Here is a 72,089-nt window from a genome sequence, read left to right as displayed (position 1 = left end):
TGTCTTTCAAGGTTTTGGGCAAGAGGTGGATTTACCATTGCTCTGGATTGAACATGGGGTAACTACCATGATATGAAGCTATCGGTGTCTATAAGTTTTTTAATTAAAAAACATGCTGGCTTATATTAAATAGGGGAGTCAAGCCCTTAAAAAACCCTATACAAAAATGTGCCATAAGGGGGGGCATAGCCCAAGGCCTATGCTCTCGGTAACTAAAAGGGAACCAAAGAAGCAAGAAATCTAGAGAGATGACCCCCACCATAGGGTCATGTTTAACATAGACAAATGCATTGCACCCATTAGCTTGTCTTGGAATGTCCAGACACACACAAGGGGGATGGAGAAGGGTGGATAACCTTTGTCTATTTCCATCCATAACATTTATCCATTCTTTTCCTTTTTTGTCCAATTTCACAGGACTATATATGGCATGGGGACCTATTGAAAATGGGGTATATGGATCCCCTACCAACTCCTTCCATTGGAATCCAAGGCTATTTGTCCATTATTTCCTATAAAGAAATTCAAAACACAATGGAGGTTTACTTTCAGCAGATTCAGAAAACCAGCAACTTTTATCAATCCAATTAAGCATTATAGATTGGTGTCAATGTTTAGGCACGTCTCAATAGAAGAACCTTTTCTTGTTCTTTCTCTTCTCCTTGTTTTGCTCATTAGAAGAGTCCCTATCATCATTTGGATTCTTGGCATCATTCTTTCTCTATGGCTTCCCTTTGCCATTTTGGCTTTGGCCATGAGAGCCTTTTCATCTTCACCTTCACTTCTAGCATATGAATTTCATCTGGGCCTTCCCCAAAGCCACAACGAGCCTAGTTTCTCTCAAACACGATTGGCCTTGCACGTTTTCCAATGATGAGACTTGTCACCAACTCTCACTATGTCGTTGAAAGCTTGTTGACCAAAAGCATGGCCAATTCATTGATGTCCACCTTGCGACCAACTGTTGACATGAGAACTTCACTTCTCCAAGGAAGTCATGTGCTGATTCTCCTTCCCTCATCATTACGGTGAACAAATTGATTCTAGAGCATGATGTTTCCCCGCATATTTTTTGTTTCATAGGGATCCTTCAAGATTTCCATGCTTCATGAGTTGTATCAGCCAACTGGTTATGGGGTATCATAGGATTCACAATCATCCCAATAATCTTGGAGAGAGCAGCTAGATCCTTTAGATTCCACTCTTCGTGTTATCTAGATTTGCCAAATTGTGACCTTCCTTGAGGTATCCCCCATGTTGACAAGTTTTGGCTCTGTGCCTTCTATAATCCCCAAGATTTCCCTAGCCCCAATAGATGACTCTAAAACTTCACTTTCAAAATTGGATAGTTGCTTCCGTCCAATTCACTAGTCTTACCAAAATTCAAAATGATTGAACTAGATTCCATCGAAGGGTATAAGTAACATGAAGTCTTTTGTCCCATTTTCTACTCACTACAAGTAACTACAACACACCTAAAATGTTGAAGCTCCTATTTCCTTGGCAAGGGAGCCACTCTTTATTTTGGAAAATGCCTGTTGTTGTTGATTCCAAGACACCAAAGCTTTGTAAGAGTCGCATGGAGAGAGGGGCAAAAAGATGGAGACATGGCAGAGGCAATAGTTGAACTTGATTGATGTTTTGGTCAACTCAAAAACTCTAGAATGCCCAAACATAGTTGACCTCATCATCAAATGAGAGGTTTTTGACCTAGACTATCACCTCGCTATATGGATCCTCCTCTTGGTCTTTGCTTGTTTCAATAATGATTTGATATTTTTCTTTGATGAGGTTGGCATCATGCTTCGATTGTTCTAGCTCCTCCTTTTTTAAGCAATTTGCTTCTTTGTGTGCAAGTCGCTTGCAGTACCTGTATATGATCTCCTTGTCAATATGACAAATCAAAGAGTTAGAACTCCCAGCAACAAAGTTCAGTAAGGGGACTCAGTCAACAAAGGAGGAAGCATGTTTCGGATATTTTGCATGTTTATAATTTGTCTCTATCCCGGACTAATGGTAGTACCATACTCCATTAGAGAACAACTGAAAACGTCCAACACCTCTAGGAGAGTGAGGGGAGAGAGATGGAAGGTGGGGGAAGGGCATGCATACACATGCATGAAAAATGGCATCACTACCAAGGGAATCTCTGAAATAGGGGCTAACAACCATGGAGTAGGGCAATACAACTAGCTAATCCCTCTTGGCATGAATGTATAAAATATGCCTACAGGCCAAGCCTTGCAGAAACTCTCCAGCCTTTCGATGACCGCTCTATATCCCACCATCCTGTGCTCCCATGTGGTACATAGGGACTAGATGATATCCTACCTGATGGCAACTAGAGGGGCTGTGGGTGGAACAAAGTGTGGGGTCGCATCATGTAGGTTAATATGAAGGATTCTCCTGTGTAAACTGGGGAGGCCTCGTTGATGGGTAAGGCATGCCCTCCCTCTATCAAATAGATTGTATTACCTGAGCCACAATTTAAAGATATCCCAATTAAATCCTATGTGCACTAGGACAACTCCATAATCAATGAGAGATTTACTCAAGAACTCCATCAATGCATTGGTGCCACTAGCCATCCACATGCATCTGCTCCAACCATGCGCCAACAGGAAGACCCCCATGAGCAACCAACTAGAAGAAATACAAGACCTTTTGTGCCATTGATTGAGCCACAACTATACCAAGAATCTAGCTATGCATCTTGAGGCATCTGTTGTGCTGCCTAGTGTCTCTCTCTCTTAGGACTCCAAGCTGACACCTCTAGCTGAAGATGTCGTCCTATACATATTGTGTAAGAGAAAAGGCCACCTCCTCTACATGCTCTGACTATCCTACTCTGGATTTCCAAACCACTTGCCCAGATTCCACTGAACCTCACAAAGGGGACCACCCTCCCAAAGCCAAAGGCGCCACCAATGTGCATCCTGGTGTGAAATGTGAGAAGGGTCAATGGACCACTCCTTACCGGGTGTGATTTTTTGGTGAGCTTTTTGTCACGAGCTTTTTTCAATTTTCATGAATATTGCGAGCTTTTCATTCACCCATCTCCCTAGCATCTCTATTCCATCCAGGAGCTGAGAGGGGGTGTTAGAGGCCGACATCTCCTAATGTCACCTAGAGAGAGAGGGCCTTGCTTATGGATATGAATAAACCTGACATGGCAACTTCGTAAAGTAAGGCTTATGAAGTAATGGAAGGATCCTCATGCAATACTATGTGTGTACAATAATGTGTGCATGGAATTTGGAAAAACCTTTCTTTGAAATCAAAATGAAGGTATCACGGCTTAGATTGGGAGGAGATGAGGAGAAATCGAAAACCAACATGAAGAGAAGTCCCATTCACACAGTGCACTATCAAATAAAGAGGTCAAGAGACTTTTTTTCACCTGCATTCCACTGAACAGTTGCAAGGCTACCTTGCCATGCCCATTCTGGGCACAACCAGCACTTATGTCACTCTAGGAGACCACATTCCACTGTGACAACTCTGTGAACACTACCCTTGCATCATTTAGGTTCATGCACTTGCAATACATATGGACGAGGGCATTCCCCACAATAACATCTGACTCCCATCATTGCCAGCAATAGTAGCATGGGTCACACGACCCTCTTCTAGGGATGTCATACAAGCACAAGCATCCACAACACAGATGAAGGTGATCTTGTCTCTAGCATGAGACCTTCAACCTGCATTTGGCCAAATAGTTGCAGAGATTCTTTGCCATGCCCTTTATGGGCACACACAGCAATCATGGCACTCCAGGAGATCACATCTCGCTGTATCCTCTATGCTCCTACATTTGCCAAACCTATTGATGCCAACAATAGTGCATGGATTACTCTACCCTCTTCTAAGGCTCCGAGACTAATGCATACATTTACAATGCAGATGAAGGTGATCATGTCTAGTGCAATACCTTCAGCCTGCATTTGACCAAATAGTTGTATCTTTGCCATGCCCTTTCTGGATGCATTCAGCTATCATCGCACAGTAGGGGATACAATTCTACTGTAGCGTTTCAGCAAGAACTGGCCTTGAATCATCTAAGCTCCCACAGTTCCCATACATATCGATGAGGGCTGTCCCAAGGACAAAATCCAATCATTTTTGGACAACATCCAAGGTAATTAAGGGCTTATAGTTTGGTCCCCACACCTCTGTCAAAGCATATTCAGGGCATATCCTCCTATTGCAAAACTTAATCAAACTATCACACCCTGACAACGTCTCTAAACTTCATGACCCTATTTGGCCTACTCCTTATCTTTCACAAAATTCGTGCTACAGGTCCTGTACTATCTCCCTCAAGTCTTGAATTCGCTCCACCCTCTCCTTAATGCAGTTTCTAGCCAGCTTGATGTTGCCATACACAGCATGTCCAGAGATCATTGCACCCCATGCCCTTGCATCATCAAGGCTTTCACACTTGCCATACATGTTGATGATAGCATTTTTTATAACATTTGACTCCCCTCCATTGCAGCAATAGTAGCATTAGTCACTCAATCCTCTGCTAGGGCAGTCACGATGGCTCACAAATCCATAAGGCAAAGAGTAGCAATGCCTCCTTGCCAATCAAGGCACTCCACGAGATCACATCTCATTGTAGCAACTCTATAACAAACACCACCATCACATCCTCTCTGCTGCTGTATTTGCCATACATTTTGATGAGAGCATTCCCCACAACAAAATCCAACTCCCACCTGTTGCTAACAACAGTAGCATAGATTACTCTACCCTCTTCTAAGGCTCCCATGCATTGGAATATGAGTCTATCTGGCTTCATGCCACTATGTTGCATTTTCCCAAAAAGCTCGAGCAAGAACAACATCATGCAAATGTTCAGTGCATCTTGCAATCAAAGCACCCCATGACACTACATCCCAGTAGGTCAGTTCATAAAATTCTCTGTGCTCCTGAACAGTTGCAAGGCTATCTTGCCATGCCCATTCTGAGCACAACTAGTAATCATCACACTTAGGAGACCACAACCCATTGTGGCATCTCTACAAACATTGCCCTTGCATCATCTAGGTTCACGGAATTGGCATACATATTGACAAGGGCATTCCCCACACAGTAACCTCTGACTATGGATCCAAAAAAGAGCAAAAAGCATAGAGCAATAAAGACACTCTTGTGCCACACAACCACCATGACCAAGGACAACCTCAATAAGAACATCAAAAGTAATGATCACAAGTATTACTGTCAATACTACATAGTTTATGGAAATGCTATTCTATACTCATAGATCGCAGACACATGTGAGCAACAACATTGTCATTCTCTATGGAAAGACAATGGCGGCCTAAGTCTTCGCAAAGCCTCACCATCCCAAAGCAACCTGCAAAGACATTGATGATGCAATCACCAGGGTCTGTGAATGTTTTGAGTATCCATCTACAAGAAGCACTAAAAGGGATCAGAGGATGTTTGACAATCCATATTTGTTTTCCTTGAAAGAACTTCAATTATACCCCATAAATTCAATCTGTGCTTGTATAGGGTCTTACTCGTGCAAGTAATCTGATCTTTCTACCCCTCCTCGTAAGTAAGTTGATGCAACTTGTGTCCATTTTGCGACATGTTTATGGTCACACTCGTGTAGCACTGATGTCTTTGCTGGAAAAAGCTTATTAGAGACATTTGCACCTGCCTGTCGATCCATGTGTGGGAGGTTAGATTTTCCACGCCAAAAGATATCCATTTGTAGATTGCGAACCTAATGGATGATGACACCTCAAGTTAGATACATCCAAATCATGCTTATTAGACCAATATAAACAAACATTTAGGTGATTTAATGTACCTCCTCTCCATCATCACATAAATAACCAAAGTCAAGAAGCACTGTATATGATCGATGGAGCTTGAACTCGGCCTTCTTCGCATGTGCAAATATATAGCCCCAATATTCTGGGAGAGAGCAAGTCACGTACCACCCCTAGTCTGCTACGAAGTCATTGGCAAACTCTACCACCCTTGCAGAGAGCTTGAGGGCGAATCTATTCCACTCTGGGCATGTAGTACTACTTATGAGTTCCACTGCCAAACTTGTGGGAAAATCTGCCCATACCAAGCGAACCACCTCGACACAAGAATTACCATTGTGTGATAGACCTGTTGCTTTCACTTTTCTTAAAAATTCATCAACCCTACAATGAACAATTCAATCTCCCTAGATCAATGACTTATATTCCAAAATACATTCTTAAATGTATGCATTTCTTAAAAAAAGAAACACTTACAGCTTTGGTGCATTCGACAACTGAATGATATCTTCTGTAATTACATCCATATATGCAAACAACTTTACATCTGCATCAAATCCTAGCTTGAAAGCTTCAGTTTGGCTACAAAATCAAAAAATCATAACCAAGAAAGAGAGGAGTGATACTCACTAGATAAACTCGGTTGTTGATTAATGGAATTGGTCCTTGAAGCATGAAAATTGAGTCGTTGCTTTGTTCTCAGCTCTCGAGTCTTAGAGGACTCTACATTCTCTGATAGAACCTGCCTGTAAGAATTACAAAGGACAAGACTCTAGGTTATACTATATTGTTTCTTTAGTGTTAGTTGTTAACTATTACATAAGTATGAGGAGTAGAGGTCTCACAGGTCTTTTCTTGATAGCTGACTCTCCGTCCGCCGTTGATCTAGGTTGTAATGTGATATCCACATAAGGGTTCTCTTCATCCAATTCATCCTCATCCATATTGTCTTCCATGTTCTTCTCGAAGATTGAGCAGCAAATGTAGCAAACTTAAGTATATGGTAGATACCCGCATATATAGACATTGGTCTAGATGCCTATGGAATAGGGAACTTTGGAGTACTACCTTCACGTCTATTTTTCTCAGTGGAATGTACTTTTCCCAGTGGGTAATCCAACCACCAAGGACACACATTAATCTCCCAAATCATTATGCCCTTATCTTTCCAAGATAAGGGATACATGCTTCCCTCTTTCTCCATGTTTGTCCATGCCATGACCTCATATGGCATCCTTGAAGATGAATTGGTATCATGCCAAGACCGTATCCACCTATTATGTATGAAAGAATGTAGACATATGAGTAAAAAAGTTTATTAATCCTAAGAGAAAGGAGAGGGTTGCTATTGTACCACCTATACACCAAGCGTAAGGATGACTCCTGTATTTCCGGCTGCTTATTTGCTTCAAGAGTAGACTTCATATCCTTCCAAAGCATAGGGAAGGCTTCTTGGAGGTGAAGTCGTCTTTGCTCTTGAGCAAATGTCTCAAACCCATCGGGTAGTTCCAAATCATGGCTTCACAAATTGTTGATTGGAAATCCCTTGCTCAAACAAGTATTGCCAATATGTTTCCTTTTTCACATGTAGTCGAAACTTTTGGGCATCCCCATACTTAGCAGATGCAACTGTATCATTTCCACGTGCCATCATCAATTGTTGTAGAAGCTCTTTTTTCCTATTAATATCATGGCAAAGGAAAAAAATATTAGCATCACTATGGAGTGATTGTGCAAAAAAATTAATTGACATTACCTATTAGGGTTGAGACGTGATGAGGCTAATATATGCACTTTGTCCTTAGTCGTGGCACCTTTTGATTCCAATCATAACTAAATAGAAGCTCGAAGAAACCATCACCCTTTGTGGGATTGGCAACAGGTACCATCTTGTATGCTCGATCACGAAAGATGACACCCACATTCTTAATAGCCTTACTAAATTTATTAGTATACTCCTCCAGACTCATCTTCGATTGATCAAGATTTTGAGTAGCTTTCTTGATCGCACATGAAAAATCATCCTTCCATGAAAACAAGAAATCAAAACATTGTATGCTTGATCACGAAAGATGACTTCCACATTCTTAATAGACTTACTAAATTTATTAGTATACTCCTCCAAAATCCATCTTCGATTGATTAAGATTTTGAGTAGCTTTCTTGATTGCACGTGAAAAATCAACCTTCCATGAAAACAAGAAATCAAAACATTATCCTTTTTGGGACACCTTTCATAGAGCAAAGGGATATTTATAGTTCGCACAGATACCTTCCAAACAAGCTGTGCCAAGATAATAGCTGGTGCTGTGTACCATGGGTTACTATTCTTCCTTTCTATTGCCATCTCCACTTCCACCCATCTCTTATCCTCTTCACTCAATAACTCAAGAAGTGAGGATTTATCTGCCATGCCAAATTTTTGAAAGAGGAAGACCTCGTGCCCATGTGAATGCTCTACATGTGCTCGAACAAGTCTGCAATACCAACACATATTCACGTGGGGATTACTTTCTAAAGAGAAGAAGTTAAAGACATAAATACCAATAGACTTAGTTTCTAAAGAGAAGAAGTTAAATTAGCTATACATAGAAGTATTATAAAAAGTTATCTTACTCATTGGTTGATTTTAAGGCAAGAAGTAGCTCTCCCTCTTGAGATTTCTGCACCTCTATGAATTGGCATCACACTTGGATATGGCGAGTTGGCATTATTGAATAAGCTACAACATATCAATTCCACAAGTAAGCATGACATAATCATGTGCAATGCAAACTATAATAGAACATTTCCTTATGCATGATAGATTTATCAAGAGAGTACCGTCTTTGATCCGAGAAAACCATGCCTTCAACCTATGATTTCCATCCCAAACGAGGAACTTCTTCCCCTTCAAGTCTTGCCACTCATTATTTAGCTGGTTGTCGAAGTCCTCACTTATTTGATTCCAAATAGGCCCCCATTCTTGATGATCAAGTGCAGTAACATAGAAAAATTGATCACTTCCTGGCCGTTGCAAGGATACTAGAAAAGGTGCACTATTTATAGCATAGCCTCTAGAATCAAAACTCTCTCAAAACAGTAATCTCAGACGTTGATGTTCGAATAGCCTCATTAAGAATCAATCTACAGAGAGGAGTCAGAGGGGGTTCAATTCTTCTTTGCATCCGAAACTGATCAAGGACATCTTGCAAAAGTCCTATTTGAATCTCCTTCCCAAGTACTCTTACATTTGTTGGAGCTTTTTCTTTTGTCTTTTCTGCACTCTCTTGCTCTCCTTGGCCTCGAGGCTCTTCTTGCACCTCTTGTTGTTCAAGACTAATCACAGGATGAGATGATGACTCTTCTCGAGTGATAGTAGCCTTAGTTTCTGCAAGTGTCTCCATGTGTGGGTTATTTGCATCATTTTGTGGAGTACGAGATGTACACTCCTCACTCACAGATCTTCTTGATGGTCCAGATCTCAATGCATAAGTTTTAGTTCCTTTGAATATATATCACAACCAGCAAGGATGAGTTATATATTGCTCACGTCCATCATAGATATGCCAAGGTTATCAGTACCAAAAAGTTTTAGAATTACCTTTTGTAGTTGATTTCTTTCGCCTTGGTGCCATCTTGTCAGGATGAAAATGCTCACTACTATGAAACCTGTATATACAAAATGTTTCAAATCCTTAAGATAGTAGAATATAAAATGCATAAGCATATATAAATGATTCAAATCCTTAAGATAGTGAAATTTGTAACCCTTGAGACATTGCAATGCAAACCCTTAAGACAATTGAGATACATATCAATTCCTTGAAAGAAGTCCTCGATACCAATATCTTTAAATGAATGCTAATCCTAATTCAATAATAGGACTAGAGACTATTGGAGATGACCTATGAAAGCTTCGAATACATTTCGAACCATGGATCTTGCCAACAGTAGTTACTATGTGAGTGAGAGAGATGGCTGAGAACTGAGAGATGAACTGAGTGAAACTGAGAGATGAAATACTGAGCTGTAAATTGGAATAGAACTACTGAAACAGACTGCCAAACCTCAACCTTGCTACTGCCAAACCCTGTTGAGGTGCTCCATAGAGATCAGTGACACTGTGAACCCGTCCATGAGGAACCTTAGACATGCCATCTTGTGATATGCATGTATATGGCCGAAGTCTCGGCCTTTGGTCCAAGCCAGTGCCCTTGGCCTCTTTTTTATAGAAGAACATTCTGCTATAAATAGCATCCCACTATAAATAGCATTCCCAACTAGATATAAACAGTTGGCCCTTTGCTACTGCACAAGTCCTCACGTTAGCTGCTAGGCTTAATCCCAAGCTCCCCTAAATCCGAGGATTAGTATCCAGGTACATAACATTCTTCCCATGGAAGTGGAAAAGTAAAATCAAACTCTACCTCTTAGATTGAGCTATCAATTCCTTCCATGACCGATCAATCAATGGTAAGCTCCAACTAAGCTCTCCATCTTTGATATCCTGCTCATGAAAGATAACAACAACAGAGCTCTCAATCCAACTAAGCTCTCCATCTAAGCAGAAGATGTGAAAAAGGCAGATGAAATTACTGCCTCAAGCGCCTTCTCAACCACCTATTCCCTCTGAGTAAGGAAAGAAGCATAAACTTTTAGCTAACATCCATGGAAGCTTGGACCAGGAGGAGGACTTCACACTGAGAGCTCCCCTGTTCAGTAAATGCATTAGAGTGTTCGGACAGCTCTACCAAAATCGGCTCACTAATAAGTCGAGATTCCCTGTGTGCCCATTTGATTTTTCAGAGTAGCTTATAGTTAGCTCTTTGTAACAAGGCAAGCTACCAGAGCTATTTCACACAAGTGAGCTGATTTATGCAACCAAGCTGTGCTTCAAAGCTCAACTGAGACATTAAAACAACCACTGTTGACCAGGCCGGTCTCAATGAGTAGACCCCGACCTATCTCCTGTAGACCTTGCGCAACCAGGCCCTTTTCAGAGTAGCTAGTAGCCAATGGGAGAGACCCTGCAAGTAACCAGTCCCTCTACCAGCAGTAAGGAGCCCAACTCGTGCTGATACGTGCCTTACTGGATGCCCTCACATCAAGGTCTCATTTGAAATCAACTAGCTTGACCCTGTTTCATGGTGAACTTAGGTCGTGTAGAGCTCTATTACTAGTCTCTGGCCTTCTCTACTAGAGCTCTAGGGTGAAAACTTGATGCTTTCAAAACTCTGCTTGGCCAATCGATTCCTAGTTGCACAATGTACTCATTGATGTGTATCACGAGCGTAGACCCATACACCTTTGCCATCCTTGGCCAACCATGATAGTCCGGTAGTTGCCTATGTCAATGGTTCCCTTGCCTTATGGATTGGATAATGATGTTCATGGTCGAAGGAGATAAGTATAGAAGGCCTCAGCCAGGATTATAACAAGTATTTCTCAACCATCAGTTAAGAGTTTTGATTGAAGGTCTTCATGCAAGATGTCAAGCCACATGAACAAGAATGGTCTCCAACATAATCCTCCTTTGCACCAAGCTTTGAATTTGTTATAAGAGAGGTGAAACCAAGAGCGCAATCAATTTGTTGCTGAGACTAGCAAGAAATCACAAGCCAAAGCATGGCTCCGCTCTTGCATGGCATTTCCCTCATACCACTATTGCTGTCGCTCCTTCTGCTACTACTGCCAGAAGCTTGTATTATATCCTTTGCATAGGGAGCAAAGGATTTACATGTGGCATATAATTCCAATGCCACAACCTTCCCACGGCTAAGTGTCAACCATATCTTCCACCCTCACTCGCCTTTGCGTCCCCCCAACTGCAATGACTCCTGCGTTTGGGAGCTTCGCATTGACCGCCTGGCTGCTGCTCGCTGCTTTAGGACTTCTAACAAATCTCTCAACGCCCCGGCCAATACCCCTGGGGCCAGATCTGCACACAGTATCATGACGGGGTGAAGGTGACTAACTAGTGTTAGATTGTGGCGGCAAGGCATAATCAGCATCAGTCATCCCTATAATAGCATGTGGCTTTTAAGGCTTAAGATTGTGGCATCCTGGCATAATCCAAGTTTGTGAAAGAATCTCGGCCGCCACCTTTCTCACCATCATTCTAGCTCAATGGGTTGTAATGACGGCCACATGGCTACTTCTCATTGTGGTGTTAGGGCATAATCAACATTGGAATTAGCTCAAACACCACCTGTTTCACAATCCTCTACCCATTTTCAATATTTGCACTCTGCGTTCTCGTGACCACGCATCCTAATACTACTCTCTTGTCATTTTCTCCTCTTCATTCTCTCCCACCATTACTTTCTAAGTCTCTTTGGTTGCCTTCTAGCTTTGCATCACATTGAATTTCTCTCTTTCATCCCTTCTTATTTTCATGATCCGTGTTGGGTTATCATCCCTTTGCTCTCAATGCCATGTTGGATCCCTCTACTCTCAATGCCATGTTGGATTACCATCCCTCTGCTCTCAAGATTGTCTGTAGTATTCTCTAAGCTCCTCTAATAACCACTTTCTCTGAGCCCCCTCTGTCTTTGGTACCTTTTGTTGTGTCATCCAAAATGGCTACAGAAGAGGCTTCTATTGAATGGCTTATTGAAGGAGCGAATCTATCACACTCTATCCTGCTCAAGGATGGAAGAAGGATTGTTAGTGCACATTTCCTTCAAAGCCTTCTTCCCCATATGCACAAGCTCATCTACCTTAAGGCAGTCATTGAAGGTGAAGCAACAATGAAGGTAAAGGTTTCATCTGAGTGGGATATCGATGGTCAAGAGCATTACATACTGGATGCCTCCTTGACAAAAAGGTATGCTCTCATCCACAATACAATCATGGCAGCAAGTACTATTAGTGATCTTGAAGAGCCTGGTTCATCATCACGTTGTGTTGCTAGTAGAGTTTACTCCGAAGAGTTTGGCAAAGAAGGAAAGAAAACCTCTCAACCATCTCCTTACGTGGATCTTGAAGAGTTAAGTCCCATTGAGAAGCCTGGTATGTACCACAATTCTTATAAGTTGAGGACTGATGTTGACATTGAGATGATGCAGACTTCACACATTGACCTTGAAGGCTCAAATGAGGACCATTCAAAAGACTAATGTCAGATTAGCAAAAGCATCATACCTTGGATCATGGAGAACAAGCGAGCCAATATACTCAAAAGGCGGATTGCAAATATAAAGCAAAGGAAGCAAGTTACTGAATTACCAAGGGTATACAATGGAAGTATGCTATTGGAATTTCCTCCAACTTTGGAAACATCAATGGCATGAATGGCATGGAGTAAAAATTTGATGGCCACATATGGACTAAACCATCAACCACCAACATGGCTATCTCATGTACAGTAAGGCTTAGTTACTGTGTTGGCTCATTAGAATGCCATAGGATTACTTGCCGTTATTTTGCAAACAATAAGAAGTTTAACACATCCTTTTTTAGAGGCTACCTACAAAAGAAGATTGCTCTTGGACTCTTGACTGAAGAGGAGAGGAACAAGATTGTTTGTCACTATTGTCGTAAGCCTGCTTATTGCATTGATACTTGTAATTGCATAGTATATTATGTAATGCCATTTGATGAAACAATGACTAGATTGATGGTCCATGTTGGTGAACATCAGCACCCCGTGCAGCCAGGAACATCTAAGGCAATGATAGAGAAAACAAAGAAGCTTGTTGCAGATGTTTTGAAGGTGGATAAAAATGCTGGACCATGCAAAGCTCAAATGAGTGTTGCCAAAGAGCTCTTGAATTCATCATTGATGAGAGGAGACAATAATGAAGGGGCAAGTGTGGGAGATATAGAGTTGACCAACTTTCTTGAGCAATTGGTACCACTAGTTGAGAATCAACGGTATGTTTGTTTGTAGCTAAGTGATTTAAAGTTTAATTAACTTTAGAATGGTATAGGGACCTTCTAAATAGTTGACTTGTGATGTTACAGGTTCAAACGGATTGTTGCACAAGAGAAGAAGGCAAGGTTACCTGTTGGGGAAGGTTATGACAGCCTTCTTTTACTAAAGAAAAGGTCTATGTATTCATTCTTCCATGGAAGTTGTTTTCCAGGGCAAGGCTTGCCAGATGAAAAATGTTTTGTTTTTAAAACGGCAACCAATGGTCCAGCATCTGGTGTGGATCTTGTCAATCGCATGAGAAGAGGAGGAAATGGTGATTTGAGGAATTCATGGGTACAATTTGATCACACCCATCGAATGATTGGGTGGAGCACAATGGCATGTCATGTTTATGATCCTAGGTATAACTTCCATCCATCCTTATGTATCCATGATGCTATCATCAAGAGAGTTGTGGTATAATATTTAATAATGTTGGCTTTGTCTACTAGTGTGCAGGAATTAATGACCATCGCCACATGTGAGATGAAAGATGAAGATGTTGCAAGCCAAATCCTATTTTGGGAGATGTTGAATGCCACAATGAAAGAATGTGGGTATCCCCCTGCAGATTTTCATGGTTTCATGTCTGATGAAGCTGGAGCAAATTGGATAGCTGCTGTTAGAACTATTTTCAATGGGGGTCCAAACAACATAATTGTTGGGAGAGAGTGCTCATGTCTCTTCCATTGGGAACAAAGCTTGCATAAGCACACAAGGAAATTCATCAAAGAGGATATGAGGAATTAGCATATCACCATGTGTGAGAATTGGAGATTATGTAAGACAAAGCAAGAAGCTACCAACCAAGAAAAGCTCATTCGGAAGTGGTGGCATGCAGGACATGTCCGTGAGGCCGACATTCCTTCAATGGACATATGGTTTAGTTGGTGGGATGTGCAGATTGCCCATTGGGGGAATCTCATGAGCGCAATATGTATTTTGTAGATAAATGTAGTAAGCTAAATAAATGTAATAAGCCAATCTAATTACCTCCTTTTTTACCACAGGTAACAAAGAGTTCCTTGGAGGAGGCACACACTCCAAGGTCAAATCTAGCTGAAAGCGTGCATGGTAGTTGGCTAGCAGGAGAAGAGTTTTAGACAAAGATACAATTATATGATTGTTATGTCTCGGACATGGCAAATGCCGTATTACAAAGTGCCAAACAATATGCATATATGATTGGAAGGCATGTTGGGGATGGTCCTAACTTGGAAGCCTTGATGCAAAGAGTGGCCTCAAGGAGTACACCTTCACCAGCACAAGTTGCACAAATGGTGCATGAAACAGTTGCAGGGACACCAATGTATGAAGAACCAAGACCATTACATGGGGATAAGTGTGAAGATAGTGGGAGAGAGGGAAGGAGTCTCACTTGCGGCTTTCTCACATGCACAATGGGGGAATACACACAAAGGTGGAGGCTGAAAATAGTTTTCCTCTTCTTAGTTGTGAAAGCCAAAAGAACTCAAGTACAAAGAAAGAGAAGAACCCTATATGTGGGTCTCAAACCAACTAACTAAGGTGGCATACTAACTGAGCCACGAACTAGAGTAGATAAGGATAGCTGTCATCCAGCTATTATTTGTGGGCGGTGTACCAACCACATCTGCAGCTAACAAGTCGGTGACATAAATGCACAACGGTCACCCTGGCATATCGCGAGTGGAGCTCGATATCTCAACACTCCCCCTCGAGCTCAATCCCAATTCCTGCACACCAAGCAAGTCTCTGAACTTGCGCAGCTTCTCTGCGCCCAATGCTTTCATGAATATGTCAGCTACCTGATCCTCTGTGCTGACATAAACTAGATCAATAAGACCTAGTAGAACCTTCTCCCGCACATAGTGATAATGCACCTCAATGTGCTTTGTTCTAGAATGATAGACTGGGTTATTTACCGTGTATACTACTCATGTTGTCATAATAAATGACAACTGGCCCATCTGTAGACTGATGCATATCATAGAGTAGCTTATGCAACCAAGCTACCTCACATGCAGCCATTGCTGCACCCCTGTACTCAGCCTCTATGCTCGACAAGGCAACTATAGGCTGTTTCTTGCTACTCCAAGTGACTGCAGCACTCCCAAAAGAGAACACATATCCACTGGTAGATCGTCTATCAGAAATACTACCAGCCCAATCAGCATCAGTGTATCCATGCAACTGTATCTGAACCCCAGCCTCATAAAATAGTCCATACTGTAATGTGGACTTCACATACCTGAGTATGCGTCTAGCCGCATCCAAATGCGGTTTCCTTTGAGCCTGCATAAACTGACTTACTAATCTGACAGCATAGCTTAAATCTGGCCTGGCAATAGTCATATAAATCAAACTTCCTACTATGCGTCTATACATAGTAGGGTCTTCCAGAAGCTCACCTGCATCTGAGCTTAGCTTCACATTCTGTTCCAAAGGAACTGAAACAAGCTTACAGCCTGTCACCCCATATTTGAATAGCATGTCCAATCCATACTGCCTCTGCAAGAGCTGTATCTCACTTGGTGATCTAATCACCTCAATGCCCAAGAAATAATGCAGCTCTCCCAAATCCCTCATCTCAAACTTCTGCTTCAATAGCATTTTCACATGAAGGATATCTTCATCACTATCACCTGTGATGATCAAATCATCAACATAAATGACAAGCAGCATAATCCCTTTCTCTGTTTTTCTCACATAGAGTGAGAAATCTGCCTGGAATCTGAAAGCCAATATTGACAAGATACTGTCCTATCTTGTCAGACCATGCTCTAGGTGCTTGCTTCAAGCCATACAAGGCTTTCTTCAACCTGTAAATAAACTCAGGATGAATAGCATGAACATAACCTGCTGGCTGCTCCATAAAAACCTCTTCTTGCAAATCACCATGCAAGAAGGCATTCTTTACATCCATCTGATGTAAAGACCATCCCTTTGATGCAGCCATAGTAATGACTGCTCTTATAGTTGCCATCCTTGCAACCGGACTGAATGTTTCTTCATAATCAATGCCATATGTCTGTGCATACCCCTTAACAACTAATCTTGCCTTGTATCTATTCATAGAACCATCTGCATTGTGCTTGATCTTGTAAACCCACTTACATCCAATTGCATTCTTGTCTTTAGGGAAGGGCACCAATTTCCATGTAGCATTTTCTTCCAAGGCATCCATTTCTTCATCGATGGCTTTCTCCCATTTTTCATTTCCCATGGCTTGCTCAAAAGAAGTGGGTTCTGGTTCCTGTATCACTTTGACCATATTATATAGGCATAGTGAATGGCTGTAAATCCATCATATTTCAGCCTATCCACAAGATACCTAAACCTGGTAGACCTGCACAAAATAGGCTCACTTCCAGGTGCTCTCAAAACATCCCTGGTCTTCCTTACTCCAGGTGTAACAACAGAAGGAATACCCAACTCATCATCAATGCTCTGTTCTGAGCCACTGCATTCACCATCCACATAAGAGTGACCTACATTCACATCAAACATGGGCTGATCTACCTTCTCTTTTCCTTTTTGTGATACCTGCGTACCACTATCTACATTGCTTTGAGGAGATTCTCCTGATCTCAATCTGCTTGTCCATGGCGAAGTATGTGAACCACTGCTAGAGGACACTGCAGGTCCACTGATATTTTGTGATTGTTGCTATGAATTCTGTGCAGCATTACCATTTTGTGCATCTACATCAATCATCACATTTACTAGTTTATACCAGCTGCTCATCTCATCAAAAACAACATCTCTGCTCACTGTAAACTTATGAGTAGAAGGGTTATAGCATCTATACCCTTTCTGTTGCAGAGAATAACCAATAAAGACGCACTTCTCAGCTTTTGGATCCAACTTGGACCTCAACTCATTTGGCACATGGACATAGGCAATGCAACAAAATTTTCAAATGAGAAATGTCTGGTTTTCTACCAGTATACATCTCCTCTGGCGTCATGCCATCTATTGCTGTAGTGGGAGTCCTGTTCATTATGTAAACTGCTTTAGCGACTGCTTCAGCCCAATAATAATCTGTTAGATCTTTTTCATTTAGCATGGCCCGAGATACTTCTCCAATATGCCTGTTTTTCCTTTCTGCAAGTCCATTTTGCTGTGGGGTATGACTGCATGAATATTGCTGCTTTATCCCATGCTCTTGTAGGAACCTTGCAAACTCATTTGAGAGGTACTCTCCCCCTCCATCTGACCTTAGGCATTTTATTTGAGTTTTATTTGCAGGCCTATTTCTTTTTCAACCATAGCTTTAAAAGCTTTGAAGTGCCCAAACACTTCACTTTTCTTTTTCATAAAATACACCCAAAGTTTTCTGCTGAAGTCATCAATAAATGTAACAGAGTAGTGACAGCCTCCAATAGATGCAGCTTTAGTATCCACACATCAAAGTGGATTAATTCCAATGGCTTTTTACTCTCTTGAACATGCCTAGGAAATGGTTTCCTTGCCTGTTTTCCAAATTGACAGGCTTCACAAACCTTATGCATTTTTGCAACCTTGAATTTAGGCAATCCTGCAATAATATTTTGGGCTTGCATTGATTTAAGTCGATGTATATTAACATGACCAATGCGTTTATGCCAGATATCAATATCTGCAACTACACCAATCCCATGTGCAAACATTGCTGCACTCAATTCAGGCATGTCCGCATCCAACGTAAACATCATGCCCTTCTTCTTTCCTTTTGCTATCAAGTGACCGTTATTTTTCACATCCTCAACAAAGCATCCATGAGGATTAAATCTGAGCTACAAGCCCATCTCAACCATTTGACCAACAGAAACCAGGTTCTTGGTGATGTTCAGGACATGAAATACATCGTACAGGTATTTCTTTTTCCCATCCTGCATAGACAAAGGAATTTTACCAATCTGCACAATAGGATGTGCAGTATCATCACCAGTCTCCACAAATCGTGGTTTTTCCATTTTCCTTGCATCCTGCATCCATTCTGCATGACCTGTCATGTGGTTTGAAGCACCTGAGTCAACATACCACACATCATTTCGTTCTTCTGCACTTGTCACAGAATTGGTCATATGCTGCACCATAAATAGATGCTCATTTTTGTCATCACCTTGTCTACTGGAAGATGCATGATTGCCTTGCTGCAATTTTCCATTCATAATGTCATTCTGCTTTTTGTAGCAGTCCTTAGCCATATGACCCATTTTACCACAGTAGCAGCATTCAACATTGCTGTTTGCATTTTGGCCTCTCTGCCATCCACCACAGCCTCTTTAGCTCCCCTGCCTCTAGAGTTACCACGTCCTCCCGCATAAGACTGGTTTTCTTGAGTTTGCTGCATATTCTGATTTCTACCATGGCCTGCAGATCGGCCTCCTCTACCTCTGCCTCTACCTCTTCCAGCATTTGAGTAGAAGATAGTTTCTTTTGAAGTTCCGCTTGAAGAAGATGCACCCCCATTTCTCTGCTCTTCAGAAATTAGAAGAGCAAACAACTCCTCAAAATCAAGAAATTTTTCATGGACTGCAATGGATGTCCAGAAGTGTGCATAATCCTTTCCTAGACCATTCAAGGTCACAAAAACTAGATCATCATCTTCCACTGGCGACCCAATGGAAGCAAGTGCATCTGCAATTTTCTTCACCTTCATGTGGTAGTCATTGATGCTCAAATTTTCTCTTTGCACATTGTGCAACTCCTGCTTGAGCTGCATTTTCCTGGCTTGCATATTTGTGCTGTACATTTTTGCCAAGGTATCCCATGCCTCCTTTGGCGTACTTGCATCCTGAATATGCACAATCATAGAATCCGAAATACTGATAGACAACCAATACATAACTTTTCTGGCTCTCTCATGCCATCCTTTAAATGCCTACATTTCTTGTTGATTGGGAACATTAGGAAGAACTGGTTCTTCTTCATTTCCTGTAATGAACTCCCAATAGCCTTTTCCCATAAGGAAATTCGTCATTCTAAACTTCCATGCCTGGAACTTGTTCTTGTCAAGCTTTTCTGTGACAATCTGTGAAAGATAATCAGATGCCATTATAGAACACTGTAAAATATTCTGTCACTGCGAAAAACACAGCTTTTGCCTCACACGGACAGATCTACAAAACTGACGAATGTGGTATTTGACCACACAGTCACTTCCTAGTGACGATTTTGCATCAACAGGCAACAAGCATGATTCTGCAACTCCCAATATCTCTGCACATAGGCATACGATGCAATTTTTGCGGCAACTTTTCACCGACCAATCGAGCAGTGGTTGCACAGCAAAAACAGGGCCTTTTTTTGAGTGCCTGCGAAGAACTTCCGCCTTCAAAACGGGCCTCGAAATGGCCTCTAATCAGAAAAATAAAGTCACCGAGGGCTTCGCCTTTTCCCGCAGCATATACTGCCCTCTCGCCACACCGCAAAGGGCGTCTCAATCTGAGACAGTGCACTCTTGCACTTCTGGCTGTGCTACCTGCAGAGATTTGCTCCCAAACTCGAAATAGGAAAGCAACACTGGTCCTCTTACCAGGACACTGCGAACTTGGTTTGCTTTCTTGAGCTCCTTACCACGAACAAGGCTCTGATACCATGTGAAGATAGTGGGAGAGAGGGAAGGAGTCTCACTTGCGGCTTTCTCACATGCACAATGGGGGAATACACACAAAGGTGGAGGCTGAAAACAGTTTTCCTCTTCTTAGTTGTGAAAGCCAAAAGAACTCAAGTACAAAGAAATAGAAGAACCCTATATGTGGGTCTCAAACCAACTAAGTAAGGTGGCATACTAACTGAGCCACGAACTAGAGTAGATAAGGATAGCTGTCATCCAGCTATTATTCGTGGGCGGTGTACCAACTGCATCTGCAGCTAACAAGTCGGTGACATAAATGCATAATGGTCACCTTGGCATATCGCAAGTGGAGCTCGATATCTCAACAATAAGGTAACAGTCCAAAGAAAGAGAAGCAAGTCATCAAGTATACATTTAGAAAACACCTCACATAAGCCAGGGTATGTGATGGAGAACAGAGATCGTAAGCAAAGAGGGTGGCCGAGAAAAATTAGGTTTGAGACAGAAGGTGGAGATTGGCATTCAATAAAACCGTAAGGTAATACCCAACCAGTGGATGTTAGGGCTTCCACAATGGAGCAAGGTGGAGTTCAAGGGAAGTCTACAAAAACATCATGGGAAAAACATGGCAATGTAGGGGAAGCTAAAGGAGCTCAGAATGAGACCATGCCCACAAGAGAACAAGCCCCAACGGCTCCACCTATGAGACAAGGAGGCCTTCCTAGTGGCCTCTCTATTGTTGAGGGGCCTATCCACCGTACCTTTTGGGCAATTCAAAGGACCTCCAAAAACTCTAAAGTGAAGTGTCTTGGATTCATAGATGGAAAGGTTAAGTGTAATCGATATATACAAAGCAGTTCACAAGGAGTGGTGGCACCTTGTTTCTACTCTAAACGGCGGCATCCAGGGGTAGGAGGACCAAAAGCACAATGGATGTGGTTTTGTAAGGATGATATAACTCATACATGGCACCTAGATCATAATATCATGCATGTTCCTGAACGTCCATCTGTGTGGAAGGTGGATGTGGAAACAAACATCACAAGTGAGGAGATAGGCAATCTCATCAAGGTTGGTTTTAGACTGCAAATAGTGGATCAACCCCATGTAAATTGGAGGACACCAAATGTACCTCAAGGATCAGCACCGATGCCAACTAATTTTTGTGATGCACATGGAGGGTCGGCATCCATACCAAGGAATTTAGCTCAACACACATTGGTAAGAACCACAAAATGGAGGCATGGCATATCTAAGGAGGCTGCAAAAAGAATAGCTAGTGCTCAATCTATGCACACTGTTGTCATGGGAGAAATGACAGTGGAGCTTCTTCATCATAGTATTTTCCATTTGAGAACAACAGGGTCTGACAAGGCTCAGATGTCTTACGATGTGCACATCAAGATTGAACCCATGTGTACATGTCCAGATTTTCAAAAAAGAGAGTTGGGTCAAAAACCTTACCTAGCATGCAAACATATCTATTACATCTTTGTCTGTGTATTGGGATTGGATCCAAATCAACACATGCTTATTCATCAACCAACCCTTTCCACTATGGATGTTTCATCAGTGCTTAGCCGACCTAGGATCAATCCATAGACCTGAATGCAAAATGTAAACTTGGTTGGTGTTATGATAGCCCACTTTTTGATGTGACACTATTTTTTGCTCAAAATTTGTTGTGTTGAGTCAACACAATGTTCTTAATGTGGAACATTTTACTAATTGCTTTGGCCTTTTCAAATAATAGAACTACATGAAAATTGGCATATGCTTACTTGAAGTTTCATTAAACCTTTGTTGCCTTAGCAACAATCCATAGACTTGAATGCATAATACATATTTGCTGGTATTGTGATGGCTCATTTTTATATATGATATCATTTGTTACTGACTTGCAATATAAATTACTTGGATTAATAGCTTTGTCTTTTTTAGTCCATAGAATTGCTAATTTCTTTGGTATTTCCTAGGATAAATCCATAGATACAGGATAAGTAATTACTTTGTTATTTTTTGATTAGTAGGTCTTTTTTTATGGGACTCTAAAAAAGCTCGCAAACTTTGATAAATTTCAGAAAAAGCTCGCATTAAAAAGTTCACAATAAAATTTTCCCCCTCCTTACCCAACTGGCCCACTACCCTAATCATCTGGCAATGAAGTGAGCCATCCATTTTTGGGTTGCTTGCATCAATTGACTGAAGCATCCCTCTTGGTCTCACTCTAAAGAAAAAGCGCATCCTCTGCATCAAAGCATAATCCACAAGGGCACTCTAGTCCTAGAAGACCGTCTAGTCCACTTGTTGGGTCTAGCTCGCCACACGACTTAGAAATGGCTCATCTATCTCTTCAATTACAAGATACCCCTCGAAGATAAAAAATAGCTCCTAGTCATGCCTTCGCCCCAACCCTTGTGTGGATGGGGGCCTACTCTAAGTACCAAAGGAGCTGGCTGGGCCATCCCACTACAACTAACCTATGTGACTCCACTACCAAGCATGCAGCTATCCTAATCCTGAATGTCTGGATGTCTGGATGTCGAATAAGAGGCTACCTCTCAGACTCCTCTCAGCAAAACAATGGGGGTGACCCCGATTAAGTCTACTTTTTAGTCGTTGTAAAACTCTTAAAAGACTCCACATCTTCTCTAGGGGGCCCCTAGTTTCCTATCAGGGGCCCCCAAGAGAAGATCCATCTATGAGACTACTACCATTGACCGTCGGTGCATAGAATGTTCCTAATAAGCCTTCACTGGAGTAGGAGCTTCCAGCACTTTTCCCCTCAATGCCACCTCTCATAGCAAGCTTGCCTAGGAGGGCTTTTCTCTGCATCTCTGTAGGTCGATCATGCCCAAGCCTCCTAGTGCTTGGAGCATTATCATTGTAATTTGTCCTCCAAGAAACTTTGGCTGTGGAATTCCGTATGCCATCTAATCCTACCCACAAGTTATACACCAAGAATCTAAGTTGCCCCATTGATCCTCGATGAAAAGACCAGTCAGATGCTATGTACACAACATTGCAAGAAGTACCTAGTTGGCCACCAAAGCCCTGCCTATTAGGGAGAGCTTGGCTGGCTCCAATATAGAATCTTGTGCCGCACACTCTCCAAAACCTTAGTAATCTACATCTCTATTGAAATGTCCATACGCACTTGACAACCCAAGTATCTCACTGTCTGCCCCTGCAGGATCCAATAAAAGCCAAGGGGGGGGTTGACCCCAATCTCAAATCTCCTGTAAGGAAGTTGTTGGATTTGGTCCAACTGATCCTAGCCCTAGATTCCTTAAAGTATATGTCCAAGGTGCCTCTGACTGCCTCAAGACTCACTACTGAAACCTCTATAAAAAGGGTTGGGTCATCTGCAATCTCTAATCTAACAACTCCTCCTCTTGTCTAATTGGGAGTGTCATTTTGGTGAAGCTTGCAGGCTAAGAATGCAAAAAGTAGCCCAATGACTCGGCTATGAAGAGGAAGAGAAAAGGGACAAGAGGGAAGCCCTATCAAACAAAGAGAGAGAGAGAGAGAGAGAGAGAGACAGAGAGTGAGAGAGAGAGAGAGAGAGAGAGAGAGAGAGAGAGAGTGTGTGTGGGTGTGGGTGAGGGAGCAAGAGAGAGAGAGAGAGAGATAGAGAGAGAGAGAGAGAGACAGACAGACAGACAGAGAGACGGAGAGAGAGAGAGAGAGTAACCCATGTCACCACCAATAAGCATCCCCTTATCCAGGGTTGACACTCTTTAGATCCATCTGCCTAGAAAACCAAGTCTCTGCATAGTGCCCTCCAAAAAAGACCCCTCAACCCTGTAATAATACTTCTCAAAATCCAAGAGAAGGATGGCCAGAGGTTGAGACTCCTCTTTGGCCCAATCTAGTGCCTCCTAAAAGATAAAGAGATTGTCCAAATACCATGCTCCTAGACAACACTTCACTATGTGTCTGATGGACCGAGAGGAGGAAGTTGTAGATGGGGGGAGGCAGATAGCTCAACCCATCCTTGCCCTGGGGTTGGGAGACTAAGTCGCATGTAGGGGTGGTGCGGCAGGCAGCAGAAGTGGACAGTGCTGTTGTAGAGGGACAAGGAGAGGAGGGGAATGAGGATGCGGGGAGAGAAGGGCAGGTAGTGAGGTTGATTGCAGCAGGGGCAATTGAAGCATAGTAACATAGATGATTAGTATCAGGCTTAGAACGTTATGAATAAGAGACTTGGTAAGAGAGTAAGTATTACAATCACAGGCTTAGCTGCTAATGCAATAAGATATGTAGAGAATAAGTGTGGGGAATAAACATGGAGGAAGAGAGTTAAATAAATGTTAGGAAACTGCAAGTATCGTATACTTCTAGGGGATGATGGGTCTAAGAGAGAGTTCATACAACAAGTGTAGTCAGAGCATCAAGTTCATAAGGGGATAAATGGCTTAATAAGAGAGCGTAGTGTTTCATAAGGGGATTGGTGGTTTGTGGAGTGAACATGTATGGGAAGGGAAGTGTACAGAATATCTAGGTGGCTTTTAAAGAGACCATAAAAAAGTGTTGAAGAGTAAGCATGGCAATGCTTGAGGTATGGTCATTTCATGAGAGAAATGTAACATGAGTAGATATGTATAAAGAGTAGCTTTCTCAGAGTTTGTAGAGGTAGGTTGTCAAGATTGAAGTAGGTAAGTGTGAGGTAATTGTCATCAAGCTTGAAGTATACAAGTGTGAGGTAGAGGGAAGGGTCTTGGCAGTAAGCGAGCGAGAAAGATTGTGGAAGAGCATACAAAATACAATGTAGGAATTCGAAAACTTGAGCAAAAAGAAGGGCAGACTACAAATTACAAACTTGAGCTTCTCTGATGCAATTCGGAGAAGGGTCATGATGCAATAGCTTTCTGGAATAATGCGTAGAGGAGTAGATGGAGAGATGAGTAGGTAAGAATGAGAAGGGTGGGCATAGGAGGAGGAGGGTTAGGCTATAAATATGAATGATAATTTAGGGAAGGTGGAAGGCCTAGAGGGAGGGCCAACTATTGGGTTCAGAGGTACATATGTAAGAAAGGGTGGAGGTAAATAAACCACATTCAATTATTATAATAGAGGTAAACATTGCAAGACCATTAGATGGGCTTAAGTGAGATGCGTTACAGCTATATATAGCTTGCCCTAACTCAACCTAGTCCTCAGCTATAGATATGTCTATGATACATGAATACAATCACTTCTTCTTGGAGCAATATTGAGTCTCACTCCTCTCTCCCTCTCCTTCCAACAAGAGCATGGGCATTAAGAAACAGGAAAGACGAGTGTAGAGAGGAAAGGAGATAGGAGTAACGAGTATATAGCTAGAAAGAGGAGAAAGGGAGGATACACGATTGTAGAGCTTGAGGATACACATGATTGTGAAGCTACAAGAAGCTAAAATGTAGCATGAAAAGAAGACTACAAAGGTAAAGAGTGTCTAGGGTAGAGGAAGAACCTAGGAATCCATCATGGAGACGTTTAGTCAAGATGAATGTGGAAAGAGGAAAATTTGATGGATGTTCAAAGAAAGTAGAAGGGTGAAAAGACGTGTGTGTGTGTGTGGAAGATGAATTGATAACTTGACTTCTATTGTAGTGGTTTTGATACAACAAAATTTTATATGATTTTAATGAGAGAGAGAGGGGCTTATTACTAAGATAAACTGATCTCTTTTTTTGCTATGGTAGATCCATACTTTATGGTGACTATTCAAGGTTACAAGGAAGGACTATTCAAGGTTTCAAGGAAGGATTTTTGTGTGAAGCTTCAATACAAAGTATATACTTTTGATAGTGGCATGACGAATCATGATAGAGTATCATTTATTTTTCAACCTCTTTTATCACTTTCATAGTCCTTGCAATTCACTTTGGGCTACAGAAATTCCAAAATGACGATGTTGCATAGCGGGATGTCATTGTAGCGTTAGAGTCCAAATGGTTAAGGACACTTTCTCAAAATCATATTTAAAATAGTGGGACACTTGCACAAAATTCCCATCACATTTCTACTAGGTGTTTGGCTAGAAACTTTCCAAGCATTCTCATCGCATAACTTTCCTCAATTCTTGCCCTTTGGCATTTCAAGTTTTATCCCTTTCTATTAGTGATTCAAATCTATAGACACTCTAAGTTCAAACCCCCCCTACATCACGTGCTTTCAACAAAAGGCTTTTAAGTACCGCTAAGGTATGTATACTTTCTGTAACTCCACAAGAAAATAGCACCCTTTTTATTGAACTCAAGTGATATCTTACATATTTCTTACTAAACTACCCAGGCTTAAATAAGTCCCTTTTAGTCCTCCATCTTATTCTTCTTCAAGAAATTATTCTATCAAACCCTATTATCCTGCAATTTCTCATTCCTTTGATGGGCATGGATGTTTTGCTCATTGTAAAAATGTATTCTTTGTAGGCCTCTTTTGCTTCAACATGGTCACACACTTTTCAAATTCAAGTATAATTCACAATTGATGTCTTCACAAGTAATCATTTGGATATGTAATCAGTAATTATGATTTAGTATGGATTTTAGACAAGATAAAAAATAGGGGCAAATATTAGCTCAATGGTAACTCTAGAGGCTTCTCTAAGGTGTGTGGGCTAATTTTTATAGCTTCAAATTTGGTAAATTTGCCCAAATTTTAATATAAATTTCTCATACTAGCTCCAAATTGAGGGCTCCAAGTACTCAAATTGATCACCACAAGTCGTTTGGAGCCATTCGTAAGGTCAGATTTTTCAAATTATAGCTTATTAAAAACTTGTATATGAAGCTTAATTATACCTACACCCATTGAAGCCTTGAAAATGGTAGCATGGGCTAATATTTCTAACTCTATATTGGGGAAAGATTTGCCCAATGGGCTACACTTCCATAGTTGTAAAAGATTTATGCAATTACTTACACTCTATAACTTTTTTCCCCTCCTATTTCTTACCTTTCTTTTAGAATGATAGTACTGTGGCTTAAATGAGGGATAAATACAAGAGATAAAATTAAAGACAATGCTTCAAACTTTCATGTGTATTCCCATCAAATGGTAAAAAATAGGTAATAGTTTTAAAATTATTGTATGGATTCCAAAATTTTAGCAAGTATAAGGTTGGAATCAATAAAGCTTTTGTAAGTTTCCATAAATACATCAAGTCATAAAAGCGCTACCATAATGTCAAGACTTGCATCACAAGGACAGAGTGTCTCTTTCTAGGCAAGAAAGAGTGAAGGATCATCACTAAGGATCTTCTTTCTACGAATTTCATACACTTTTTGCATCTATCAAGACAAAGAGGCACTGCAACAATATCTTTAAAAGAGATTGATGAACCTAGATTGAATGAAGATGATACTTTAGGAAAGAAGATAGAGGGATACACTAATGGAGCTATGTAAAAAGCAAATGGTTCTATGGCCTCCATATCTCTAGATAGGAACATACGTGATTAAATGAAAATGTCATAGCAAGAATTTGAGAAAGGTAGCAACCTTGAAGCATGTATATGGGATCCCACAACATCTCATCTCAATAGATAGGAATGTACTTGATCAAATGAAATCATCATAGCATGTGTGGTGTGGAAAGGTGACTGAAAACTAGGTGTCTAGGTGGGACACAAGTCACTTCAAGGAATCTCCAAACCGGTTTATTGATTACGACTACGCTTGTTCTACTTTCCTTTCCATGGATTGGTTGCATTGCAAATCGTGCTATTATGGAAGGAAATATTGGTGGATTCTTCCCGATTCTAGAGGTCTAGGGAGATGGACGTACTCATTTTGTTCTACCCCTCTTGCCTTTCAATTTTGCATGATGTAATATATTCTTTGCTTTGTGGGACATCATGTATATAAGGTAGGCATCATATATATAAGGTAGGCATTATTTTTCACTTTATGGGATCTGACGTGGTCAAAGGATCAATGAAAAGTAATCAGCTCTACTTTTTTGAGAGAGAGATATAATTGGATATATCTAATAAAGGAATTAGTCAAATAAAGGATGTGGTGGGAAGAAATTGTTTGGGTGGTCAGGACAACCCACTTCAAGGCATCGTTAAAGTTGAAGTACCATATGTGACACTTCCTTGTGTGCTTTCATGTTGGCATGGTGTCTTTGCCACTCTAATTGAGTTTTGCATCACCTTGTGGATGAAAGTATTCAAGGGCCAATTGTCACGATTTAAACTCGGCAACCACACTCTAATCTTCATTTTTATATGCTGTAGTGTTTCCCACTTCGCCATTAGGTGACTTGAATGGTTGTAGTCAGTGCATTTGTTATGGATGTGGTGGTCCATGTACTTGTTGTGTCAATGCCATTTAAATTAACAAACTTTAGAAGATGGTCTAAATTGCTCACACATTTCAATGATTAGTCAGTGCATTTGTTATGGATGTGGTGGTCCATGTACTTGTTGTGTCAATGCCATTTAAATTAACAAACTTTAGAAGATGGTCTAAATTGCTCACACATTTCAATGATAAATTAGAAAGCATGTCCCACAATACCTATAATGCAACTCCTGATGTGATGTGACAACAAACCTTTTAGGGGACATCAAAAGCACTACTATACATCAAAAAAGTACTACTGTACATCAAAAAAATGAGGCCTCATGGCGCCGCTTCGTTCTCTTTTGTTAAGAAAGGTGACGAACACTATATGAAATGGTTCAACAACATGTGCTATGCTTCTGAAAGGGATTGTGTGCCAAGAAAAGATCTTTAGCAAAGATACACTTATAAAAGAGATTGCAAATCCCATTCTAGACATAACTCATCTTATAAGTTGCTATGATACCTTTACGGTGAGAGGGAGATGGTAACTTAAACTTTAAGGCGGGGCACATCATGCTTTATCCTTAGGGTATACCGATTTTGACACATAAAACACTAGGCATTATGGGGGTGTTAAGTCCACTTCTTACATGAAGTTATGCAAGTGGTTAAATCTTTTAATTATACAAGTTAAAGTCTAACCTATGGCTTATGTGTATGTTGTTCTCTTTTAATAAAAGCCCACAAGTTGTTTTAGAAGACATGTTTTTAGAAGCCCCTTGGCCCATCCCACCCCATTTGGCATATCCTATCTCACACAAGTGCATCATGTCTAGAGCACTTTGCTCTTTGCAATGTGGATGCATGCTGTGCTGAATGGTGAGTGACGAGCCTGTGCTGAGGCTCTGACAAGACCAATTTTGAATCCGTGGCTGTTGTCTTGTGAAACATCCAAATCCTTTTGGAACCTTATTATTGTTATTTGAATCATCATTATGAGAATTGACCGATCTTAATTCTACGGACATAACATGGCAAAAGGCAGATTGATCGGGCATTAACATTCAAACATGGAATGCCTAGTGCAAATTTCTGGTGTTCACATGTTTGGGATTCAAGTTTTTCAAATGGAAGAGAATGATTCTGTGGGAGACAGGAAACGTGGTATTTTGCTAGATAGATGAAAGACAGATTGGCTTTTTGCTAGTAGCGGGGCAGCCCGACCAGTAGACATCTCAGTGCGCAGTGCTCACTCTGAGTGAGGGGGGGGGGATGTGGTTGAGTTGAATGAGCCAACCTGGGTTCTCTGGAGCATATTTTAAACATGAATTATTATTATTGCAAAACATGACACAGTGTGTGACGTCATCGATGAAGACTTTAAATCCTACTTCTATTTTTCTTCTTCTTCTTCTTCTTTCCATCTTCTTCCATTTTCTTTCCTGTCTTATTTTTGTGACACAATCTCATCCCATCCATCACCTCCCTCAATCAATTCGCATCGCCATTCGTTTGCACAGAAATCGACGCACACAACACACATTTGCTCCTGCTCTTGTGCTTTTTTCCTGATCGAGATTCCCTGCACAGAGAAGTTGGCGCATCGAAAGCTCCGGGCTTTTTTGCTCATCGAGAATTGACTGCAGAAGAGGAGTTGGCGCGCAGAAATATGAGCTTTTGCAGCAGGCGGAACTCCTTTTCTTTTGTGTGTGCCGCAGCAGAAGCGCAGATCGTCAAGGAAAGGTGAAGCTCCAGAGGAAGAGCGGTAAGCGCAGGAGGAATTTGCGTTGTTCGTTCCTCGTGTTCCGGTGGCATCGATCGTCGTAGAGACGCCCGCAAGCAGCAGCAGCAGCAGCGGCGGCGGCAGTAGCGGAACTGAAGAGAGGCGATTCATTCTCTCCCCAGTAATAATACCTGTAGCAGGGGGAGTTCCTCCGTCGTTAGAGCTGCTGCAGCAGCAGAGCAGTAGCAGAAGATTGGTGCAGATCGGGCTTCAGTGCTTCGGAATAGGAATAGCGGCAGGAAAATTTGCAGAAAGTTACTGGACAGAGGAGGAACTAGTCGTCCGATTCTTTCAGTATTACCGTGGAAGCGCCGAAGACAAGACGCAGGTCGTGCCATTCGAGCAGGTGTCAATTGATCGCCTTTCGTTGTTGCTGCTTTCCCCTTTCTGCGATCATCATACTTGCCGACAGGTAATCCAACGTCCTTCTCGTTTGTTTGTTTCACACTTTCGGCGACACGACCATATCCAGAGAATTCTTCGCGTCGGAAAGGCCGCGCATTTCTGCCTCAGCATTTAAGCAATGTTAAGCAATTAACGTTGCAAGGCATTTCTTAAAGTCAGAAGTAGAATTATGCAACGATTGGCAACAGAATTTACACAGAGATGGAGCTGGCATTCCGTGTGTTTTCGCAGGAAGTAGAAGCCACTGCGCTTTTGAAAGCATACGAAGCCTATTGGATGCACAACGCCTTCCCTTCAGGACAGTGCGCGAATTTTTGCAGCCATCTCCAACAGAAGAAATAACCGTTCATTGAACGTCGTGGATGTTTCATACTCAAAGGCCTTATCGTGGCAACGAATTCCTTCCTCTTTCTGTTATTCAAAGGTGTCTGGTCTATATCTTGCCTTCTTTCTGTCACGTCCCAAGCCTCACGTATAATTTCATCACCATTTTGTCACGTAACAATCGCCATGGCGTGCTCTAAGCATTTACCTTACGCGGAGAGCTGGCAAGCGGGATCGTCAAGCCAATGGAATCGAACCTGCTTGGACAGGCGATTGCCTCGAGCTCTTTCTCATACCCTTCCTGCGGATGTATATACAATCCTCCAATCAGTCGACATGCCTGCATGCAAATTGCTTCCAAACAGAACTAAGCGGTCGTTTATCGTCAGCGAACGAGCATCATTGATGAGAACGATTTCGAAGAACCAAAGTCCGAGTTCTGCTGTAGTGTCGTCCCATCTTTATTTGAGCAAGGTTTTTGATCAACATAAGGCAGAAAAAAGGTCAATTGTGAGAGCTTCTAGTACCTACGGTGAAACGGTTGAAGAAACGATGAATGTAGGCGGAGTGTCACTTTCGAAGAAAGACATACAGATTGCGTGTGGGGCAGCTATCGCCGTGGTGTTTACGGTGGCGAACAAAGTCTTTTACAAGATGGCTTTGGTTCCGCTAAAGGAGTATCCGTTTTTCTTGGCGTTAATGAATACATTCGGGTATGTTCCGGCTTCTTCAGATCATCAATTTAATACAGCTTCTGCCTTTTTAATTATAGTTTGTGCTGTTGCAAAATGCAAAGCATGCTTGTAACGCCGCACGAGCTATGGCTTGTCAAAATTTTCAGAAAAAGAACGTTTTGTTTATGAGCCGTTCTCAGATCTCTACTTCATAGAATTATCCACACATTATCAACGCATGCTATTATGACTGATTTAATATGTTACCTGGGAGTGTACAAGCAAGGCAAAACATTTGAGTTGTGGGGGTAGAGGTTGTCGATCAAATGTAAATATTAGAAGCGTCTTCTCTCTTTCTGGGCAATCGTCATGGTTGAAATCTACTTTTTAACCTCTACGTAGAAGAGTACATATTATAACTTCCATTTAAGCAGCTCCTCATGTAAAGCATATGCTAGAAAATTTATTTGGAAATTTGCACCTCTTTGAGTTAAGGTCGATCTGGTAAGTATCCTTTCATAGAATCAAGGCTCACACAAAACACAGGTACAATCATAGTTAGGACAGAGAACCCTTATTGATTCAACTCAGAAACTCTAGAATGCCCAACCTTTGTTGACCTTGTCATGATATGAGAGGGTTTTGACCTGTGACTGTCGCCTCGCTGCATGGATCTCCTCTTGGTCTTTGCTTGTTTCAGGAATGCTTTAATATTTTTTTTCAGTGAGGTTGGCAGATGCTTAGATTATTCCAGCTCCTTCTTTATGAAACAATTTGCTTCCTTGTGCATAAGTCACTTGTGGTGCCTACATTTGATCTTCTTCTATCTAGACTTTAAGTCGATATGATGAATCAAACAGTCGGATAAGCTAAGCTCGATATGGGCAATAGCTCTGTGGTTCTTTTGCTTCTTTTTCATTGTAGTTGCTAAGTGTCATTTCTTTGATTCTTTTCAGTTTCTGAACTCTCTATTGTAGTTAGCTGAGCATCAGCACCGTCAATCTGAAGAGGATCCACCATCTCTAGAATGGGAATAAAAAGATGGAGACATGGCTGAGCAAGTACAATGCCTCATTTTATTGGTAGAGGATGACTTGTTTTCCCCATACACATACATCATTGATGATTTGTTGAGAGAATCTCATTGACATCATAGATGATGTCACACACAGGTCAAATTAAATAAAATCCCCAAGGGTTACGTGACCCTTCAAGCTCACATAAGACAAACCTTAACCCCTTTCAAAATACTAGCCTAGAACCTTGTTCACACTACAAACACTGAAATACCCCAACAAACTTGTCAATAGCTTGGCTTTGATACCATGTTAAAGGAACCGAGTTGCTTGCATACAGCCAACTCCTATGCAGCGGAGTAGATGTCTTGAGATATCACAATGAAACTTCAAATGCCAGCTCACTCCGTGTTTTTGAGCCCCAAAGAAAATAACTTTCTATATTAATGCTTGAAAAACCAACCATACAAATCAGCTCTCCCTTAGGTGCTGATCATGGGGGACAATATACAAAGAAAGTGGCTAAGAGGGAAACCAACCTGTTTTCAGAGAGCCCAGCTCACTATCTAGGGAATCTCTGAAACAGGGGCTAACAACCAAAGAGGAGGGCTATACAACCAGCAATCCCTCGCGGTCGGCGTGAGAGTATAAAATATGCATGCAGGCCAAGCCTTGCAGAAATACTCCTGCCTTTCGACGGCCAATCTAGATCCCACCGTTTCGTGCTCCCATGTGACACGCAGGGTGTAGATGATATCTTCCCAGGTGGCGACTAGAGTGGCCGTGGGTGGAACAACGTGCTCACCCATCACCAGACTCTATCCTTCAAAGAGGAAAGAGAGTGATGCCAAGCCGGCGGGGCTGCATCTTGTAGCTCAATCTAAAGGATGCTTTGACATGTATCCTGTAAACTAGGGAGACCTCGTCAATGGGAAAGGCATGCCCTCCCTTTGTCAACTAGACCGCCATGCTCGGGCCATAATCCGTAGATATCCCAACCAAATCCTCTGTGTACTAGGACAGCTCCATAAAGGGAGATCGACTCAAGAACTCTATCGATGCATCAGTGACACCGGCCATCCATGTGCATCTACGCCAGCCATGGGCCGATGGGAAGACCCCCGTGAGCAGCCAACTAGAAGAAATACGAGGCCTTCCATGGCTGACGATTGGACCACTTTAGTATCTAGAATCTAGCTCTGACCTCCCGAGGCACCTACTACGCTGCCCTATGTCTCTCTCACGAAGGACTCCAAGATGAAGATGTCATCCTATACGTATCATGTAAGAGAAAAATGTCACCTCCTCCACACGCTTTGAGCAGCCTACTTTGGACAGCCAAAACCACGCACCCAGATCCCACTAAACCTCAGAAAGGGGACGGCCCTCCCAAAGCCAAAGGCGCCACTGATGTGCATCTTGATCCGAAATGCGAGAAGGGTCAATGGACCATTCCTTGCCCAACTGGTCACTATCCTGAGCATCTGTCAATGAAGCGAGTCCATGATCCCATCCACCTCTGGGTCCCTCACATCAACTGACTGAAGGAGCCCTCCTGGTCCCACTCTGAAAAAATTGGCTCGGCCTCTGCATCGAAACATAATCCGCAAGAGTACCCCGGTCCTCGAAAACTACCTAGCGCACTGGCTAAGTTCGGCCTGGCACAACTCAGGAATGGCTGCGCCTATCTCTCTCATCCATGAGCTAGCCCCTCCGAGATAAGAAATGGCTCCCAGTCGTGCCTTCAATGATGCCCAAGCCTGCTAGTGCCTAGGGCATCATCACTGTCTTCCAAACAACTCTAGCTCTGGTATTCCTCGTGCCATCCGATCCTGTCCACAAGAAGTTACAAACCAAGCATCTAAGCTGCCCCATACATCCTCGATGAAAAGACTAGCAAGATGCTTCAACATCCTTTGTCGTTGTAAGGAAGCCAATAGATTTGGTCCAGTTGATCCTAGCCCCAAATGCCCTGTAGTATATATCCAAGGTGCCCTTGACCGCCTCAAGATTCATTGTTGAACCCTCCATGAAAGGGCCGTGTTGTTTGCAAACTTCTCTTGTCGAATCAAGAGCCTCATCCTGGTGAGGCCAGGCGAGAGAGAGAGAAAAAGCCTCACCTTTGTGGCCACTGATAAGCATCTAATTGGAACTCCATTCATACAAGGCTGAGACTCCTTAGATCCATTTGCCTGGAAAACCAAGTCTCTCCATAGTGCCCTCCAAAAAATGACCACTCAACCGTTTCTCAAATCCAAGAGAAGGATGGCCAGAGGATGAGACTCCGCTCTGGATCAATCTAGTGCCTCTTAAAAGGTAAAGATGTTGCCCAGGATACCACACTCCCGGACAAAGCTTGTTTGCATGTTGTGAATAATATCCACTAGGTGAGGCCACAACCATAGATTCAAGACCTTGGCCAAGATCTTGTATGTGGTGTCCAGCAGAGTGATTGGTCTCCACTGGGAAAGATCGTCCCTATCTTCCTCTTCGGGATCAAAAAAATCCAACCACGGCTCAGAAGCCATGGAAGAAAACTTGAGTTGAAAATCTCGTGAAAGGCCAATCGAAGGGGGTTGTGGATAAACTCCTAGAAGCACCTAAAGGACGGCGTCAATCCATCCTCTTCAGGACAGTTCTGTGGAGGAAGGACTTGCCAGAGCTCCTCGTCGGTGAAAAGCTCATCTATATGCTTGCTCGTGCTCGGGGAGACCATTGTTCCTTGGTAAGGGTTTCCAAGGGTAGGGCCCTAGGCCTCGAAGCTAGAAGAACAAGCCATTGGACCCTAGCTTCTTCACAGAAGGAGAATCCTTCAAATCGGAGGGGGGTTTGCATGGAGAGAAGGAAACTGTAGCGTAGCGGGAGGGAGACGACTCAACCCCACCCTTGCCTTGGCTAGGACATTGAGTGGCATCTAGGGGTAGGGCGGGAAGCAGAAGAAGCGTCCAGCCCCACTGCAGAGGGACAGGAAGAGGAGGGCAGCGAGGAGGCAGGGGGAGGGCAGGTAGTGAGGGTGACTATAGTAGGGGTGTTGGCTTAAACTGTTGTAGAAGGAAGGGGAAAGGAGGAAAGTGGGGAGGCAGTAGGAGGGGGGCTAGTAGTGAGAGTAGCTAGAGTAGCAGGGGTGTGGTCTGAAGAGGGGGGGGGGGGGAGGAAGATGGGGGAGAGGATGGGGTGGAGAAGGATCCAGGGATGAAGGAGGGCGAATGATAGGGGCAACAGCTGCTGAGATGGGGGGAATTCTAGAGTCTTGTTGTTGCATAGGTGCTTGCGTGCTTGGAACCTCGATCGCCGGGGTCCTGCTGGCACATCGAACCTTTGGAGTTTGGGGGTGGCTTGTGGGGCGTCGTGTGATTGCTCCCCTTGTGGCAGGGGTGCAACCTTGCACTTCAAGGTAGCTACTTGCTATTATTTCACTTGGGCTCACTCAGTTCTGCATTTGAGGCAAATGGAGCACCTGTATCTGCCCAAGAGCAGCCCATTCCTTTGCTGATCCTTCATCTCAGCTTGCTGTCGGCCTTCATCAAGGTCTTTGCCATCATGACTTCATTGTCTTCCAGCTCTTTGCTCGTGGAGAAGCTCAAAGGGGAAGGTTTTCCCACATGGCAAACCAAGATGCAGCTGCTCCTTATGCGTGAAGGTATTTGGGATGATGTTGAGGACGACAAAGTTGAATTACTTGATCGGCAACACCAAAGGATTTGGAAGCAGCAAAATGCGAAGGCCATTGCCCTCATTAGTCTTTGCTTGTCCAACTCTCTCATCCATCATGTGGACTTCAAGTCTATAGCTAAGATTTGGGATCGCCTTGAGACATTGTTTGGTAGTAAAATCACCAACTCTTATTTTTTTTTGAAGCTCTTCTATGATTTGAAAATGGAAGAGAGTGATGAGTTGAGTGATCATCAAGCAAGGTTTCAATCTCTTGTTCAACAACTTTCAAGTTTGAAGAGCCCATTTGATGATCAAGATAAGATGGATGTCCTTATGAAGAGTATGCATGCTATATCCGCTTTGAGCAAACTCTTGAAGTCCTTCGCCTTGCCATTACCACGTTTGATGATATGGTGGCACTACTCATTGAGAAGGACCATCACAATAAGGATGCCTCTCTTGCGTCTCCTGGTGATCAATCATTTGCTTCCACAAGCAAATGGAAGACCAACAAGAACATTGTTTGCAGGTTTTGCAAGAGGAAAGGACACATTGAAGCTCATTGCTTCAAGGTGAAGCACCATGCCAATATCCTTGCTGAAGAACAAGCTGAACCTGAAGAGCCCCCTGAGGAGATACATGCAGCTACAGCAAAGGTTCATGGCCTCTCTCTTGAGGACCCATACGACACAGATTGGGCATTCTAGGCCCTCTATGCTATGTGTGTTTGTGTTGAGTCAATAAAGGTTCTCAGCCTTGAGTTGTCCCTCTTTGCGGTATTGGGGTGGAGGGGGGATTGGTCTACTCTTTGCGTGTTGGGTCTCACACTCTTTGCTTCGAAGGGGGGTGTTGGAGATATCATAGCCAAAGAGTGTGTTGATGTGAGGTCTTGGTGTGCAGTACAAGGAGATCTAGTACTAGTTCATGTGTGTGAGTCATGTGTAAGTGCCACGTATCACTATGGGACTTATCCCATATGCACTTGGCGCTAGTGTGGGAGTGTGTGAAGGTGCATGGTGGAGAGAGAGAGAGAGAGAGAGAGAGAGAGAGGGTAGGCCAGGGAGAGAGATAATGATACTCAATGAGAGACACAATGAAATGAAAATAGCAAGAGCAATGAACAAAATGAAAGCACTCACATGTAGACCAAAGAGCTTGTAGGCTTGATACTTGATTGATATGACAAGTGACAAGTACAGCTCTTATATAGAGTGCACACACACACACACACGCACACACACACACACACACACACACATGAGTACCAATGCCTATGGGATAACTCCTAATGTGACACGTGGCATCCATAGGACACACTAGACTAAAACTCACACTAGGACTCACTAGAACAAACCAAAATTGACTCAACTTGACTCCATTTCCTAACACCCCCCCATGGAGGAAAGGTGAGTGACTAAAGGTGCTTTTCTAAGCCCGCAAAAAGGGAAGATACCCAGCGGTAAGCACTCTACTTAATCCAAAAATCTGCTCAAACGCTTGAAAGGTCACTTGCTACTAAATAGTCATATCGCCCCAAGCCCAATAGGTACCTTTAACACTAGTCTACTCAAGACACTTATTGCACCTAGGACTTAGGACTAGTGCTAATTATCGTAATTGTCCTAACTAGGCACTACTAGGCCTTAGGGTCATTTTAACCCTACTAACGAATGACCATTGCCTTGCTCCCATCTTTCTAACCTAAGGTGTCTCCCTTGGGGTAATGCTGCATCTTTATTTCCGTTGATGTAACGTTTCCTCTTCCTTAAGAACAGTTTATGTCCTTGACAACAATGTTAAGAAACCATTGTTTGAGTTTGCATACACTCTCATATGTAGCTTTTTCTTCTAAACCATCTTTCCACTTTACTAAATATTCTTGAAATAATGCTATGACATTTACACCTTTCTTTAAGGTCAAGAATTCTTTCAAGACATATGGAAGCATTGGAGGTCCAATTAATTCTATGAGAAGTTCTTCTCCTACTAGACTATCACCTTCAAGAAGTCACTTTTTCAAAATGACTAAACCCTATGTTCTTCTGGTAAAGCTACCTTGTAAGCAAGCTCACCAATCCTCTGAAGTATTGTGAATGGACTACAATGCAACAAAGATAACTGAGGATATTCACCACTCATTAGGGTTTTAGAGGACTAGGATCTCTCAAATAAACATCATATCCTTCTTCAAATTCCATTTTGTGTCTATGTGGATTTAAATAACTTTTAGGTCTATCTTGAGGTTTCTTAATATTTTCTTGGGCATACCTCATACATTTTATCCATACGGCAACATAAATGGACTATCTGAATGGTTTGCACTATTGTAGGCAAACTCTTAAATTTGAAAGACACTCTTCCCAATTTGCTTGCTGTTTATTAACATAAGCACACAACATATCTTCCAAAGTTTTATTTGACACGTTATGTGTGACAATCTGATTGTTGCGATAATCAGACATACTCATATTTAGCTTAGTTTTTAACTTTTGAAAGAAAGCCTTCCAAAAATGGCTATCAAACTTACCATCTTGGTCACTTACAATACTAGTGGTGGATAAACCATATAATTTGTAAACTCAATCGATAAACAATCTTGCCAACTTTGTTTTTTTTCTAGTTGGAATGAAATTAGCCATCTTGGTCAATTGATGAATTATTGCCCACATAGAGTCATGACTTACATGTGTTCTTGGTAAATCAATCATAAAAACCATAGAGATACTTTCCATTTACAAGATGGAATCTCTAATGGATGCAACAAACCGCTTAGCTTAAGACATTTTGCCTTATTAAGTGGCATGTGGCAACAGACTCTTGGATGTCCCTATTCATACCAAGCCAAAAGAACAGTCTTTTCAAAAGAGTAGTAGATAACCATCTACCTTGGCATACTTTCTCATTTTCTGTCCTTGCTCAATACCAACTATTGGTACTTCAATAGCAGGCATATTTACTTAATCTTGGAAAGTGCTACTATTATGACCAACATTTGGTGTTTGTTTATCAACGCCAACTATCGGTGTTGAAAATATAGGATAGTCATCATCAAGAGAAGAGACTAGCACCGGGCCCTTTTCACTAACCAATCATGTTGACATTCACCCTTCAAGGACTGGAGGAATTCATTATGAAACTCAGTAAAACTAAATCCATTAACCATAGGCATCCATGTTAGGGTCATTGTCCCACCTGCGAGCCCCTAAATGGGGAGGACAAGGGTCTGTAGATTGTAGGGGGTTGGGGGTTACCTAAACCAAAGGATTGCACAGCAGCCTGCATCAGTACAGGCGTTTGACTGCAGGGATAAAGCACCTCAATCTGCCGTGATGATTCAGGACAGGTCCGCAGGGAAGATTGCTTCACAAATGGCCTGGAAGATGGGCGGCCAGGGTCTATTTATAGCCGTGGCAGCAGGTTCATGTACCCGCGACTTAACCTTGGGTTAAAGCAGGGCAAAAGCAGTCGGTTTTGGAGAAGGTTTGGTCTGTGGCCGTCTGCAGGTCCAATCGGTGCAGGTTCCAAGCCTATATAAAACTCCCTACCCTCTCCACAATTTATCACATTCACTGAAGCCCTTCAGCAAGGCAGTGTGGACTTGGAGAGAGTTGTGGACTGTTCTATAGGAGAGATCTCAGCATTGTAATAATCTTTGGTACCCAGCACCTTGGCTGGAGGTTCTGTATTCTGTTGAGCTTTGGTTTCCACTTTTGTGGATCAATGAATTTTGAGTTGTCTCTCACTTCTTCTCCCCTATCTATTCTATCTCTTGTGAGAGTGATTGGAAAGGGTTTTCGGAATTATTCCGCTGCGTGAGGTTTGAGTGATTCATACCTTGATTCTCTAACATGGTATCATAACCTACATCAGATCCCTTGAACATTGCTCAGCTTTTGCAGTGAATGAAGGCAAGCAAGGCTGGTATGTGGATAGCGGAGCTTTATGACACATTGCTAACAAGAAATCATGGTTCAAATCCACGGAGCTTACACACCCAAACTCGATGGTGATGGTGGGGGACAGCAAGGGCCCTTGATTGGAGAGCATATTCTAGTTTTAGTGGGTCCCCCAAGGTCTCCTTGAGTGACCCATACCATTCAGAATATAAGCTGGAAGCCCACAGGACCCGCTACTAATTGAAACGAAGGTGAATCAGCTCACTTGAGACACAGGGCTCAGCAGTTTATCTTTGTTAAAGACTTTTACCACGCTAGAAGAGTTCTCCACAATTCTTTTTGCGGGTGGTTCTTTATGGGAGATTATGTCCAGAATCTCTTTATGGAGGAACTGGTGTGACTTTGTTAGACGGATGCATGACACATGGATTTTTCTACTAGGGACTTTCATCAAGGTTCTGTCTTTCAGTTCACTATGGCACAAGGAGGCATCCTGGTTACTTCTTTCTCGATATGGCTCAAAGCCAAGACCCACTGTTCTTGGCTCTACCACGTAAGGTACTTCAGTATTTCTGATAATTTTATTTAGTTCAACCTCCTCCATGATTTGGACTGAGGGTTTGGAGATCAAGTCTTTTGAGGCATGCATATCCCTTTGTTTTATTTTCTTTTCACTTTTATTCTTCTCTTCCACATTGTCCATTTTTCTTCTGAGATCACTGTTTTTATTTGGGAATTTTTGTAAACAACCAACGCATCTGTATGTGCATTGGAACTCACAATAGTTAAAGACAATACCACTTGGATGTCATAAATCGGCAATGTTGAATGGTTATATTGTAACTGTGCTGGATGATATTTTGATTTTTGTTGCCAAAGGTATTTTACCAATGAGGTAATACAAATCGGTTGTTGGCCTTCTTTTGAGGACTAGTGTATTGGGAGAATGGAGAGTGCAGGCCTGAAAGTAAGATGGCTTGAGTATTTTCTATAGAGTCATTTTAAAGCTTTGTTTCAGTGCAAGATTCCAGTCCATTGCTTGATTCACTTTCCAATTCTAAATTCTTTGGTGTACACACAGCTATGTTCTGGTTTATTTTTCTATCCTATACATGAGGTACCAAGCAGGTATCGTGACAGATGAGATGCTGGAAATTCCAAAGTCCCACTTCATTCTAGTGGGCCTTCTAGAAGCAATTGGCATTGCTTCCAGCATGGCAGCTGCAGGTACACTAATGTGTATGCCTTCACAATGATTTAAGAAATTTCCATGTGAATCTCTTTTGCTCCAGTTTTGAAGGGGACTAATGTTTTACTGATGTTTTTTTGGTCTTTATGATTGGATTTGAACAAGCAGCAGTTCTTCCTGGGGCATCAATTCCTGTTTTGCTGCAGGTGTTTATCATCTTTCGTTCTTTCAAATAAATTTCCTTGATTCAGCACACTGGATAGACACTTTTTAAAGGAGATTTAACATGAACTTTTGGACCAAAGTTCATGTTCTTGTATGCAATTCCAGTCATTGGTAGTTGGTTTATATCAGTTCACGCTGAAATCTTGGAATTAGTGTACCTACTTTTTAACCCTTGGAGATGGCAGTTTACAGCTGAAACCTTGGAATTGCTGTGCAGACTTTTCTAGTCTGGCAGCTCATTCTTTCTATCACTTTTTTGAAGAAGCGATATTCCTTCAATCAAATTGTGGGGTGCATTATGGTGCTTGTTGGGGTTGTGATTGCTCTTTCAAGGTAAGTCTATAGCTTTTTGAAATTCAATTTTTATATTTTTTGTTTGTCGTTTTGCAAGTGAAGCATTAAAGAGAATTACAATGCTTGGTGTCCTGTCAGTAACTGAGTTGTCCGCTGGGGTGGGTTTTTGAGTTTCATCTTTTTAATGTTTGAATGGAGGAAGCAATACTGAAGGATCCTAAACAATAAATAAGGGTGCAACTATTGGTCTTCACTCTATCGATTCTCCTTCTACTCCTAGTATCACCCTCTGCTGCCCCCTTTTCTCATGTCTTCTGCCTCTCATTCTCTTTCTTAAAAGATATTGGGTTGGTGGCATGGTGACATCAATATGGCTTGTAGTCATGTTTCTTCTTATTGCATTTGAAGCTCCAGCATGAGCCCACTATTTTCCTTTTCCATTTGTATAGGATTTTTAGAAGAGCATGCAAGCCTAGTGGGATCACAAAATCTTTACAAAAGCTCATGTAAGAGATGGTGGGGGTTAAACTTATGCTCCCCTACTGCCTATGTCATAATAGGATGTTGCTACTTGCTGAGGCTGCTTATACTGGAGAGAATGGCTTTTACTGCACTAGGTGAATTTGAAGGAAAAAGGTGACAATGAAGTATTGCGTCAGGTTTGGAGAGGGAGAGGAATATAAGTGGGAAGAGAGAGAGAGAGAGAGAGAGAGAGAGAGAGAGAGAGAGAGAGAAAGATATATTAACGTCTTCAGAAGCCCTCGCGGGACTATGAGACAAAGCGCACACATTAACAAAGGGTAAACACCAACATCAGTTATAGATTGAGAGTCTCTTGGAAGTGCATATACCACTACCAAAGTTACTATAGATAAGCTACATTGTACTAAGTAAGATAATCGGCCTATATTACATTAGTTTAAGATTGAGAGTCCTTGGGTTTGGATTTAAAATCTTTGATAAGTGCTTTTCCTTCTTTGTAGACAGCCCACTTTCCTTCTTTGCGAGCGTCCTTCACTTTGTTCAATTCTGTAGACTTCATCTTGAGCTGAGTCGGGGTAAGCTTCTCTGATATCCATACCTTGGTACCTCTAAACTTATTTGTTTGCATTAGAATCTTGGTTCTTGCCTTGCTGTCATTGAGCACCACTTTAGCTTGTATCCCAACAGGAGCCACAATGGTTATGTGCTTTAAATCCCAGGGGTTGCTACTATGATACTATCCCTTTCAATCTGAGGAGTTGCTACTATGATACTATCAATTTTTCTGCCAGGCTCCCTTCATGCCAATAGTCCTCCGATAGGTAGACATCGATCATTTGCAGCCCTTTTTCCCTGCTCTTGTACCTCTCCATATACTTAACTTTTGTGAGATTTTGTCGTCCATTGTTGCTGAAATTTCCTACTTGACCTGATTTGGTAACCATGTCCTGAACTTTGGTTACCGGCTGTGGTGCAGGCGTTGCTTACCTGTGTATCTGTAGTACTTCCTGTATGATTTCTTGCTTGCCATTGTTATCCATCTCCTTTACTTTCTTCCCGAGAGCTGCAACCATAAGTCTGAGCTCCTTTACTTCCTGTTGTTGAAAGTATATCTGCTCCTATGGGTCTAAGCTAAATCCTCCACTTGTAGTGCAGTGTGTATGGACTGGGTGTTGCTGCAATGTCGGAGTAGGAGGGTTTATTGATAGGGGTTGTAACAAATGTTTTCACCTTTAGGAGCTCCATCCAGACTGAGCCTTAGCATGGGAACCATGTCTAGTTCTAGACTGTCATTACACAGTTTGATGACCGTCATTGTCATGTTCTGTTTTTGGTTCCATTCCAGTAGTCACTCACCTTTCCTCCATCGGGGGGTGTTAGGAAATGGAATCAAGATGAGTCAGTTTGGTGTGTTCTAGTGAGTTCTAGTGTGAGTTTTAGTCTAGTGTGTCCTATGGATGCCATGTGTCACATTGGGAGTTATCCCATATGCATTGGTGTTCATATTTGTTTGTGTGTTCTATATAAGAGCGGTACTTGTCTAGTGTCAAATCAATGAATTATCAAGCCTACAAGCTCTTTGGTCTATATGTGAGTACTTTCATTTTGTTCATTGCTCTTGCTATTTCATTTCCATTTCATTATGTCTCTCTTTGAGTATCATTATCTCTCTCCCTAGCCTACCCTCTCTCTCTCCCTCTCCACCATGCACCTTCACTTTTTTTCTGTTAGAGGCATTCCCCTGTGCATAGCAGCTCTTCCTCAACCAGAAACACATAATCCTTGTCATCCTCGACAGTATGTACCTGCTCATAAGATGGTTGAATATCATCTGATGTTGTGGCAACATTTGCCTTGCCTTTCTTGAGTGAATCAACATGCTTTTTCTGACATTGAGAAGGGATATGACCGGGCAGCCCACAATAATGACAATTACCTTCAAAAGATTTTGTATCAGAAGAAGCCTTGGATGGCTTTGAGGCATTTCCCTCCTTTGGCTGCCATTTATCAGGCACCTTTTGTGGCTGTTGTTGTGAAGCCTTGGCTGTCTTGTGATACATTTTTTTCCCCTTTCCTCGTCTTGGACAGCATAAGCCTGTTCAGAAGCATATGACCCTCTCGCAAAGTTGTGCATTCGCTGCTCTTCTTGCAATAACATCCCTACCACCACATCATCAAAGGATATAGGTGCAACACGCAGTGTAATATGCAGCGAGGGAGCAAGACTATTCAGTATGACTGAAATCATCTTCTTATCCCCAATGCTCTCATTAATAGCTGCAAATTGATTACACAGATCAGTCAGTTTAGTTATGTGATAAAAATAGACTGATTATCCCGCATTTTCAGCTCCTTGATTTGAGTTTCTAATGCCAACAATCTGGCCTGATTGTTGACATTGTACATACAGTCTAATTTATCACATGCATCCTTTGCCAATTTGCAAGATTTGAGAGTATGCATCCCAAGTTTCTTGATGGAATTCACTATCACTGACATGGCTTGTCCATTGCACTTGTCAAATTTCTTCCTCTCCTTTGATGAGATAACAGAACTACAAGAGGACGAGTCTCCTCTCCCGTCACAATCTCCCACAAGCCTTTGCCAATTAAAATATACTTGGCCATGAATGCCCACATTGCATAGTTTGTACCATCCAGTTTGTTAGACTCTAAGAACTGAAATGAATTCTCATGTGACAAGAAAGACCTGCAAACAATCATACACCCAACTACTAGGCTTGAGATGCCTCTTGCCTGCTCTCGCTGCCTCTTCCCTCAGGTTCTTTCTTGACGCTGATCCTGGACCTGATCTAGTGCATCTACCATATGTAGGCTGAATATTTTCTCATGGCTATTTGAAGTGCCTTCAACTACCAATGGAATAAATCCTTCGAACACATCTTGTGTGCTTGTGTGCAACTATCTATCAAACTTAGTCATGCACTGATCAAAGTTTTATGTATCTCTACTGAGAAAAATCCTTCTTGTTCAGGGATTGTAGAGATGGTAAGCCTTGCTCTCATTGTTGTATCCAATTAATTGCCTTATCATGCAGCTTGCTTCTCGACTGACTTGGCATATGTGCATAGGCTACACAGCCAATCACCCTAAGGTGGTCCATCTTGGGTTCTCTGTTGTACCAAGCCTGAGGCCTTAGTGGGGTATGTGTTCAAAACATGTTCTGCACACATTAGTGCCTCCAACCAAAATCTATGTGGCAATCTGTTTCCTTTGATCATGCATGTGTCCATCTCCATTAGGGACCTATTCTTCCTCTCAGCAACACCATTTTTCTGAGGTGTATAAGGGGTTGTACACAACCGCCAGAACTCTCGCAGTAACGGCCTCCCAGCTGACCCCGCTTCCGCAAGCATGGGCAAGGCAAAGACTCAAAACCCTAGGCAGCCAGGACTCAGCCTCCTCTTCCCAAAGTTCCAGGGAGCGGGGTCATGTCGGTGAGTCCGTGAGCCTTCGCATGTGTAATTCTTTGAAGGCATCTAACACGTATTCCCCTCCCTGTATCTATTCTCAAAGTCTGCACTTTGCATCTAGATTCATTCTCAGCCATAGCAACAAATTGCTTGAAGCACTTAAAGGCATCAACTTTTTCTTTCAAAGGATACACCCATGCAAATTTGGAAAAATGATCTATGAAGGTAACAAAATATAGATGTTGTCCCAAAGATGGTGTCCTCATAGGACGACACGCATATATGAGCTGTGATTTTCTCTCAGCTAACAGATCCATCTCTAGGAAAGGCATGCCTGTGTGCATTTTTTCTTTCTAACAGATCCGCCGTCTCTAGGAAAGGCATGCCTGTGTGCATTTTTTCCTATATACACCCTTCAAGGCATGTCTAGGAGAAGTCTCCAAAGAAGGCATATCATGTACCATCCTATGTCTTTGCACAACTGCAAACTGCCATACTTCACATGGCCAAGTCTTGCATGCCATAATTCTACCTTTTTTGTTTTTGCAGGCAGTCATGGTTTTGCCACACATACATTAGGCAGATTGCTGTCATATTTGTCCAACTGGTACAAACCCTGATTCAAAGTGCTTATAGTGAGTATTTTGATATTCTTTTTCCTATCCTTGACAATGCAGTTATGATCTTAAAGAATGATAGACAAACCTCTTTCCCACAAGAGGACACAGAAAGTAAATTCTTATTTATCCCTGGCACATACAGGACATCTGGATGGCATAAATCAATCCCATAATTGAGCAAAATTTTCAATTCCTTTCACGGGATATGAAGAATGTGAATTTGAGGCATCACTCACACTGAGTGAGGCAACCTCATGCTTGGCATCACACTTGGCATCATAACTGTAGGCCAAAAAATACTAATCTTTTGTAAAAGGGTTTGCTGAAGCACTACCCTTGTTTGCATCTAGTGCATTTGAGTTTGAAATTGTCATTCTAGCTTCCCTCTTTTTCCTTTCTTTCTCCAAACCTTTTCTTGCATTCATTGATATGATGTGGATGCTTCTTGAAATAATGAAATTTATTCCACCAAAAACCAAGGTAGCTGATAAAAAACGGTATGGAGCGACAACTTTTTCACGACAAAATTCAACTTCTTTGCGACAAAAGTTATCCCCAAGGACACATGACGTGAGGGGAGGTATGTGGGAGCAAGGGCAGCCTGCTCTGATAGCAAATGTGAGAGTTTGGAGATGGAGGGAATTAAAAAATGTGGAGCTGAGCTGAATTGAAGTTTCAAGTATGAGATACAAGAGGGATATCAACATGATAAAACCCTAAAATCCTAAGGCAATCCTAGGGTGAGTTAAAACTCATTGAACTACTAACTCAACCTTTAACTGTTGTTAGAGGGAACAACTTTGGAGGAAAAAGTTTCCCTAACGGTGCTAACTCTGATACATTGACCACTGGCTTAAATATAACAATAATTTCCAACAACCATGATAAGAGGTATTGCCCTCAGTTGTATCGACCAATTAATGTAGCCATCATAGCCTCCCTTCCCTCAAGACCTACTATAGCTCCAAGTACAAGTCTCAATAGCCCTAACGGTAGAAAAATTTCAAAAGAAGGGATGTCCTCCAAGAGAACCAATCAAAGAGGTTTTCATGTGTTGTGGACGAGTAGAAGGATGCAAGGTACTTTTATTTATGATGGTAGTTTAAATGATTTTCTCAAGGACCATGTGGTTGCCAAGCTCCATCTCCCCATAGATTTGCCTAACGAAAGCGCTCAAACTCATAGTGTATTGAGCATGTTCAATAACCAACTCTATTGCAATGGCACATGAAAAGGAGCAAACCTTTGTTATCAAATAAATTAGGCCCTTCAAACACCATCTTAGGTGCGCCAAGAGATAGTCATTGGTGAGACAATACCACTATATTATATTATTTAGAAGGAAAGTGTTGGGTGCTTCTAATGGTGTCTGAGCATACCCATGAGAAGATAGTAGCTGGTCTATCGATGACCCTACACAAGGCTCCACTTATTGGGAATGGCATGATTTTATACATGCCAAGCTAGCGAGGGGTCAGGATATGGGGGCACAAATGAGAAAAGGCTGATACATTGAGTCATTTAGTTAGTTGTATCCAGGCCTTAGATACAATACCTGTTGGAGTGAGTTATCATTAGCGCCCACCAGTAGGTCTAGACTAGTGCAAAAGCAATGCTTACACTTAGATATGACAGAGACTAGCACTAAAGAGGTGGTCATAAAAAAGTCTCTCTCTCTCTCTCTCTCTCTGTGCCTCATCCATCCTGATGTCCTACTACTGCTGATGATGATGATGATGGTTATGATGATGTCGAGATGATGTTGAGATTGATATATATCTAGTCGAGATATGACTATGTTGTACTTAGGTTTAGTACTGTCATTTTGCATTTTCTGCATTCTGCATTGGTATGGATGCTCGTTTAGTAGCTCCACTACCACAGCTCATTGTATCAAGTTTTTCACAATCTCATAGACCCATTGGTCTTTCGAAGACTTTAATAAACTTTCTTTCTTTCTTTCTTTCTCTCTCTCTCTCTGGTAATACTTAATATTACTGTGTGGGAACCTCAAAATGAGGTAAAAACCCACCATGAAGCACAAAAAAGAAAAATGCAAAAGCAACATCTCTCTCTCTCTCTCTCTCTCTCACTCACACACACACACACACACACACACACACACACACACTTTTAGTGAAAATTGAGTTACTTTACATTACAAAATCATCATCCTAGAATAGGACGATGAGAAATACATCAAGAGAAAACCTCAATATAAGACAGATATACATCATGATCTATGCACTTGGTCTGCAAGCAATCATACCAAGATTGCTGCAGAGAGCGCCTAAAGAAAGTAAAAATATTAAAAGTGGGATCACCAAAGGCTCTATGATTTCTATTCTTCCACAGAGTCCAGAGTGCCCAGTAGCGAACCCAAACAAAAAAGAAATCAAACTCTTTTGTAGCTGGGTGTATCCCAAAGATCCTGAAAAACTTTCCAAAGACAGCATTTGGAAATTTGGCATGTAAATGATGTCCAAGGAAAGTGAGAAAATATTGAGTGGAGGAGCAATGTCAAAGGAGATGTGGCATAGACTCCCGTGGAGCTAAGCATTTTGCAACAAACAGCCGGAGCAATATGTCTGTGTGCCAATAGTTTTCTAGATAGAAAAACTCGCAACAGTACTCACCACAAGAAAACTTTTTGTCTGAGTGGCATTTTAGAATGCCAAATCTGTTTCAATCTTTTGCACCACCACTCTGCCTTGCGTGTCATTCGCCAAAGCTGATTGAGCTTGCGAGAAACCGATGGTGGGGGTAAAAGGACCTTATATTATGAAGAGACAGTAATATATGACAGCCATCAAGGTTTCAAGAATGATCCTGGAGAAGTAATAATCCAATCATGATGATGTTCTTGAAGCTCCAATGGTGGAATGAGCTGAAAAGGCTGAAGCATAGCTGTAACTTTCTGCCAAATAGATTTGTAATGCATACCAAGGTCAAATTTTGCAGCAGCCAATGGAATGTGTGTGTGTGCGTGCATGTGTGTGGTGTGTGGCTCCATATACATGTGAATCATATGTATGCTGCTGGTAAAATCTGTGAATTTTGTATGTGAGAGTGTCTGTTCGTTTAATAATTCTATCATCTAATGAAAATTTTCTTGCATTATTGTAATATGCAGTACTGGGAGTGGATTGGCCTTTTCTACAGATCGAACCGGCCTTTTCTGGCCAGGTTTGATGATTTTGTCATCTGCTTTTCAAGCTAGTGCCACGATTATCAAGGTAATTGCATTTTGATCACACTTGGGTTATGGAATAAATGTTGAATCGTTAGGTGATGGACCTCAAAAAGTGTGTGAAATGTTTTGATGAAAATGGAGATCTACTAAAACTTTCATCTCACTCTTTATCTAATATAGAAGATGTTGAATTATATGTAATCGCATCTCTAGCCTTTCTTCTCTCTTGGTTGGATACAATTACAGACATTATAATTAGGTTTACTGGATGTTGCAGGAGTTTGTCTTTCAAGATGCTTCAAAGCGGTTGAAGGTTGGTTTCCCACCATTTTTACCAACAAAGCCTGTCTTTTATTTGGTACTTTTTGTACTTATTAAGTCGAAATAAATTAGTTATCATGCTTATCAAGCCAAAATATAGTAGATGAGGGATGTAACGATCATGTTAAATGGATGGGGGCCTTTTTGAGCTTCACATCATGGGTCTCTGGCGAGATACAGATGGGGATGTCTTGGATTTTTATTTGCACTCTGGAGACAAATTATCTATGTCCATGAAGGAGGATATCCTTGTGGATGCATGCTCTGAGGTGGTTAGGATTGTGCAGCACATGGAGCAGTAGTTTTTGGCTTTTTGGCTGGTATTTAGACCTCCATTTAGAGGAAATCCCTGTGGGCTCCTGCATACTTAATAGGAGTCTTTTTCACGAAAAAAACAAAAGAATTACAGTAGGTGAGAAATAATACTAGATGTAAAACTCAGGTAGGGTTAAAATTCACCAGAAACAATAGAATATCAAACTGAAATGGCCGCTTTTGAACATGTGAAGTCCATTTCGTATCTAAAGTGCATGGCCTAAGGGAGGAGACAAGTCTGTGTTGTTCAAAAAAGGAAACAAAGGAGACGATAACTAATGCTGACATTGAACGAGAGATGTCTTTGTGAAGTGAAGTCTGTGCATAACAACTTGGAGCTCTCCAATTTTCTGCGTGACAGCTGGGATAAAATCAGGTTATTATGAAGGCAATTGAAGATGCTTTGAAGAAGTTGGTGGCACCAAAGTGTCCCTCTCGATGGAACTCATCAGATGCATAAAATAATGTATAAAGTTAAATGTTGAGAAATTAGATGCAAGGGCTTGCGGAACTCAAATACATGATTACCAGGAATTGGTAAAGCCTTGCCAAGCAGGGATGGATGCATGATATAAATACTTGATAAAAACATGCAATGAGAAAGAGGTGACCGTCGCATGAGATGCAGAAGAATTAGAAAAGCCAGATTGAAATATTATCTTTTCGCAATAAGTATTTAAAACTAACACCAAAAAAAGAATCAGAAATTGCTATTCATTTGTCCTCTCTAAAGTTGCAGCACCAAAATTAATAAGAATGTATCCCTAATATGGAATTTACTCTCTCTATAAACAGCCCGTTTTCCCTTTGCCCTAGCCCCATCACTTTGCTTCATGCCTTCTTTTTGGTGCTAGAATGCATTCTTGGTTGAATCTTTGCCCATGAAAATTTGAGTCCCTTTTAACATGACCCTTTTAACATGAAAATTCGACGTTTCCTAAGGGCTTCACAACTGCTCCCATTGCTATTGGAAATGGAGAGAGAGAGTTTTCCCTTTGTCTGTTTCCCCCAACCACCATGCCATTGGTTGTGTTTTCCAGAATGGAAGAAATGAAGATGCTAGTGGTCTCCTCACATCAGAAGCCTTCAGCAGCACCCAGGTGCAGCAGAGATTTTTCCTGCAAGACAAGACTCACACGCTCAAGGGGATCCACGTAGTAGTGTGGAATTTCAGTGACCCTATCATTAAATCGAATGCCTTTGATACCTATACAGGATAGAGTTGTCACTCTCACAGGCCTTGTATGCCATGCTTTGCAAATTTCCATGGATGGCATCAAAGCTGAGGGATCTAATCACTACTATATCATGCATCATACAATCTTCCTATTGGATTCTTCCTTTCAAGAGAAAACAATGCTTGATGGGGGAGATGTAAGTCCAAATTCTTGACATTGTTGAGGACTCAACCATGCTATGTTATGGACACTTGTATTGACTGGTCATAGGTAAATGTTAGACGTCCCTAGCTACAGCACATCACTTTTGCAATTGGAGGCTGTATATGGTTTATATATCTACAACCGGATGGAGAGATTGCCATTGCTGAAGTGTTTACCTGTGTCCCACAGAAAGGAGAGTATAACCTCATTGGGTTTCTTCCCTCTGCCTCATACATTTCAAACTTCCATATTTTATAACCTTAATCTCAAGTAACAATAATATACTTACCACTCACTAGCATATACACCATGAAACCACTCTAACATTTAGTATAACAGGAAAATCCAGGTAAGCCAAAGGGAAAACCCTTGACAGAGTTCCAACTGGGTGGAAGTATCGATCGGTGCCAGCCTTATTACAATTAATGAACTAGGCCAAATGGAACTGGCTGACTAGGCAAAGTCTGGTCAAGTAGAGTGAATGGGTGGCCAAATGGACAAGCAGCCCAATTGTCTCACAAGCCTAGCTGACTGGCCACTTGTTCTATGAATTGAGAAGGTCTACAATCAGCTCATCAGCTGTGCCTTGGGCGCAGGTCCTCAGAAACCTCAGGCAAACTCCAGATGTAGCATTGGCATAGTAAGTTCTCTTACATGGATATGGCTTCTCGAGCTAAAGGAAGAGCCATATCTCGAGTCAAGCATGCACAGGAGGGAAACTGGGGTTTTCTTATGACAGGTAGAACTCCATTGTTGCTAAGCTAGTGATGCATTGGTAGATCACATTGTGTATTGAATTTATGGTGCAATTAATACACATTACATACACTCATCGTTTTTTGACAGTGCAGAAAACATTCAATGCTTAATAAAGCCTTGTTAAATGAGAACTTTCTCAATGCAATGCATTTGGAAGGTGCAAGAGGAAGTGGTTTCAGTCTTTTTGTCTTATAGCTAGTAGCACATTTTAATTTTTTTCTATCAAAACAGTTATTATATCCTCACCCCCTTCCTGTCTGCTTCCCTCTTTCTTTTCTCATGTTTCCTTCGTCAGTTGCTTTCATGCTTCACTGCCTTTTCTGAGACGGAATCTGCGATCCTGTGATCATATATCTAATAAATGTCTTTGTATGATAAGTTTTATCATCGCTTTGCCTCTGGTCACTTTTTCATATTGTCAATTTCATATTTTAACTTGATGATTACTTCTGGATTTTGTGTCTCCTCCACGACCATTTTCTGAGAAGGATCTCCCCATCATATGAGGTGGATTCATATAGTTATTTTTCCTCCCCTTCCTTCCTTTTTACCCTATATTTTTGAAACCTGTTGATGGATAATGGATATATCATCTAATCTAGGAATTTCTTTCGATATTTTCCAGGGTGGGTCAGTTGACATATTTGTTGTGAACTCCTTTGGATCAGGCTTCCAGGTATTATGTGATAAAAGGACATGCCTTAATTTCTTGTAGATATTGAGCCCCCTTTTTTGTTTTACAAGGAAATCATCGTTTGTTACTGAATTGTGCACAATAAGATACTGTATCTTATGATGTCGTGGATTCCACCTAGTGCACAGTGTGCTGCTAGACTGTGTACGAATAGATCTGTTTCCCTGCATAATTGGGCTCTTTCCTGTGTTTTGCAGGTTCTCTTTGTTTTGTTAATGCTTCCTCTTTTGTCTCAATTACGTGGAATTCCACTCAGACAGCTGCCAGGCTATATGAGAGATGGAGCTGGTTGCTTGTTTAATATTGGCTCTATGAGCACAGGTGTCTTCTGCCATCTGTTTTCTCTTCCATTTCTTGTCTGCAGCTGGCTCTGTTGTATTGTTACTGTGAGATTTTTTAAACAATGAAGGTTGAGTGCAGATAGTATTGCATGTCCCTAAATCTTGGACTGAGAAATATGAATGGGTAAAGTTTTTTGCCGTCGTCTAATGTATATATTTTCTGCTTCCTCCTGGTTGAAAGAAGGTTGACGTGAATGAGGCCACTCTCTTGTACTTTGTTTAAGTTTAAGATTTGAGCTTGTTTCAGCTAATGTGAGAAAGTTCTGACATTGCAGATTGTACTGGGGCCACCCTGCTGACATTTGTCTATGTAGTGGTGAACTTGGGCTTCAACATCTCCGTTCTTTCACTCTTGAAAATGTCATCTGCTGTTGTATCTTCACTGTGTACCACCCTTGCAGGTATATAAGCTCTCATTCATTGAAACAAGCATTCTGAAATTGTGTTATAGATCCCAATGTATATACAGATTAATTCCGAAGTACATATTCTGTTCCCCAATTGGAGGGAAAGTCATTGCATCTTTGATCTAGTTAATCCTAAGTTACATGATCGATTCAGTTGTGAAGCATGGGGTGTGAAGCTCTAGAAATGACAAAGGGTGCCGATGTAGAGGCTTTGATGATCATGCCTGTGAAGATCACGCAGCAGTTCATGCCATGAGAAGAGACTATTGGCGAGTCAACGGCAGGTTATTGAATCGATTAGAGATGAGCGGGCTGCTGATGCCCCTTTAAAGGGATTCAGTTTGGCGCACCAAGGCTTTGCTGCAAGGCATATATTATACAGGCATGCATACTTCAATAAGTATTTGGGATGAATCAATGAAGGGTGCAGGGCAATTCTGTCTAGGCTGAATGTGCATGAGAGCTTTGTTCAAGGCATACAAATGCCTGTGTTGTTGCAACTTGAGGTATATCAATCTAAGTTGGTAAAATGGTGCAGGCTACCTCCATCCATCCTGCATGTGTAAGAGGGATGGGCATCTTGAAGTAGGGTCGTCCACCATTAATTTTCTTGTAAGGCCTTTTGGGTTGTGAGCTCAGTCCCAAAATGGCCACAGTGCAACTCCCTGGTGTGCCTCTTCAATTACAATGTCCGCTCCATCTCCTTTTAACTCCTTTGGCTCCTTGTCTATATAATTGTCCTCACCAATGATGTTGTAGCTACAAGCCCTTATGGCTATTTGCCTCCTATGGTCTTGAGGCATATCCTGGAAGATGTGAGGCACTAAAGCAATTTCTTGTATTTCTGTTCAGAATTTCAGCTATTACTCCCGTGATTGGTTGCTTGGTAGGTAGCCCATGATGAACAGTCTGTCCCTGAATGGGACGTCCCTAGATTATGTATTATCTGAAAGTTGAATTCATGTAACAAAAGCATCCATGGCACAAATTTGCATCGTATGATTTTAATTAGATATAGCCATGCTTGGTGATCTATATAAAACAAAGGGATTACCAAGCAAGGACTGCCTAAAATTTTGCACACTATACACCATACCCAAAGCTTCTCATTCAGTGGTGCTGTAATAGAATAAGTGAAGCTAAAATTCAATTGGTATAGTACATAAGATAATCCATGTGTCCTTCTCGCTGAGCCAAGATGAACTCAATGGCATAACCAGAGGTATCCACATGCACATGAAAAATAACATCCCAGCTTGGTTATTGCTGAATGGGTGTAGTCGTTGCTCTTTTAGTTATATGATTGCAGCTGCACAAATGTTGGTGCAAAAAAAATGAGGTGTCTTTAAAGTAAGCCTATAGAGGGACTCATCTACTCAGGTGAAATCTCTAATGAACCGCCAATAGGAAAGTTTATGAACTAGATGAACGACTGCAGTTGGTACAAGTTCGTAGGCTCAAGCATCCTTGCAATAGGCTCCATTTTTTACTTCTTGGTTTCTTGGAGACATGATTGGTTAGCAGAATTCGAAAAGAGATTTATTTCGTGGCATTTGTGAAGACTTTGCATCAACATATGAGCTTTTTAGATTGAGTGGATGCAAAAATCGTCCAAGTCAACTAGGAACTCAGTCAAGTATTTCAGAAGATATCCGCCATAAACTCAGTGAAGTATTCCAAAAAGTATCCACCATGGGCCATTGAAAAGTAAATGGCACATTCCAGAGTTCAAATGGCATTACTTTATAGGCATGATCTTCCCATTCAGTGATGAAGGTGTTTTCTGTGCGCCTTCTTTAGCGATATAGTGATTATAACCGATCTCTATCCATGAAGGAATACATCTCATGTCTTGCCACTTGATCTGATATATCATCTGTGAAAGTATCGAGGATGGATTGGTTGAATTTTCAAAAATCACACTCACGTAGAGCTTGCCATTCTTTATAGGTACAACCACGATCAACAACTACCAATCGCTTCCGTTGATAGCATAGATGAACCTGTTTCTAAGGAGCTAATCTAGTTCTTCTTTTACCTGCTTGGTGTAGTTAGGATTCATACTATACCTTTGTTGCCTCACTTGTTTGACATTAGGTACTTATGGATGCGATGTTGGCTAGTCTCAAGAGAGAACTTCTCAAAGATTTCTGTAATTCCAAGCAAAGATGTCCTTGTACTTGGCGAACAGAGCTCGTACTTGGTGCAAGAGCAATGGCTCTAGTGCTTGATTAACTTGGATTTTGTGAGGTTCTTCCTCGCTCTTACAATGGCTCAAAGATCAAATCCTTGGCTCTTATTTGGTGCAACAGTGCTCTCTTTGGCCTCTCGTTGATCTTGACAAAACGATTGGTACTCTTTTTGCTTGGCAAAATTTTCAGATCATTGAGCTTCCTTCAGCTGGGCTGGAACTTGAAATAAGCGTATCCCACCCAAGGGGATGATATTCATGTCCATGAGGCAAGTTTCCACATGTTTTCAGTCCGAATCGTCATCAGCTCGGTTCTCTAATCGTGTAGGACCTTGGCCTTCTTCAACCACGGCTTGCTAAGCAAAAGGGGGTAAGCATTCTCTTCCTTGGCTATTACGATGAGACTGATGGTATAATACAATCCTTCAATACTGAGGCATATGTTTTCGAGAATTCCTTGGGTCACTAGACATTGTTCTGCCATCCTCACTCGGAATGAGGAAAGTTTTGGCTGCTTCAGTATTAGTCTCTTTGGTCTTCCGAGAATATGTGCACTCCTAAATCTCCATCTACAATAATGCGTTGGATAGTAGTAATATTAACCTTAATTGAGATAACTGGTATAACGTTGTCGACAATGGGTGTTTGTGTAATAGGCATGGTTGCCAAGCTATTGGCTGCATTGGCTTTTGAACTTATTTGACAATGAATTTTTGGCAATACAGGGCAAATCTGTAATAGCTGCCCAATACTCAGCCTATCTTTTATGCCTTTAAAGACTTCCCAAGATTTTGTAGCCATTGCATTATTACTTTTTTCTTCATCATCCTCAGGCTCACCAAAACTAGGCGGTTGCTCGTGCACATGTGCTATAGGCAATGTCTACACATTTAAACCCTGGAACCACTTCGTCCAAGCATGATACTTATCTTAGGAGCCTTACTATTTTCTTGGATATCCGTCCAAACAAAAATTTTAAAGAACCTTTGTGTGTTCCAAGGAATTCAAGTGGAATGGAGGGTGGACATGATCATATTTTAGAGCATTTCTTGAAGTGGGGCTGTGAAAATAGCATCCATATTTTCCTTAACTAGTATTGGTTTGGTGCATTTTTCTTCCCAATCAGCAGGTGACTCGTGTGGCAACGACTTTGTCATCAAGGATGTCATGCATGTTGCATGAATTGAAATCACCTCTCATTTGCCTACAGCTCCCATGAAGCAGCAAGGAAAGCCAACAATCATATGTCCGGTGGCAAAGAATCAAGAGGGAAATCATGACCCATCATGAGACTAGCGCATTTCATGTTTGTAGAGACATGAGACATCCGCTTTCCAACTTATGGCATGCAATGAGGAGATGAACTTATGATCCGTTGTAGCATTTTGGTGCATGGAAGTTGTTGCAGTTCTAGAGATGCTCGTTGCATTGCATGTCACCATGATTTTAGTCCACACATAGAATAGAGGGAGGCTCACACCACATGTGCCTAACATTGATTGTGACAGTAAATGATCTAGCGATGGGGGAAGATGCATAAAGGCTTAGTTATGAATGATGCCCCTTTTGGAGATAAAATTGAGTGGAGAAGCCATGTTCATTTAACATAATCTCATATCAACATGGTACATAGTGGAAATATGATGCATGATTTTGAGGATCTATTCCTTAATCAAACAGAAATAAAAGGATTAATCCTGCAAGAACCATCTCCTTGCCTTCAGACATCAAGAACTTATAAGAAATAGTACTGATTGTGACATTAGATAGTCTCGTAGCTTTTATGAGTTCTTGTACTAGGGATGTTTATGAGCAGGCTAGTCGATTTCTTTTACTTGAATCAGGTATAAGTTCCTTACAAGCCTCTGATAGCTGGCTTCTGAGTTATTTCGGTCTCTCGTGTAGGGGTCATCTGAGGAGACACTAGTGCCAGATAATGAATGACCATTAGGGTTTTCAGGCTTGGTCATTGAGGATACTAAATATGCAAAAAAAGGGGGAGAGAATGTTAGAGCCTTTGAATCTACTAGAGAGACCTAGTGGGCTAAGACTAATATGAAAGGCTAATGAGGCCCAAGGACGTACCTAATTTCCGTCCAAGGAACAAGTTAGCTCAAGGGACCCCGACTCTTAATCAATGTTAAGGCACCACACACAAGCAATGGGAGTGCATTAATGTCATAGAGTTACGTCTAGGGCTGAGCATCTAGTCTAGCCAGAAACGGATAGAAAGGAAACAATTATTTCGCAGCAAGCTGTCTTAAAGAAGGTGGCATGGGCATAGGGGAGACACTTCCAGCTCTATCAAATAACAAGGGGACGTACAAAGAAGGTACGTGATTGATATATTGATAAGCAGGTGTGTTCTGCAATATTATGAATGATATAATTTTCTGGAAAATTCTCTCTCACTCTTCACGATTTGTCATCTCTGTCTTCCTCTTGACATTCCTTGCAACTCCTTGTACAAAGTATCTTATCTCCTTCAACCTATATATAAGCTATTTATTTGAGTGTGTTGAATTGCATTCATGTGACTTAACTTCTTTAAACATGTGGATCTGCATATGTGTTAATTCTGAGTCTGTCCTGCTTGAAGATATCAATTGTCTCATAAATATTACAACGCCATAAAATTGAATGTGGTGGGAATTACAATTGAGGCTTGATTGTATGATTGAGAAAGTAATACTACATTGCTTGAAAGAGACTTTATTTAAATTTGAAATGGTAGAGTTAGCTAGACAATGCTTTGCTGTGGACGTGTTTGCTTTACTGCCCTTGTATTTTGTGTTTAACCTGCTGTGGCTTTACATAACGGTTGATTTGGTATTTGTTGGTTTTATATCTGCAGTTCCTCTTGCAATTTATGTGTTCACTCTTCCGCTCCCATATGTTGGAGCTCCAGCTTCTCTCCCTCCACAGTTTTTGGTTGGCACAGGAGTTCTCTTAGGTGGTCTTGCTTTCTATAACTTTTCTGGTCAAGCCAAAATGTTTTTAAAGCAGGAATAAACCAAAAGTTTGAAATATATCATTGGCTTCCACCAGAACAAGATCATGGGATTGCAAAGAGGCAAGCAAATGCTCTGATCTAGAAGTAGATCACCCTTGATCTGGAAGAGCTGCAGTATTTTCGTGGGAAAATCACAAATGACATATAGAAATGCTGCTTAAATTTATTGCAGATGATCAGAGATATAAGTTTTTGTACTCTTGAAATTCTTTCTGTTGTAATTCCAATCCCAACCCTTTTGTTGGGAGCTTTGTTGAAGAAGCCCACTTCTATCTATTGCCTTCTCCAAACGAAAATAGTGTACATGTCAATAAATAATGTATAAATTTACACAATGCTGTTATGAAGAACTGCACCACTGCTGATCAGAGGATGTAATATGAAATGTCATTGTATCCTCTTGGGAGTATTAGTAGCAGAGCAGAGAGGATAGCTGTCAAAGGAAAATATTTGTATTGCTGAGTATTCTCAATGAAATTTGTTTAGAATCTTTGTAATTCACTGACAACTTGATAGAGCTGTATCTAACAGCATCTTGTTCATGAGCACTTGCGTGGGAGAAATGCTTCATGGCATTATGTTGGAAAAGATTTTCTGGTGCTGTAATTGTGTATTGGGGCTGGTTTGGAATATCTAGGAGGAATTAGTGAAGTTAATCAATGAGTGCTTATACGTGAAGGCAGATACCAGCGACTCCATTTCCTCTGCTCACTCCTCTGTGTTTCCAGTCTTTACTCATTGCCTTGCTCTCTAGAGGCTGGTCCCCTCACCCTTCACTACTCCTTCCCATCCCTGCTGCCTACCTAATCTTGTGTTTGTGACTGTCGTATTTCTGTGTGGTCACTTTGTGCTTGTGTAGTCACCTTGGTTAAACAAAATGTTCTGCCATCTGGAACCAAGGGATTATTTCAATATTTAATAAAATTGGTTGTGAAAAAGCAGCCCCGAAATTATTTTAAAGCGTAACTATGTTCTCATCCTATCATAAGTAGGCCTTCATTACATCAGTTTAAGGTTTAGAGCCTTTAGGCTTAGATTCTTTAATCATTGCTCCTCCTTCCCTATGGACCTACTTTCCTGGCTTCCTGGCTTCTTACTGCTCCTTGATATCATCAAAGATAAAATGCTGAAGTAATGTTCAAAAGTAAACATTTAGCATCTTGGAATCCAGCCCACTTACTATCAGTTACGACTTATTATTGCTTCTGTTATACTCAACTCCATGAGGCAATGTACCCTTCACATAAGGACTTTCTTAGTTGTTTTCCAATGGCACTCAGCCTTGAAGAATCTCCTTGGCTCTCATACCATGTCAGAGAATCTAAGCATGTCGTCGCAGCATTAGCTGTGAAACAATTTTAGACACTATGTGGATGGGCCTTGCTTGAAAGGTCATGCCCAAACCACAATACTCAGTGGGAAATGAATTGGCCACGAAATCACACTTAGATCTAGATCCTATTCAAAATGTGCACCAAAGCATATATTAGTTCCAAGATCAACTATTAATTTGTGACCAAATATTCTTTCCTGGAAGGTACGTTATAAGGTAGCAATGGCAAAGCTGAACATGGTCAGGCCCTGTAATGAATTGCCTATAAAGTTGATTGGGTATCCATTTCCCTCTCATGAGCTTGATTGATCTCCCTCAATCTCCACCCCAAGAGCATGTAAATGGAGGGGCATTGATCTAAGATATGAATGGGTTGTTGATGCAAGATTTTATAAGAGGCATGAAAAGCTTCCACAATAGCCAAACCACTTTTACACTGTAAAAGAGAATGATTAAGTGACACATTTTGTATGGAAAGATGTATGTCAGATTGTGGTGGGAAAACTCTTTGCTTTGCGTATTCATATGGAGTTGTGCCAAATTTACAATGTTGTGTCATGTATAAAGAAATGTTTCCCGGAGTCGTGAAGAAATTGGTAGTCTTCTTTAGAAAAGTTGATTGTGATGGTTGCTTTGAATTACCAGGCCCAAATGAAAAGCCAATTCGTGTCAAAATTTTGAAATGAGAAGCCTTGGATCAACGGAAAGAATACAATTATATTGGACGATAGCTTGTACAAGGTTGTAGCCAACCCCTTCATACACATGCTGTTCTTCCTAAGTTCAAAGATCAACTCCCACATTAGCTAGAAACATTCCTTGTGCCACGGGTGTCTTATTGGCTATGGAAAAGGCTAATCTCCACCAACCATAAGGAATTTGCCGCAAGGGATTTTTTAAAAGCACAAACTGAGGATGAGTGTTCATTAAATTATCCACCTCAGTTTATCACATGCCAAAGCAAAAGGGTAGTGGGAGTAAATCCCAAATGTGAACTTTCTATTATATGAATAATTGAACCCCACATGCAAAATTTTATATTTACATGCATATTTAATTTCTACATGTCATGTGTGTAAATCCCAAATGTAAAATGTTGTATTTATATGGATTTTTAAATCCAAATCGTTGCATTTCTAATGTATTAATAGCCTTTCTTACTATTACACTAGGGAGGTTGTTATATTAAACTTTATTTTTGAACACATATAATGCAAAGGAGAAATTGTCCATATGTTTGGTTAACAAAGAATGTCCAGACTAGTTTACTTGACATACAAGCTCTAAATTTTTCTCTCTTAAAGTTACCATAAAATCTTGGGCATCTCTCTAATGGTTCGGCTTGGATGCATTAGGATTGTAGACATTATTTTCACTCTTAAACCAATGCAAAGTCTTTTATTTAAATTTTTTAGTTTGAACATACATAATGCACAGTAGAAACTACCCACTATCCATATGTTAAATTAACAAAGAGCATCCACACATGTATACAAGTTCTTAAGTTTTAAATCTTAAACTAGAGGAATTTCGTTATATTAATAAAAACATGAAGTCATACTTGTTTACTCAAAAGGTTGGCCACCATCCAAAGTACTAAATTTATTGTTTTCTCATTCCTCACGTGACTATCTATAGACTTAGACTACTACAAAATGTCTTACACAATATTTGCTTAGGGGGGTTTCACACCCGTCTACAGGGTAGGTGAGGCCGCGTTCTTGTTGTTGGGTTCCCGCATGAGCCTTCATGAGAAGAGAGGGGGGAAATCGCAAAAAAAATGTTATGGCTAGCAACTATAAATAAAAATGTTAAGCCAGCTTTAGCAACGGCAAGGGCTAGCAAGAAAACTCGAGGAGGATAACACTTTTTTTTGGGAAAGTGGCTCTTCCCCGACAGACTTCGAATCTACTCCAAGGGAATGAACATCTTTCCGCTTCTTTTTCTTCCCCTCAATCCCAATCCTCTTTCGATTATTGCTGGCAGCATTTCGGGGAAGCGATCACAGATAGGATGATAAAGCTAGGCTTTGCACGCAGGAAGAAATAGGAAGCGGTTCCCCTGTCGATGGAGGATTCATGTTGCCGGAATTGAGTATTAGAAGGATCAGCTAGGCAAAGTGGTTCCCCTGTGTTCCCAAAGGAGGAGTAATTAAACCTCCATCTCGACCGGCCCCATTGAAAACCTAACCTTCTTGGTAAGCTTCTCCCGGAATGCAAAGCTTTTCCCTTGCCAGAGTATTTTTTCCCCTATTCGTGATGTTCGCCTTCTATTAAGGCATTCATACGTCAAGCCTTCACACATATCCGCCCAAGTTTTTGAAGATAAAATATATGCTCCACGACTATGTCATCAAAGCAAGTAGGCGCATTGGTAGGAGTTGAGGGCGGCAGGTTGGTGGGCCTAGGTTCACACCCCAGCGTTCTCTTGATTGGGTGCTAAGCGGTGAACGCATTCTTAGGCGCCTTAGGTAGGCCACCCGGGTTTTTTGCACCCGCCAGTAAATGTTTTGGAGCACAATGTCCACCTACATGTGAAACCTGTGTGTTTATTTGTTGGCTAGCGGTGATTTTTTGCATGGGAGTCCGGCTGCATGTGAAACACCCTTAAGCAACATTATTTTGAAAATGTATGCTAACAACTAGCATTGTCCTTATATCAGGAGGGAAGAGGAGGAGAGCTCATAGGAATTTGAGGGAAGAGTAGTGGAGAGATGGAGGTCAAGTGTGCGAGGAGAGAGTTTTTTTTGGCAACCCACTAATTTTTGGTCCACCTATTTCAGTTATTCTAGTCTCTCTCTCTCTCTCTCTCTCTCTCTACCACAGCCTGGAGCCGTACCTCCCCTAGCCAACACCTCTCCGTACCTCCCGTCCATACCTCTCCCCCCGTTCATATAGCCCGTTAGTAGCAGCTTGTACCGTACAGTTCGCTAGTGCAGCGCATACCTCTCCCTTTGTACCCGTTAGAAGCAACGAAAATAACCCTAACCCTAACCTCGAGTTGCGCTAAATCCCCAACCCAACCCGAGGGTTAGGTTAAGCTAGGGGGTTCAACAGATAGCCAATTATGGACTGGCCTACCCTCTCCTCCAAGTCCCCCTCAACTCCCTCAACTCCTTCAACATCCATCATGACTCGGTACTCTACATTTGCAGCCATGACACCCTCTCCATATGCATGGAATTACTAACAAGAAGGCTCAAAACGACCCGTCCTCGGGCAACGGGATCATATTTTTTATTTGCAGCAAGTAGTGAGAGAGCTATGATTGGAACTGGCAAAAGTAGAGGCCCGACTTCACACGTTTCGCTCCTATTTATTACCTCGGCTATTTTTCTTCCTTACCTCTCAGTCTGTATTAGCATATCTAGTTCGCAAGCCTAATCCTGAGGGGAGATTTGCAAAATGGTTGTCAGAGCTTCAAGAGTTCTCTTTCTCTTTTTGTCACTGAAAATACCACTAGGTCCATTATGGCAGATTTGCTCACAAGACAGCAGGATCTAAGAGAAGAAAATAAATATAAGGAGGACATTAATGATGAAAGGGAGACACCACCAACAGCTTTTGTCTTGTATTTTGATGTAGCTTTTAGTCTTTCACGCCAACAAGGAGCTGGGGGGATAGTCTTGATGAATTCTGAAGGTCAAGAGGTGTGGGCAAGAGGACAAGAGCTTCCAGGTATCACAACTAACAATCCAGCTGAGTATAGTGCTTTGATTCTTGGTTGGAGGGTTGTCTTCAAAGTCAAGTTAAAGAATTAGAAGTAAGAGAAGATTCTCAGCTTATTCCCTCTCAGAGCTCTATCACGGAGTTTTTCCAACCAGATCACATGGACACCTATGGGACGAGGCCTCGACATGACCATGACCCAAAGCCTGTGACTTGACAGCTCAGACAGAGGGTTGACATGCAGATCACACTTGGGGACATCCCCTCCCTGTTTAGAGTCGGGTCCCACCCGACGAGGGTCACAATAGCCATGGTTAGATGCAGAGCTATGACTAGGAAACATGTTAGGGCTGCACCTTTGAGTGGCCAACAACACTCTATCGCCGATTTCATGCCTCCATTGTCTCATCCACCCTGATGTCCTCATGGTGATGATGATGATGATGAGATAGTCGACTACCGACATGATTGTTGTACTTAGGATTTAGTATTGACATTTTGCATTTTTCGCATTTGCATTGGTGTGGATGCTCGTTTAGTAGCTCCACCACCACAACTCGTTTGTACCAAGTTTTTCACAATCTCATAGACCCATCAGTCTTCCAAAGACTTTAATAAACTTTCTTTCTTTCTTTCTTTCTCCCCCCCCCCCCCCCCCTCCCTCTCTCCTTCCCTCCCTCCCCCCCCTGCCTCCCCCTCTCCCTCTCCCTCCCCCCGCCCCCCCTCTCTCTATCTCTCTATCTCTCTATCTCTATCTCTCTCTATCTATCTATCTATCTATCTATCTCTTTCTCTCTCCCAATTTGTCTTTTTATTTTAGTGATTCCCTACACGATGTGTATGTACTATTTTCCAATACATTAAAATTGCTCTTCTTCTTCTTCTCTCTCTCTCTCTCTCTCTCTCTCTCTTTCTCTCTTTAAAAAGAGAAAGAGAGAGTGAAAAGAGAGAGAGAGAGATAGAGAGATAGAGAGAGACTTACTTAGAGTCCTTCACAATATGGGGGGGGGGGGGGGGGTAGGAAAATTTTTTTCCCCAAAAGTGTGCCAAGAGGAGGGCATTGGGGAGGGTGCTGGGCACAATGTGTTTTCCCTCCCTCCCTCTCTCCCTCCCTCCCTCCCTCTCTCTCTCTCTCTTTCTCTCTCTCTCTCTCTCTCTCTCTCTCTCTCCTTGAGGCATCTAGGGTTGTTACCACATTGAAATTGCTCTTCTTCTTTTCACTCACTCTCTTTGCACTCTCTCTCTCCCCCCCCCCCTCTCTCTCTCTCCCCCTCTCTCTCTCTCTCTCATAAAATCCCTCCCTCTCGAAGAAGGGCAGGATGTTTACGTTGGATGCGGACATGCCTGAATTGAGTGCAGCAATGTTTGCACATGGGACCGGTGTAGTTGCAGATATTGATATCTGGCATAAACGCATTGGTCATGCTAATATACAGCGACTTAAATCAATGCAAGCCCAAAATATTGTTGCAGGATTGCCTAAATTCAAGGTTGCAGAAATGCATAAGGTTTGTGAAGCCTGTCAATTTGGAAAACAGGCAAGGAAACCATTTCCCAGGCATGTTCAAGAGAGTAAAAAGCCATTGGAATTAATCCACTCTGATGTGTGGACTACTAAAGCTGCATCTATTGGAGGCTGTCACTATTTTGTCACTTTTATTGATGACTTCAGCAGAAAAGTTTGGGTGTATTTTATGAAAAAGAAAAGTGAAGTGTTTGGGCACTTCAAAGCTTTTAAAGCTATGGTTGAAAAAGAAACAGGCCTGCAAATAAAATGCCTAAGGTCAGATGGAGGGGGAGAGTACCTCTCAAATGAGTTTGCAAGGTTCCTGCAGGAGCATGTGCATGAATAAAGCAGCTTTATTCATGCACATGCTCCTGCAGGAACCTTGCAAACTCATTTGAGAGGTACTCTCCCCCTCCATCTGACCTTAGGCATTTTATTTGCAGGCCTGTTTCTTTTTCAACCATAGCTTTAAAAGCTTTGAAGTGCCCAAACACTTCACTTTTCTTTTTCATAAAATACACCCAAACTTTTCTGCTGAAGTCATCAATAAAAGTGACAAAATAGTGACAGCCTCCAATAGATGCAGCTTTAGTAGTCCACACATCAGAGTGGATTAATTCCAATGGCTTTTTACTCTCTTGAACATGCCTGGGAAATGGTTTCCTTGCCTGTTTTCCAAATTGATAGGCTTCACAAACCTTATGCATTTCTGCAACCTTGAATTTAGGCAATCCTGCAACAATATTTTGGGCTTGCATTGATTTAAGTCGCTGTATATTAGCATGACCAATGCGTTTATGCCAGATATCAATATCTGCAACTACACCGGTCCCATGTGCAAACATTGCTGCACTCAATTCAGGCATGTCCGCATCCAACGTAAACATCCTGCCCTTCTTCTTTCCTTTTGCTATCAAGCGACCGTTATTTTTCATATCCTCAACAAAGCATCCATGAGGATTAAATCTAACCTGCAAGCCCTGCTCAACCATTTGACCAACAGAAACCAGGTTCTTGGTGATGTTCGGGACATGAAATACATCAGACAGGTATTTCTTTTTCCCATCCTGCATAGACAAAGGAATTTTACCAATCTGCACAATAGGATGTGCAGTATCATCACCAGTCTCTACAAATCCTGGTTTTTCCATTTTCCTTGCATCCTGCATCCATTCTACATGACCTGTCATGTGGTTTGACGCACCTGAGTCAACATACCACAATCATTTTGTTCTTCTACACTTGTCACAGAATTGGTCATATGCTGCACCATAAATAGATGCTCATTTCTGTCATCACCCTGTCTACTAGAAGATGCATAATTGCCTTGCTACAATTTTCCATTCATAATGTCATTCTGCTTTTTGTAGCAGTCCTTAGCCATATGACCCATTTTACCACAGTAGTAGCATTCAACATTGCTGTTTGCATTTTGGCCTCTCTGCCATCCACCACGGCCTCTTTGGCTCCCCCTGCCTCTAGAGTTACCATGTCCTCCTACATAGGACTGGTTTTCTTAAGTTTGCTGCATATTCTGATTTCTACCATGGCCTGCAGATCGGCCTCCTCTACCTCTGCCTCTACCTCTTCCGGCATTTGAGTAGAAGACAGTTTCTTTTGAAGTTCCTCCTGAAGAAGATGCACCCCCATTTCTCTGCTCTTCAGAAATTAGAAGAGCAAACAACTCTTCAAAATCAGGAAATTTTTCACGGACGTCAATGGATGTCCGGAACTGTGCATAATCCTTTCCTAGACCATTCAAGGTCACAGAAACTAGATCATCATCTTCCACTGGCGACCCAATTGAAGCAAGTGCATCTGCAATTTTCTTCACCTTCATGTGGTAGTCATTTATGCTCAAATTTTCTCTCTGCACATTGTGCAACTCTTGTTTGAGCTGCATTTTCCTGGCTTGCGTATTTGTGCTGTACATTTTTGCCAAAGTATCCCATGCCTCCTTTGGCGTACTTGCATCCTAAATATGCACAATCATAGAATCCGAAATACTGATAGACAGCCAATACATAACTTTTCTGGCTCTCTCATGCCATCCTTTAAATGCCTGCATTTCCTATTGATTGGGAACATTAGGAAGAACTGGTTCTTCTTCATTCCTGTAATGAACTCCCAATAGCCTTTTCCCATAAGGAAATTCGTCATTCTAAACTTCCATGCCTGGAAGTTGTTCTTGTCAAGCTTTTCTGTGACAATCTGTGAAAGAGAATCAGACGCCATTACAAAACACTACAAAATATTCTATCACTGCGAAAAACACAGCTTTTGCCTCACACGGGCAGATCTGCAAATCTGACGAAAGTGGTATTTGACCACACAGTCACTTCCTAGTGATGATTTTGCATCAACAGGCAACAAGCATGATTCTGCAACTCCCAATATCTCTGCACACATGCATATGATGCAATTTCTGCGGCAACTTTTCACCGACCAGCGGAGCAGTGGTCGTACAGCAAAAACAGGGCCTTTTTCTGAGTGCCTGTGAAGAACTTTCGCCTTCAAAACGGGCCCCGAAATGGCCTCGAATCAAAAAAATAAAGTCACCCGAAGCTTCGCCCTTACCCGCAGCATATACTGCCCTCTCACCACACCGCAAAGGGCGTCTCAATCTGAGACAGTGCACTCTTGCACTTCTGGCTGTGCTACCTGCAGAGATTTACTCCCAAACTCGAAATAGGAAAGCAACACTGGTCCTCTTACTAGGACACCGCGAACTTGGTTTGCTTTCTTGAGCTCCTTACCACGAACAAGGCTCTGATACCATGTGAAGATAGTGGGAGAGAGGGAAGGAGTCTCACTTGCGGCTTTCTCACACACACAATGGGGGAATACACACACAGATGGAGGCTGAAAACAGTTTTCCTCTTCTTAGTTGTGAAAGCCAAAAGAACTCTAGTACAAGGAAAATAAAGGAACCCTATATGTGGGTCTCAACCAAACTCAACTAACTAAGGTGGCATACTAACTGAGCCACAAACTAGAGTAGGTAAGGATAGTTGTCATCCAGCTATTATTCGTGGGCGGTGTACCAACCGCATTTGTAGCTAACAAGTTGGTGACATAAATGCACAACGGTCACCCTCGCATATCGTGAGTGGAGCTCGATATCTCAACACGATCTACCAGTGAATATGTGTTCTCTTTTGGGAGTGCTGCAGTCACTTGGAGCAGCAAGAAACAGCCTACAGTTGCCTTATCGAGCACAGAGGCTAAGTACAGGGGTGCAGTAATGGCTGCATGTGAGGTAGCTTGGTTGCATAAGCTACTTTATGATATGCATTAGTCTACAGATGGGCCAGTTGTCATTTATTGTGACAACATGAGCAGTATACACTTGGCAAATAACCCAGTCTATCATGCTAGAACAAAGCACATTGAGGTGCATTATCACTATGTGCGGGAGAAGGTTTTACTAGGTCTTATTGATCTAGTTTATGTCAGCACAGAGGATCAGGTAGTTGACATATTCATGAAGGCATTGGGCGCAGAGAAGCTGCGCAAGTTCAGAAACCTGCTTGTTTGCAAGGATTGGGATTGAGCTCGAGGGGGAGTGTTGAGATATCGAGCTCTCCACTCGCGATATGCCAGGGTGACCGTTGTGCATTTATGTCACCGACTTGTTAGCTGCAGATGCAGTTGGTACACCACCCACGAATAATAGTTGGATGACAACTATCCTTATCTACTCTAGTTCGTGGCTCAGTTAGTATGCCATGTTAGTTAGTTGAGTTTGGTCTGAGACCCACATATAGGGTTCTTCTATTTCTTTGTACTTGAGTTCTTTTGGCTTTCACAACTAAGAAGAGGAAAACTGTTTTCAGCCTCCACCTTTGTGTGTATTCCCCCATTGTGCATGTGAGAAAGCCGCAAGTGAGACTCCTTCCCTCTCTCCCACTATCTTCACACGAGAGAGGGGGAGAGAGAGAGAGAGAGAGAGAGAGAGAGAGTGGATGATATGCAGCTAGAAAGCTATTCTCTTACGCTGGAGGTTCAAGCAAGGAAGAAGCGGAGGGTGGATTTGGCTTCCAAAAAGAAGTTGTTTGAATGTGGTCAATTGGTGTTGCTGTTCAATAGCCATCTAGGGCAGGTGTTGAGGAAGTTGAAGTTGCATGATCGGGACATTCTGGATTTTTCATGGGTGTGGTTCTACGTCATTCTATCGGACCTGCAAGGGCGCGCTCTTCCACATCTAGTTAATGGCTTTCGACTGCATCCTTATCATCATGATAGGAGTCTTTAGTGCCCATTTTCGGTATCCAATGAGTCCTTTTAAGGATAGCACGGTAGTAGTGCAGGATAAGTGGTCACCAACGTGATGGTTGGTTGCACTAGGATATTAACAGCCACCAACACGGTGGTTTGCTTCTATTATTACAAGATGAATGGATATGTAGATGTGTGGATTCGTTATGGAATTTAATAAAACAAATGCAGTGGTTGTTTGGGAGATACTAAAAACAAGCATAGGATTTATTGTTTGGGATTTACAAAAATAATTTGATAAAACCATTGCAGTGGTTGTTTGGGATATACTAAAAGCAAGTTATGGGATTTGATAAAACTAGCGCAGTGGTTTTTTGGGATGTACTAAAAACAAGCATGGGATTTATCATTTGGGATTTACAAAAACAATTTAATAAAACCAATACTGTGGTTGTTTGGAATATACTAAAAACAAGCATGTGATTTATTGTTTGGGATTTACAAAAACAAGTGCGGTGGTTAGTTTTGGATTTACTAAAAGAAGCGTAGTCTCAAATACATTTTCCATTTCCTAGGATAAGTGGAATATCATTTCCTTGCAATGAGACTACATTTTCTTAGTACTATCTTAGTCATCCTCATCCACGGCTCCAAGACACTCCAAGATGTGCTCATGTGCGTCTAAATCTAATTTGGAGATACTCCAACTACTACATCCCACTTCTCATAGGTTCTCCCCAATTATCCTTAAATGCTAGCTCAACCTTGTGCTTAGGTTTTGTGCACTACAACAGAAAGTATGGGTCATCTTCCTCGTTCTCCCCAAAGGAAGCAACAACTGCAAAGTTATCCCCCTCTTCCAGACAATCAGTGATGTCATCAAAACTCTCCCAAACCTATGGCGAGTCGTTGTTTGTCTCTCCATTTTTTTCACTCCATCTAAACATGGAGGGAAAACTTGAAGTCGCTTCCATGTCTTCACAGTTGTAATGTTCTCACAATCATCATGATCCCTTATGATGCACACACTACAGAAACAAGAAAGTTTTCTTATTTTAATCACTTGGTTGTTTGAAAAGCCCCATATGTTGTGCAGACCATGAGCTCCATTAATTTTCTCGCAACCGTGCCAGCTTCTCCTTTGTACTTCATCCACTTTCACTTCGTGGAACACTCTGTGTACTACACTATACTTAAGGCTTTGTTTACTATATGTTGAATGCATGCCTATGGAGAGGTTGGCTATAAGCCATGTTACAGCATCATGGGCATGAGTTTTTCTTAAGGGCATGTTAATTGGTGTAGCATGCTTAATAACACCACCACATCCATCATGTTCACCATTGCCATGGCTAGCACAATGAAATTCCACATCATGTCTAGATCAATCAAGGATTTGAACATTGAGACAAAGTCGAATCCATGGGTTGATTTAAATTGAGAGGCAACACCATCTAACCACACTCAATGTTGTTTTATATTTTCTGCATGGGGATTTTCCTTTTTCAGCCATTCCCAATGCAGTAGAAAAGCATGTTGCACAAATAAGGTGTCATGTTCCCTATCATATGAAATGTGAAAATGGTATGTGCGTTGCAATGAACTGGACTCCTATGAGTCAGCAAAGAAGGTTGGCTTAGGTGTAGAAGAATTAAGCAAATGACTGTATGTGATATGCACAAGAATTGTTATCTGCTTGTTGTACCAGTGAGCACTTTGTATCTCATCTTGTTCTTGGAATGAATAATTTTCAGCAAAATCTATGATAGAGACAATAGTGTCATGGGAAAAATTGGCAAGGCACATCCTGAACTGCTTATCCTGCCAGCAACAGCTAGCCATGAAATTGTGAAGCACATATTTTGGGATGGATTGAACCATGTGACCTATAGGCTCCCTTGGATGAGTGCTCTTATATGATAGTAGCCATGTCTTTTTATCGGATCCTTTAACATTGACGTTTTCAAATCTCCTCCATTTTAGAGCAACATGGTTATCTTCCCTCATTTCATTTGGACAGACATGAAATGTCTTCCTCTTTAGCTTCAGACTACAATGCTTGCATGTGACACGAATGCATTCAATGTGGTGCCACTCACAGTCTCCCTTTGGACAAACCACTAGCTTCCACATAGACCTTAGGCTACAAAACCTGCTCTCTCTTGCAACACATGATGAGGATCTAGGTGGCCTACATATTGCACATTCATTAGGGAGACATGGCCATCGATTCCCA

The 72,089-nt window shown here is 41.7% G+C and overlaps 1 protein-coding gene and 1 pseudogene across 1 annotated transcript; both read left to right on the top strand.

Moving 5' to 3' along the window:
• The first annotated feature begins 13,830 nt into the window (after positions 1-13,830).
• On the top strand, positions 13,831-31,069 carry LOC147896216 (uncharacterized; annotated as a pseudogene).
• Positions 31,057-59,609, top strand: LOC147896215 (protein CLT2, chloroplastic-like). Its single transcript, XM_087382342.1, has 10 exons — positions 31,057-31,740; positions 41,349-41,494; positions 41,625-41,662; positions 41,899-42,014; positions 49,645-49,747; positions 49,982-50,017; positions 53,107-53,157; positions 53,373-53,496; positions 53,792-53,917; positions 58,969-59,609. The coding sequence occupies exons 1-10, from the start codon at positions 31,214-31,216 to the stop codon at positions 59,124-59,126; spliced, it is 1,425 nt and encodes a 474-aa protein (XP_087238468.1). The 5' UTR covers positions 31,057-31,213; the 3' UTR covers positions 59,127-59,609.
• Positions 59,610-72,089: the final 12,480 nt, after the last annotated feature.

Source organism: Dipteris shenzhenensis, chromosome 12 (assembly GCF_047967505.1).
Source record: "Dipteris shenzhenensis isolate YYH24624 ecotype China chromosome 12, Dip_SZ_1.0, whole genome shotgun sequence".
In the NCBI taxonomy this organism is placed as follows: Eukaryota; Viridiplantae; Streptophyta; class Polypodiopsida; order Gleicheniales; family Dipteridaceae; genus Dipteris; species Dipteris shenzhenensis.
This window is presented reverse-complemented; position numbering and strand designations above follow the sequence as displayed.

Excerpts from the sequence above, each read along its gene's own strand:
- LOC147896215 (XM_087382342.1), top strand. The coding sequence starts at position 31,214 with ATGGCGTGCTCTAAGCATTTACCTTACGCGGAGAGCTGGCAAGCGGGA. Across the intron at positions 42,015-49,644 it reads GTTGTGATTGCTCTTTCAAG|TACTGGGAGTGGATTGGCCT; the intron begins GTAAGTCTATAG and ends TGTAATATGCAG. Across the intron at positions 53,158-53,372 it reads CCTTTGGATCAGGCTTCCAG|GTTCTCTTTGTTTTGTTAAT; the intron begins GTATTATGTGAT and ends TGTGTTTTGCAG.